Source organism: Melanotaenia boesemani, chromosome 23 (genome assembly GCF_017639745.1).
Source record: "Melanotaenia boesemani isolate fMelBoe1 chromosome 23, fMelBoe1.pri, whole genome shotgun sequence".
Classification (NCBI taxonomy): Eukaryota; Metazoa; Chordata; class Actinopteri; order Atheriniformes; family Melanotaeniidae; genus Melanotaenia; species Melanotaenia boesemani.
Genome location: NC_055704.1, coordinates 20,247,230 through 20,319,318, shown reverse-complemented (window position 1 = coordinate 20,319,318; position 72,089 = coordinate 20,247,230). Strand labels below are relative to the sequence as shown.

Sequence of the window (72,089 nt, the reverse complement as noted above, 5' to 3'; positions counted from 1 at the left end):
CTTCCTTTGATGTTTCTGCTCTGCGAAGTGACTCAGACTGTTTGCTGCTTTTCACTTGGCTGACAGAGCGTCGTGCATGTGTGACTGTGTGTCTACCCGTGTCTCAAAGCCTTGGTCCTCAACGGGGTCTCTGTGTGCATGTGTGCGCAGTGCGTGCAGCATGTGGCCCGCATGCTGCACTCTTGGCTGATTGGGATATGCGCATTCGTGTGTGTGTGTGCTAGCAAAATCCTTGGCTGCACGCCTCGAATGAGTCACCACTTGACAACGAGGCAGGGATGACGGGAGATAGAAGGGAACAGAGACGGAGAACAGGGAGAAGAGTCAGGATACACAGAAGAGGAACAGTTTGGGGAAGCCAAACAGATGGACATAGGTGGAGAGAGAAAGAAATGAGCGAGTTTAGGAAGACAAGCTGTGAAAGAAATACAAAGGATAACAGGACAGAAGATGACTAAAAAAATGGAGGGGATGACGGGAATACCTTGAGGGGGAAATACAGAACTTCAACATTACAGGTGAAAGTAAAAATAATGTTGTACTGCTTTTAATGTTAAAAAAACAGCAGCAAAATTGGACACAGATAAAAAATAAGTAAACGGCAGAAATGTTGGAGTAAAGAAGGTAGAAGATGTGATGAGTTGGGAAGACAGGAAATGAGGAGAGGATGAGGAAAATGTGTGAAGTGAAGGGTAAATAACAATATAAAGTAAATTGGAAAATAGCTTTGGGGCAGAGTGCTTGGCAGTTTCCAGGTCCGTCTATGCATAAGTTTGAATCTCTACATGGTTACTTCAGAGCTAATCCTGTCCAAACAGGTCCACACTGCAGATGTACTGGCAAAAAAAAAAAAAAAGTCTACATACACTTCGGTGCCCATGCATTATTATTCCCAAACCAGCCTAAATATACAGATTAAAGAGAAGAATATTTTTATTTCTTACAAATGTATTGCAGGTTTTTTGCGTAAAGACAACATAAGTCATTTACCTTTTCATTGTATTTTTTAACTTCACCTCATTTGTGCCCTAACACCATGGATGGTAATAACTAAAAGCTAGAAATATTCAGTCCACACCTATAAACATGCCACTTTAAATAGTTTACCACATCGATGACCTAGATACTAATTGTGTATGTGTACAGATAAATGCAACTTTAAGCTTAGAAATAACTTTTAACCGCTACAGTGTCTTAGCCACAGTGCATGTGTTTATTTGTGGGTGCATGCACTGATTCTTCCGCAAGCTGTGCTTTTGAGTGTCTAATTCTGGCTGTTAAAATGTGCACATTTTAACAGCTAAATAATGCTTATACTTTTTGCTAAGAGCAAAAGCTCATTCCTACAGGAGGAGCATTAAGAAACATGATCCATGCCTTAAATAAACAGATGCATGTTTACCATCAGTGGGTCACTCGCACAGATAAATGCACACTCACAGCTCGTTTATATAAAGTGAAGGCAAGCTGAAGGAAATGGGAAATGCAACAGAGTTCCTCGGAACAGCTCTCTTTCAAGATGCTCTTTCCTGGCCTCAAGATGTCTTTCCTGGCCTCCGAGTATGTGCTTGTAAACACATTCTCTACTTGTTCTGCTCACATTGTCTATTTTTTATTGTCTCCGTCAGCCTCTCAGTCTCTTCCTCTGCCCATTTTCCTCATCATACTCAAGTCCCTGGTGGTAAGTCTATTAAATCAGTACTTCTCTTTCCTGCCCTCCTTTCCGTCTCTGGCTCACCAACTTGTTAATTCTAAACCAGCCCTGTCTTTCATCAATTCACCCCAGCTAAAGTTTATGTCAGTGAGTTATCTTACTACTCTATCTGACCTTTTTGTCTCGCTAGACGACTAAGTCTATTAGTCTATTACTGAGCCTGCGTCACAACAAAGCTTCTGGCTGCTGACTGGCACCGTCGACACAACTGGACACACTTTTGTTTGATAAGCTCCTAGTTGGCTCAGCTACAAAGAGAAGGAAGAGAATGCACAAATGCACTTTAATTAAAAAGTTATGTCACTAATTGTCCCTTTTTTCTAAAAGAGAATCCTCTGTGAGGCAGGGGCTAAAAACAAAACACACCATGCAAAGACAAATCTAACAACTGGGATCAACTCTTACAGTGCACACATAAAAACATGAGTTCCACTTCTTCCAACATTTAAAAAGGCAATAAAAAGGTTTATGTGATTCAAAAGAGGCTAATGAGATTATATAGTACCTCATCAGTCTCAGGATCTACAGTATAAGAAAAAAATAAATAAATACAATTTGCACACGTTATTTAGTGTGATCTAAAGATATGAAGAAATGTTCAACATTTTATCTCACAAAGCTAAATAATTAAGCTCCAGGCAACAATTTTTAGGTAAAAAACTGTCAATGTGAGGAAATTATTCCTCTTTAATTTGGAAACTGTTCCAAACCATAAATGAAAGTTCAATTATTTGTTTTTTCTCCCTTTCATATCAGTTTGATGGGATGGGGGGAAAGTAGTTTTTTGTAGATGCATCGTGATGCAGATGTGGATGATTCAGAATCAATGAACAAAGGTTTTCTTTTTAAATTAAATTTTTAACTGTTAATTAAAAGCAACGCTGAGCAAGGCAACAGGCAGAAATCCAAACTGCATTAGCGCAGCGTAAACTGGGTGGACTACAACGCAAAGGGCATTGTAGGTAACCACAACCAAAACATTCCCACGTGTATGAGGGCTTTGGCGGAGAAATGGCTCGCGTTCAGAGGTGGAATGAGAACACCATAAAAGTTCTGACCGAAATATGAGAAACCACGTAACATGTTTTCAGTTGGAAAGTAGCAGCAAAGTCGTGCATCAATAATCGTTTTATAATCGCATTGCGGCCATCTGAATCATAATCAAATCCAATGGTGAGGTGCCTAAAGATCCCCACTCCTGTTGATTAGCACAGAAAATATAACGAGTCTTCATCAGTTATGTTTCTAACATTCACGGATCTTCTTAATGCCATCTTGGTTTGCTCTGATGAACGCCCATGTTGCATCTGTAATGCACAGCCACTGTGTGAGTAATCATTGACCAATACCCGCTGGTCTTTGGTTGAGAAAATATGCTTCTGAAATACACCAGAGTCCAAATGACCTGATGTAAAAGTCCACAATATAACATCCACTTGGACTGTTGCTAGCATATAGTTTCTCTTGTGCCAAATGGCCAAAATTCCCTCTTTTCCCATGTCAGTTTTGAGTATGTATTAGTTTTCCCCGCCATTTGGTCCTCGAGCTTCCCCAAACTAAGTGCACTCCGTCTGCTCACAAGTGTTTGTTGGACTGTTTCCACACAGTAGACATGTTGATAAGCTCCTGCCACAACTTGAAAGGTATTTTACAGCACAGCTACTATAAAACAACAAACACCAGGAGCTGAGGCGTGCTGAATACACCTGATAAAGATTAAATCAAACGGTGATTGGGACATCTCTGTGTTAATTCATTCACCTCATGGCAGATTTATCAATGGCTATAAATAATAGACAGTAAAAACAGAAAAGGCTAAAACTGACTCTGTGATTGTTTAAAAATAAGATAAAAAAAAAAAAAGTATAGAAAGCTGCTCTTTCTATGCTTTTGTATGTTCTTTAATTTCCAGGGCCTGATCTTTAGTTATGAATTTCCTCAAAACTGATTAAAGAGAAGCAATAATTTTATAGTGCTTTAAAACACTAATATATCCATTAAAAAAAAAAAGTCCACTATTCTACAAGCACAGGGAAAGTTTAGTGGTTTTATTTTAAAAAGATGCTTTTTTTCCCCTTTGGAATAAAATTCTGCCATCATTTTAAAACGGATAACACATCTATACACTGCAGTGTTTTCAAACATCACAGAACCATCCTGAGAGGTAACGGGACTGAACGTTGTTTAATTTAGAAATGCTCTTGACTGTAAAGCAGCTGCTGTTAAGTGATAAAAACAGAAGGCAGACAACAGATAAATATCTAATCTTCTAAATTCTTCTTCTTTATTATTCTAAAAAACTGATTAGATTTATTTATTTTACTTTACATCCATAATTCATTCACTCCTCATTCATACTTGGTGATGGTAAGCAACTGTACATGTGTAGCTACAGCGGCCAGACTGATGGAAATGTGGCAGCCAATCAGTGCCAATGGTTCCCTCCGACCACCACGAATACGCATACACATTCATACACCAACGATGCCACACTGGAGGAAAGTTGAGTGACACAAGAGTGTGTCTTACCCAAAGACATAATGACAGATTGACTTGAGATATTTGTGACTTCTCAGTTGCTAAACATTTAATAGCAGGAGAAACAATCCTTACTGCAAACAGCAGGAAAAAGACATTTCTGTGATGACACATTTTCCAACCATCTCTACTGAATTTCAACCATATTCTGCAGATTAGAAATAGATTTTATATTGGACAATACTGCAACAGATCATTAGGGATTATTTAAAAATCCCTGACAAAAGGAAGTGCTTAGGTGCTACACCACACTGACCCGTAGCAAAAAAATGTTTAATGCACTGGGTGTAAAATACTGTTTCAATTCAAATATCAGACTAACAATAAACTACAAATGCATTACAACAATGAGCTACATGTTTTTATTTTTCCAGTCAAGTCCTTAAAAACGTAACCTACTATCTTGTTTACATGTATGAATGCACGTAAGTGAGCATTTTCAAGTGAGTTTATTCTACTCCTGATATTTTAACATGATTTCTCCATTTCTCCAAGCACATTATGTATTAACTGCTGGCCTGTGTGTAACCTAAGAGAATGGCAAGCTGTAATCTTCTGTAATCCTTACCAGCACTGAAAAAGACTTGAAAATCAAGTCCTTACTTCAAAACATGACTACTTAGGTGCCTGGAGACACATTCTGAACATCACAGATGTACTGTGGACTCCTGGAGTATGAGAAACAAACAATACAAAACTAAATAAATAAATTACAAGCTGCTGTACTTTTCTCTCCTGCCTGCTCTCACACACAAAAGGTAGCAGTGCAGTCATTCATGGCTGGAACACAGAGCTACGACACATCAGAGCAGAACCACGGGGCAGAGGGATAAAGAGAGTGAAAGACTAAGTGAGAGGGACACACACAAAAAAAAGGACATGGAAAGTGAAAGAGAAAAAAAGGCAGAAAAAACGTGAATGATAAGCTATTAATCTCTGCATGAATACCTTTTCCTGTGTACACGTTATCAGTATGCATGCTCACATCTGTGTGTATGTGTAGACTATATATCTACTTCCCAAGGTCACTGCTGAGAGCTACGAGGGAGGGAAAAAAAATTAACAAGGCCAGTGGACAATGACGTTAGCCCTGCAAGGAACATTACTCTTACAAGGGACTGCGCAAGACACAGGTTTGCAGGGAGAGATTAGATCAAATGCAGACAATGGACAATTTAGATATTTCATTAATCTATACAGAAGAATCCAAAAGTCAAGGATGTGTTGAGGAGGCAATGGTGGCAAAAAACAGAAAGAAATGCCCTGAATGATTTTATGATTTGTGCAAAAAAAAAAAAAAGCCAGAAGGAGTTATAAAAAGCATAAACTGATCTACCCCCTGTATTTCTCATACACTCGCACACAGTCACACTGAAAAAGAGCAGGCAGTATCTTAATGCGAAGCCACTCAGAAGGTTGGAGGGAACAAAAGGCTTTTTATAAGTGAACTATAGACATGGGACAGCTCTAAATGAGGAGCTCTAGCTGTGTCACTGCTAAGGAGACAATCCAGAACAGCCACAACCAGAAAAAAAAAAAACACACACACAGTTCTTGTTGTGTAGAGGTTGTGTAGTATTGTTCAGGGGTGGTTGAGAGGTTTCAGACTACACCTGCTGCAGCACTTGTGCCTTTAAAAAGCGAAGACAAAAAACACCTTTTTATCTGGTTTCACTCTCCAACCTGACTTACAGAGAGCCTGTTATCTGCCTGACAGCTTTTATCTTTCACAGTCTGTTACCTCCACTCCCTGCTTCCTTGCTGTCACTTGAACTTTCTTCTATCAGTCTTATTTACCCAAATTTCTTCAAATTTTTGTCAAATTTCGTGTCATCTCTTGTTGCCACTCCTTATGCCTTTCGACTCCCTGTGCTTTTGCTTCATAAATTAACTGAAATGAGAGCAATGCTCAAACTGTGTTCAGTACTTTGCTTTTGTTGATGTCATCATTTAGTTTAAGAAATCAGACATCAGTATAAAAACCAAAAGCTGTTTAATGCTGGACAGATGGAGGCAGATGCTTTAACCAGATGGCTAAAACCACAACAATACAACTTTATCATGCAGACAGGAGTTTAACAGTGTTTTTTTTTTCTCTCAAATAATTCTAGTTAGCATCAGGCAAATCCCAGAACTGATATTTTTGTAGGAAAGCAATGCCAAAATTTAAGGCAACACACTGTAAATGTAATAGGTAGTGGACAAGGACAACATGTGAACTGGCATCAGCAAAGATGATTTACCCTCACTGGTGTAAGGAGTTATTATGTGTTCAACTCAGAAAACTGGGACCAGTTTGAAAACAAAAAGCACATCAAAAGCAGGCATCTACACAGAGTACACTGAATTTAAATAAACTTGAGCTAACTTAACTGGGATTTGTGGTATACTGTTCAAGGAGGTCAGGAATATCTTATTTAGGCTAATTTAGTAGCTCATAAAGATGGCGGAAGGCAGTGCAAAATGATGTTCGGCTATTCAGTTTTCTAAAGTATTAGAATTGTGTGTGTGCAGTCACACTGCTCTTATGATTTCTATTAGTTTTCCCAAACATCCATAAGGTAATTCCTGAGTACCTGATTGGTGTCATAGTCATCAGCCCAAAAATATGCAGCCCTCATCTACAAGAAGGACTCATGGAACATGCACAATGTGCTTGTTTAATTAGCTGTTTACTTAGTGAACTATTGCATTGCCATTACAGTTGTTCTTGGTTATTTTTACCCCAGTTAAAATAAAAGGAGTGAATAAGTCATTGAGGAAGCTGAGGAACAACCCAGCCCCCCCACTTGCAGTCATTTGATAGACTAGAGCAATAGAAAAAAAAAAAGGTAAAACATAAATAAATAAATAACTCTACCCCCCCTGTGGAGATGATTTTTGAAGACCAGACCTACAAAAGCTACCCTTAAGCACACAGCAGACACACCCCTGCATGCCTGCAGCCAAACTCCATTCACTAACAATCATGGCTTTTCTTGCTCTACACCAGAGCACACAAACCTGGCGCTTTTCAAACAGAACCACATGGGCGTTTTCATTGACCGGCCTGTGCTTGTACTACAGAAAATGCCAAGCTTTAATTTGCAAGTCTCCACTTCTTCCCAAGTATGCATGCATGCATTTGTGGGAAAGAAAAGAAATGTTGTGTAGACATTGTTTCATACATCATCCCTTCATCTTTTGATGCTGCAAATACCCTTCATCTATTGTCCTCAAATGACACCTGTTACCCTAAATAACCTCATAAAACTAATAATTTTCTGAAAACTGCTATTGCTCAGCTGAAAGTTTAAACCCTTGCAGGCCCTGTGTGACTGGTCTGATGCTCAGCTTGAAACAAAGGACAGAAACTAGCTTGGAATCGACTGGCTGTTGCTATTTTGGACTTCAGACCCTTTTTTTCCTCATGTCTGATAGCTCACCATCTGTTCTGAGCTCTCTGGCTGTACAACATAAGAACTGAATAAGCAGAACTGTGTTTTCTGTTCCACTTATGTCCCACCCACACAACACGTTGTATATGTGCTATCAAATCTTTGTGTGAGATTGGGTTCGACTGACCTGAGAATAGAAATTAGCCATAGTGGTGGTTTCTATGTCCTTCTTTCCTAATATTTCCATTTTGACAGGAGCTGATGAAAACTTGCTTGAGAAGTAATCCAAGAAGTCTGGCAGGTAGCTGGCTTCTCCATGAACAATTCCCATGACATAATGAGCTGCCTGCAAAAAGAAAAGACATCAGCAAAGTAATTTACAGAACATAAATTAGGTTTTTATTAAAGCTATATGCTGCAGCTAGTCATGTGATCAATCAAACATACTTTACCTGAGATTTGTCCTCACTGAAGGCCAGACGGACAAACTCCTCAGCAAATCTCTGTTTCTGGTCATTTGACAGAGAAGCGAGCTGGGATGTATAGGCATGAGCCACCAGGGCTCCTCCGTTAGGCTGGTTCTCTATGTGAATGTATGGGGCAAATTCCAGGCCTGCAAGACCAGGATAGGTGCACTGTAGGTGGGGTTTTGTGGGGAAAGAGATCTTAGTGGAGGATGATGGAGAGTCCGGGGAGTTGTGGAAAGAGGAGTTAAAGAGGGATTTTGAAACAAGAGGAGGAGAGGAGGGTGCATTGTGGGAAGTTTTGTTTTTAGGTAGAGGGGACTTAAATGGAGACAGGGAAGAGCTGTCTGTTAACTCGGAGGTGGATGAGTTTGTGGACAAAGAGGAAGGTGGACAGAGAAGCAGGCCAGCACAGATGGTTTGGCAGGAGCGGTGGTACATCTTCACTCGCTTGTGCCTGTCTCCTTCTTTGTGTTTCTTCTTCTTTTTCTTCTTGACTTTTTTGATTTGCAGCTCCTCTGAGTTGATCTTCGCTTTGTCTTTTTCTTCTAATCAGAGAGAAAGAGAAGGAATAGGAAGATCTTAAAACAATGAAACAACATGACAAAAATATTCCCAGAAGGCAATTAATCTACTCTTTTTATGGATAATGGGTCAACAAACCAAAACATTTGCATTTTTCAAGAGTAAGAATTTATCACAGTACATAAAATTATCATAAAACCCAGTTAAAAAAAATGGAAATAGGATGCCAATGAGGCATAAGAGAATACAAAATATTCACAACATTATTTACTTATAATCTCTAAAAGTCTAAACAATCAGATACCTATTTAAAAAAACTGTAAGGAATGAGCACTTACAGTTTTTAAACTGTTAAGTTTAAAGTGTCAGCTTTTTAAGTGTTGACAGATGAGTCATTCTTTTCCCAGATGATGTGCATCTCCTGAGGTGCACACACAAAATAAATTGACAAGCTCCAAAATTGAATCCCTAAAGAAATACAGATATGAGTAAGCCATGAAAAACAGCTTCCAATAGCATATCTGAGGACAGATAATGCTGTACATGACAGTCCATGTCTTAAATGCCAACAGCAAGACAAATGGAACATGGAAATTTATGCTAAGTGCTACTAGACGCATCTGCCTGTTTGTGTGTCTGAGCAGAACAATTAGCAAACGTGCTGTGGGCCATGTCGTCATCTACAAGTAAAAGCAGACACCAATACATTTACTGTTTATGTGTTTGTGTATACACATGGGAGCCACACTGATAGAGGTGGTGCTCTGTCAGCATAATTCAAACAGCAGCTATCACTTTGATCACACTCAGACACATTTTCAGTGTAGCTTGTAACCACCACGTATTTAAGTGCCAGATAATAAAAAATGGTAGAGAGACAGAATATTAAAGAGAGCAACAGAGAGAGAGAGAGGGAGGGGGGGATTTGCTGTACAATACCAAAGCTACTAATCCAAAAGCTCTTTAACCCACAAGTCGGCCCTCCCCCAGTTCTCTATAAACACAACCTTCACCAACCTGCAGCATTAGATTGATTAAAAGATGGTGCAGGATCAAATAGTTTGTTTTAGTTATAAGAGGAGAAATGGATTAGCATTATTATAATAATAAAAAAATAAAGACAATTGTGATAAAAATGATCGTGGGAGTGATGCCTCCACTCTTTAGGTGAAGACCCACTGAGGTATTCAAACAGAAAACACATACCTTTTAAAATGAACAGTTAATAAATTACTTCCATTTTTACACTACCAATCAAACGTTTGGGATCATATTCCATTAAATCCAGTGGGAAAGTAATCCCACATAAATACCACATATGTATAATTATAATAATGTTTTCATGTGAATCTGTAAACTTTATACTACTTTATCTTGGATGGTCCTCTCCAAAAACAAGTTTAAATTTGACCGTATCTGTCTCTTAGTGTCCATTTTGGACAGCTGATATGGATAATGTGCCAGTATCACTGTGCACTCGTAGAGAAAAAATCCCTCTGTTAATTTATATTTTGACAATGAAAGAATATAAGAAATCATACTGCTGAAACTACATTTGATGATTGCTAACAGCATGAAATATGCAGAGCCATCCTCCACTTCACGCCAGGTGGTTGTTGCAAAGGACTTATGTAGCACGTATGCATCTGTCACTGATCCCCAGCAGGGTGAAGGATTATGGGTATTCCACCAACATAAACAGGACTGAGTGGACCCCCCACCCCCCCCCCCCCACACACACACACCCCCACCCCAGCAAGAACTTGCAAACGTAAGAACACAAACAAAAGCCTTTTCTTTTTTTTTTTTTCACACAGAGTATGAGTCGGCTTCAGAAGATGTACACAGAGAACAAACACAGAACCATAAAGGAGACCTAGGCTTTCTGCACATCATTTATTTCCATTGTGGACTGTATGACTTGTGGTTATTGTCTTTTAACGTCCTGGCAGTCGTTGCTCTTCCATCCCAACACGAGTTATATCTGGCACAAGTAATTCTGTTTAGAAAGCATAAAAACCAAAATACATAATCATATTATGTAAAATGAGACTGTTAGTGTGGTTATACAGTAATGGCACAAAATGGACAGAGAATGGAAATAAAACTTTTAATCAAAATTATATGTATGACAAAAAATAACTCAAATTTAATGTTGTTTTAGCCCTAGTTAAAAGCAGAATACAACAGTATTAAAGAACAAACATGACTACAGCTCATTAAATGTACAGAGAAGGGGGAATATTTCTATAAAAATATGTGAATCTCAGCTGGTATTTTATCATAGAATTACCCCAGTGAAAAGTGTTTTTCAATCACAAACCACTAAACTATTTATTTTCCACATGCAACTCAAATATGCTTAGATTTTGAATTAAACAAATATCCAATATGCTGTTATTGGATTTACTCAAAGAGAGTTGTTGGAATAAGCCAGTAAAATCTGCATTGCTCAGGCTCTGTGGATCTTATTACTGTGGAAAGTCGTATTTTAACACTGTCAACAAACGGTCTTTTGCAGTAATACACAACAAACACACACATGACTCAATTTGAATCTAATTAGTTTGATTAAATGAGATTCAGCAACAGCCACGTTGGAATTAATCAGTTATGATCTAACCTGTGGAAGCATACCTGACAGTAATCCTCTACCTGTTCACTCAGTGCTTGAGCAAACGACACCTGCCTGAGCGGTCATGATCAGTTTAAGGTCAAATAATTTCCCAGTCAAATCAACACACAGGCCCACAGACAATCTCAATGGTAGTAAACCAGCCTTACTGCTGGAATGGCCGTTTGCTGCTTATTGATTTCCAATACGTCTCCGCTGTGTGCTTCCCTCTCTCTCCTTCTGTAGTCATTTTCATCTGTAAACGCAACACTCTTCCACTGATTAAATTTCCAACTTTCCCTCCACGTCTCTCACTGTCACTCTCAACATTTACAAATTTAATAGTCTCTGATTAAATGCCTCACTCACCATTACAGAAAACCTTCCATCTGGTGGGGAGAGCCCCCGCCTTGTTTCCATCTCAGCTGACTCAAAAATCTCTCTGTGGATTTCAGTGTCTCTATTATCGTACACACACATGATTAAATACCAGACTCTATCGCGGGATGACTGCAGGATTAACACACACTCACTCTTCCTCGCAGTCTCTCGTAAGAACAGTGTTCTCCTAACTCTTCAAATCTTATGAGAGGATGAATCAACATTACAAGGGAGTATGTCCTTTCCACAGAGAGCAGGAAGAGTGACATATCACAGATAATCTCGCTGTAATTTTCATCTGCAGCCACTGGTCATGGTATGTGGCTAAAGTACCACTAAGTCCTTGAAATGTCACGGCGTGGTCATGACATTCCAGCATGGACGACTGCCAGCCTGACAAGAGCTCAGGCACAGATCAAATCAATGGGAAGAGAATTGGCATCCATGTAGGCATATAACTAAGTGGTGTGTGCACCACTACAAAAGCCTTTAAAAACAAAGGTGGCTCACTCACATGGAGCTGGGCATTACAGTCACGGTGCTCTGCTAATCATTCACTACTGTAAAATCTTTGACGATGACAGCTGCAAATATATTTGTCATCACAAAAGAGCATGACTATATAATCACACTTTCAACAATTTGTCATCACAGTCAAGTGAAAATGTTTAATAGTAAAGGATATCACAAGGTAAACTAACCAGGCTCTAAGGCACAGGGCTGCACGACAACAGAAGCATCAACAGAAATAATCATGACGAGATTAATATAAAAAAAATATGCAATTTAGTCATTTTCAGTTTGTTTTTACATTAATTATATGTATGAATTATTTTTTCACTGTATAAAATGCAGGAATTCTAGGATTAAAAAATAAAAATACAATCATTTGTTTTCATCTGTGAGGCCCATTTGTTTTGTTTTACATGGTAAATAATGTGTTTATTTGCTTTTTTCCACTTAGTCACCACCTAAAATCCATGTGAATTTGATTTTAATTAGACTTAATTGGATTTTATTTAATTGGACTTGTAATAAACTTGGCTTACATTCTACTTAAAGTGCCCTGAGATTAATCTGTTTTCAAAAGGCATTTTGTAAATAAAGTGAAAGTTTCCAAAACCTTTCATACAAATTTGGTAATATTCACACTTCATATGCTTAAGTTAGACATTTAGCAGGCTAAAAAAAACACACATGATAGGCAGAGATAAAAGAGAAAGTAATGAGAGGATGGCTGAAAAAGAAGACTATTAAAACTGAGCATGAAAAGAGACCAGGATTGAGGAAGCCATGACAACATATTTGGGTAGACTACAAAGGCTTGTCTCTCAACTGCTGTTACAACTGGCATCGCGAGTCAATATCCAGACTGCACACAAGCACACAAAAAGTCAGAGAGCCAGACTAAATAAACCATAAGCACAACTTCTCTGTGTTATGAGAAATGCAAAGGTCAACCTAGCGTTAAGGATCAAGCTGTCAAAGAAAAATAAAAACAGAAACATACACTACCGTTCAAAAGTTTGGGGTCACTTCCCTTTTGAATCCCATTGCAAAGTGACCCCAAACTTTTGAACGGTAGTGTATCTACCATTTACCCCTCATCAGGTAGTTACAGTGCTATATTTGGCTCTTTACAGCCCAGTATTAGCAGTTTATGCTACAAATTTACACTATAATGATAAACTGTGGAGCAGCCTGTGTAAGTGGGTTGTGTTTAATTACCTTAACAGCACACCTGAAGTGGGTCTCTACTGACAACACATTCTAGGAGCTTATTTCAGGCAAAAACATCATGTATGTCTTCATGTGCAATTTTTCTTGTATTTGCTGATGTGTACTAAAGAAAATGATTAAGATATAAAAATTAAGATAATAGCTAAAGCATCCAATCTTTCAATTAAATAAGAAAATGGCAGTTAGTTTAAGAAATAAATAGATAAATAAATAATACATGTGTCCACTTCATGCTGAACCTCTATAATATGCCTCATTCACTGGACATGAGTTAAATAGACATAATTTTTTCATCCCCAACAAGTCACCTGGCATGCTTGAGTATTTCAACCAACCTTTAATCGGCTGCTTGACTTCTCCGTTCTCCCTCTTGATATCATTTGTCACTTTGTGCTTCTTCTTCTCCTTTTCTTTCTCTCTTTCTTTAACCTTTTTCTTCTCTCTCTCCTTCGCCTTGTCGTTGATGAAGTGCTCTGCAGAAGTTATAAGCAAGAAAGTTGCAGTTTTACCCCTCTAATAAAAAAAAAAATCAAACAAGTAAATGTATGAGCACACTTTAGTTTAATCTTGCTGGATCATTTGCTAAATATTTGGCTTTTCATTTTCATCTTGCTGCAGGGGGGAAAAGTCTCTGCAAAGCTTCAAAATCCGTTTTAAGAAGGCAACAGTCACCCCACACTTTCACTAACCAACTTAAGCTACACCAGAAAAGATTTTTCCACCGCATTTCCCCCCTTCCGTGCTCTGCCTTGGCCATCTTAATGCTCCCTCCTTCTTCGACATCCAAAATCCTCCTTTGCTTTTCAACTTGTACCACTTCCTCTTTCATTTCCATCAGACACTCCTTCGAGTGTTTGAGAATTACAGGCTCAGAAATTGGACTGTGCTCTTATGCAACACTCGCTGCAAATCACCATGAATCAGTTAAAACTATAAATAAATCATACTATCACACATCTCTCCGGTTGTAGGGATAAGGTTGTAAAAGACGTGGCGTGCACACTGACAAACACGCCAAGCCTCCAACTGAACAACAGAACCCTCACTTTTCATAAAATAACACCCCTTTTAATCAAATCTTTTATTACTCGCCTCCTTTGAGTCTTCATTTTTTTTCTCCCTTCCCATAAAAAAAAAATTCTTTATTTCTTCTATAGGACTTTTTTTTTTTTGCTGATTCTTTCTTTTTTTCCCCTCTTTTCTAAAAAGAACTTTTTTCTTTGAACTTTGTCAGATCTGTCTGCAATAGGAAGCAGTGTTTTCAGACTGTTCACTCTCCTGTGGATGCAGGGAGTGGAGAAAGCGAACACAGCATGGTTGAACTTGCTGTTTGCAGGATCAAAGGAGAAATGCCTTTGAAAGTAGAAAAGCCTTAAAGGAGCAGCAGGAGAATTAGAGGTGCTCCAATACACTTGCAATGATAATATTTAAATAAATAACTTGGAATTTCGAACTTTAGCAGATAGTTTCCCTTTGCAACTTAACATGCAGCTAGCCATGACTCTCGCATCCTGTGGTTAATATAAAGGAATGCCTTGAATGTCAAAATATTTCAAGAACTATGCTAAATAAATGCTGTAAAATGACCAGTGTAAGCTGCCTAGCGGAAAAACAGCATGTTTCAAAACATCACATTAGCTCCACAGCAAGCAGCCTACAAAGGCAGGCTCAGATGTTCTGCCAGATTTATAATAACATATTAGAGCATGCCAGAACGGTAACATTCATAAACCTTAAATTTATGTCCAACGGCATTAAAACAGGTGGCCGACCTAGCCTTAAATGCACTGGAAAATATGCATAATTTTAAGAGCTTGAAACTGGTCTTTTCCTTAAAATGGAGAGAAGTTCCAGAAGAATATCTAGGGGAAAAGATAAAAAATGGAGGTATAAATTATCGTAAATAAATGGAAATCCTATTTTTTTTTTCTTGTTGCAACCTGCCAAGAGAAACACAGCAGGAGGTTTTCACCGTTTTGGAGGATGACAGAAGGGAAACCAGAATCAGGCTGTTTTTAAACTTCCACTACACTCATTGGCATCTAACTTTTCCAAGCTGAGGAAGAAGAATTTAAAACTCAGAAAATCAATCGAGTATTTTTGTTTGTAAATGTGTACATTTCCTGATCATAAGCAGCCTCCTCTGATCACTTTCTGGGCTCGAAATTGCCTTTATATGGTCAGCTTTAACTTTTTAATTTGGCAGCCAGGTTTAGAAGTGTGTCGGCAATATGACCCTGGCAGGCTTTAGACGGTATTCCTTGCTTCTTGCCAGAAAGCATACTGGGATATGCACTAACACGCTGTGATCCTCTGCAGAATAACCTTGACAGAGAATAATGTGTGAAAAAAAACACAGTAAACTGTTGTAATAAAATAATTTTAATCCTGACATCATCCTATGTAGCCATTAAATAAATCATGCAAATTCAGCTTCTTGTATATGAATATGCTGGACACTAACAGCATAGTATTTCAGCAGTAAACACTGGTTTGCAGAAGAAAGCTGGGCTGAAAGAGACTGAGTAAAATCCATCCTGGGCCCTGTGCATGTTTAAAGTTACATAGGGGGGAAATGGTTAAATGTGAAACATGATGTAACAGGAAGTTTAAGACGTGCCAGCAGCATTTCAGCACATGCATCGTGTTTAAAACTGAAGCTAGAAGTGAAGAAAAAACAAATCCATGTGTGAAGCTTAACTGTTCAACACTGCGTTAACCAACAGGCAGCAGATATTTTCAGTTCCATTTGATTGCACACTGTTGGACTCATTCTGGGCCCACCAGTACACCCATCTCTCAAGGAAATCCTCCTACCCCAGATGGTCAGTCCACCCCTGCGGGCGTGGAAAAACCATGCTTCGCTAACCAAAACGTTTCACACTGCCTTTGTGATGCTACTGAATTGATATTGCATGTGCAGATAGTGAGGTATCTTGCCTTTTTCTATATAGAAAGCAAATTAAGGCAGCAGTAATTCTACTGGACGCTGGAGGCAGTAAAGCCTCATTTTCACTGTAATTAGCCACAGAACCCGACATAACCCGAGGTTCTGTAAACTTGGTGGCATAATTTACACAAATAAACTAATTACTTGGCTCATGAAAGCTCTGTCATGGTTAACACTGGATGTAAACACAGGAAGAATGAAAGCTGCAACAAAACCACAACTGTAGTGACCTTTTTATAAAAACGTTGGCTGCAACGACTTTAATGTTTGATGACGCACAAATGCAAGTGTTTGAGTTGTCAGACTAAAGCTTGGAAACAAAAATAATAATAATTTAGATGTTTGTAAGTATTGCTGCTATTTAACTTAATTTAAATTAAACTGAAATGTGTTCAGTCCTGTTGGACTCATGTCTCTTATTTCAGTATCGAATGTAACCAGCAGCCACAGCTCCCTCCCTGGCACTTACCTCTAGCCTCACTGCAGCAAGCAACACTGCCATTAATAATATTACTGTGATGATCTGATACTCTCTGGATTCTTGTAGGAAAATTCTTTCCCTCCGAGAAGGTCAGAGAGCACAGTTTGGCTTCAGAGAAGTGCTCTAAGAGCTGACAGTCAGACACTTCCTAGCCATTTATACTAGGTGCCCATTGAATATCACTAATGCAATTACAATTTTGGTGCTTTACTCAACAAATGCCACGACAGGTCCAAAGGTTAGCGTGTTGCACTAATAAGGAAAGCAATAATAGTTGCAAAATGAGCATAACTACAAATTTATTTTTTACAAATGCAGAAAATCTAGATTTTCATTTATTACTTTTAAGAGCAAACTAAACCGGTTCGTAACAATCGACATCAGCTCCCATCTGTTCTGAAATCCCTATAAACCTGTCCCCTCTACACCAAAACAAAATTAAAGTGAATTTCAACACAGTCTGTTTACAAGCCTGTTTAAGATTATGTTTCTAGGCAACAGGCCAACAACATCCCACCCTGGAAGCCCACTTGACTGGTGTGGATGTTCAGAGCATGCCATGACCTCTTAAACTACCTAACTGGAAAAGGGTGACATCATCATGCACTCACAGATACTCTGTCATGTGCCCACTCATTCTTTCAGCTATTTTTTTTTCTTTCTTTTTTTACTGACAAGTAAAATAACGTACACATGCTAGATAAAAGAAAAGTAAGCATCCAAGGATTTTGGATGACTGGTTTGGTATGAAAATGACTAAATAATATAGAAAATCCACCAGTAAGGGAGTTATGAAATAGAAATAAATGGTTTCTCTGTTGGCATTATAACATATCTAATCCTTATTTTTCCTTTATATAAAATTTTTATTAAATTACTCTCAATAGAGTGAAAGCTCAATAATTAAAATACAAGGCATGATGGTGGAGAAGTTAATTAATACTGTAGTGGATGCATGAAAGCAATACCTGCATGAATAACTATGTCAACTAGCAATGATGATGTATGTTGGTTTCTCTTTTAGCCCGGGGTAACAGGGGGGCGTGGTGCTCCACCAAAACAACGCTAACATATAATGGCGGGCGCCTGTCATATTGTTATGACAGCAGCGTGAAGCGCTAATACCTTCAGAGCTGAAATTAAATTATTCTAATCGATGTCACAAAAAGAATGAAAAACTACATCATTTGTCGTGAAAATATGAACGATTACAGCTTGTTTTTGCTTACTGTAAAATATTTTAGCTCGCCTATATTGCATTACAGTTTAGTGTATTTGAATAAACAGGCTATATCTATTCAATACGTCGTAATTACGTAAGCATTCCGCCGCAGCACGAGAGCAGCTGGTTACAATACAACCACCAGGTCGCGAGACTACTGCCCTGGAACACTGCTCTTGTGCAGCTCGAGGGTTCATAAGCGGGTGAACAGGCGACGAAAGCAGGCAGCCATAGTCCACACACTCATCGACTATACACGGCTTTACAGTCACTAAACACGATGTAAACACGTTTACCAGGCGAGCTAATATCGATTACAAGAATATCCGTGTGTTTTACTTGATATTATAGTTGCGTTAAGGAAAATTTTAAACAGTAGCTAGTCGGGACAGCACAGAAAAATTAGAAAGCAGATACTCCGGGCCACATGTTCATTTTCCAAGTGGGCGAATCCACCATGAGCCAAGTAACTATAAAAGGGCAGAACTCAACCCTACTTACTAAACACTAGAAAAAGTTTGTGAATTAAACTAGCGTAGCAAGGACAGAGAAACATAATGAGAACCTACCTTTGGGTGGCAACATGACCTCTCCATTTTCTCTCTTAACTGCAGAAATGTTGCTAAACCTACTGACATCGTTGTTATTAACGTTACCCCCGGGAGCGGAGGTCGACGACAGTTTATGTTTCTTTTTCTCTTCCCCGCCTCCTTTTTCCTTTTCCCTCTCCTTTTCTTTCTGTTTATTTTTGCACTTGGGTTTCGAGGAAGAGGGTTCCTTGTGGAGGAGGAAATCGCTCTGTTTGAAGACTTTGTGTGTGCTTATCGGTGGCTGTGATCCACCGGTAGCAGGCACAGGAAGGTTGCTGCTGCTCGTCTTAACTGGACTAAAGCTCCACACACCCGTGCTGCTGCCATAACTCTGCTGCTTCGTGGGCTGTTGGAGTTTCTCTTTCCCGCTCCCGTTGCTGCTCACACCTCCGTCCCTGTTGAGTTTCTTGGGTTTAACGCTTCTGTCCTCGACACGGACCTTCTTGGACTGCGGCGGGTTGAAATCTCGGGAAGGCTGGAAGCGGTTGTCAGGGGTTCCTTTCGCCTCGGTTGGCTTGCTTTTAACGGATGCTATGGCAGGAACAGTGGCAGCAGCAGCTCCAGAGGGGTGAACAGAGCCTTGCGAGTCAGCCATCTTGAGGCTTCTCTCTCTATTTACTCTCTTCCCCAACGGCCACTGCTGCTGCTGTATTTTTTTTTCCGCGACGTGCAAACAGGCAGTGTAGGGGCGGGGTCGTACTTTGATTGACAAGTACGTAGTTGGGGGCGTGGTCAAGTCATGACTGACAGGTGGAATAGAATTAGAGGCGGGATTCGGGAAAAAACATGTTCTTGTTTGTTTTTTATTTTACTGTAAATTATTTAGTTCTGAAAATTATATATAGTGTAAAACGTGCTAATTATTTAAATAATAGGTGATAATAGTAAATAAAAGCCAAATATATATTGAGAGAATAAGCAAAACCTTTATTAGTCCCTCACTGGGGATTATTATATATACTATTAAACATACACACAATCACACACACACACATATATATGTATATATACACACACACATGCTTGAACACCATTTACTCACACCTCTGTCTGGATTTACATTTTTATTGAGAATGTGCAGCTGAAGACTTTACTTTATTTTCAGGTTTTAAAATGATTTGTATTTTACCAGGATGTATGGTCAACAGAAGCACAAAACCTACTGAGAGAGATGGCAGACTGGCCACAAGTGATTCACTTTAGGGATGAGATATACCAACATTACCATGAGTCTATGGTACTTTTTATGGTACTTCTTGGCCCTTAAAGGGAAATCACGATTTTACAGAGTGCATTAATATCTTTATTGCAAGGGCAGTATAAAATAAAAATAAACTCAAGAACATCAGTACTTAGAAATGTTTTTAAAACAATAAATATACCTATTAAAAATTAAACAAAAATAAGATAAATAAATCTTTTTACAATGTTAAATAATTAAACTACAGATTAATATGGGACTACTCAAATTTATTAAATGAAAAAACATACGTAATAGTAATATGATAAATATAATAAAACATAATGTTCAATAACCTGCATTAAACCAGGAAAATATTTATATATATATATATAAAAAACAACTCATTATTACGAACAGTAGCAGAAACTTCATCAATAAGACATCTGATAGGCTACAATAATCATGTGACACAGAAGGAATACACTGCTGCTGGGCTTCTCACACAATTTTATTACCTAAGTCACTATCCTGAAGGTCTTAGATGTGTGCCTGCTGCAACACACCTAATTCAAAATAACTGCTTCTCTGACAAGCTTTGCACAAGTCTGCTAATGAGCCGTTAATTTGAATCAGGTGTGTTGAAGCAGGACAACAGACTGTTGGGGATCCCTGGCCTAAAACTCTCAGAAGCGAAAACAAATGGCATGTTTTGTATCAGCAGAGTGGTATCTCAATACTCAAAAAAGTATCGTATCTGATATTTTGACTGGCTGATGTCGAAGTATCAACTCCAGAGTCTCGATCTGCCCATCCCTAGCTGACGTTATATGTAGGGAAACATATGTGTGTCTAATGGTGGGCTGTTGTGTGACTGAAGCAATAAAACTGTCATCTTTATTCTTTACAACAGGATGAGCTCATCACTCTTATTCATTATTACAGTGCCACGTGTCTTCTAGCTTTGTATACTCTTTGATATACTGGGACGAAAACATTTTTTTCAGACTGGTGAAGTGGTTCGCATGAACTCTGTCAGTCTGTGACAGAAAACTGTGGAAAAAAGACTAAAGATAATTATAAGCAGCCAGAGATGCAGGCTGTAAACTTACAAGTGTCCATAAACACTGATTAGATTATTGTACAATGCAAGCCAGAAGTGGAAACAGATGTGTGCACTGAGCAAGTCCAGTATCTTTCATATCTGATCCAACAAGCTTTCAAATAGAGCTGACACTGTTTTAACGTTCTTCTGATGGCATGGCAGCTTGCTGCTGCTGCTCACACTCCATGCTAACTGGCTATATTTATAAGCCATTACATAACATGTTAAGTGCTCATTGGGAAAACTGAGGTGACCCAGTTTAGATAGCAACCTAGCTTTCTATTACAATACTCAAAAGATAGAAAGGGACAGACTGTGCTACTAAAAGAACGCTGCATGTATTATTAAGCGTGGGTAAAATAATGTGATGAAGTAACAGATGGAGCAGTGAGAGGTTCTGGTGCTTTGTTCTTTGGCTCCTGCTTACGGTACTCACAGTTTAATCTAGATGTGTTGAGCTATGCAGTAACTAAACAGCGTAAGCTTTTCAGGCTATTTTAGTGTCATGCATGTAGAAAAAAGTCAGGCATATGATGCATTAAGCTTTAAATGCATACCCCGAAAGCAACCTTTATGTTCAAATTTTGTATAGTGTTTGCAGTTTACTGGAGGCATTAATCATTTTATCCAACTTTATGATTAACTTAGCACTTAACCACATAAGTCTCCTAAATCTTAAGAGGAGCTTTTAAGTTTTAAAAAGTTATATGACCACCAAAGTTGTATTCATGCTCGTGTAATTAATATGAATTGAGCAATGACTACATGTGAGCAGCAGTAATTAATTAACAGTAAGAGCGTCCTCCTGCTGGGCTTCTCCATGTGTGTGTGTAATTCTCAAGGTCTGTGTGTAAGACAGTGGACTAGTGTGTGTTTATGCCACCTGCTGTGATTGTCCTATTCATGTGTGTCATTTTAGCACAGTGTTCACACAGAGAAGACTTCCAGCTGTGACATCCCATCGACACCCCACACATTTATGGAACTTGCGCTGAATAGAAGTTCAAAAGTTCATCTATGAGCGCTTTGCAATCACTTCTTTCTTGTTCTTATAAATACACACACACTCCCATGCATCCAATCCACATCTTTCTTTTGTAACTTCACAAATAAATAGAAAGGAAACAGCCTCATCTTTACTTAATGTTCATCTTTACTGATTGATTTCTGCAACATACAAACATTTTGTGTGTTTGTGTGTGACGTTAGGATGGGGCCGAGGGCACAGCTGAGTTAGAGTCCTACAGAAGGTGACGAGCAAGCAGCAGCAGATCACATCGCTCATGATGCTAATGATGATTGGGGGACAGTGGAAAGGTGAGGGGAGGAGGGCAGGGCTCTCTTAAAGGCACAAGTAGGCGCTTTTCTGAGATCGAGGCTTGCATGAGTGAGTGTATGTGTGTGTGTGAAGGGGGGGGGGAGACAAAAAATGAGAAATGATTAAGTTAAAACTGCCAACAAGTTAGTAATCTGTTAGTACAAACGTGCGCTGAAAATGGGACCTTTTTGAAAAAATTAAAAAGGCTGAGAAAAGGTGGGGAATGGAGGAAGATGGACGATGTAAATCAGCAGAGGAGGTAAAAAAAATGCTTCTCCTTGTACAGACTATTTGCTTTATCTCAGCTGCATGTTTTCCATTGAAAGAGCAAAGAGAGAAAAAAAGTAAAAAAAAAAAAAGAGAAATCTCAAACGATGGAGAGGTGAAGAGAGCATGTGAGATTAGTCAAGGTCTGAGTGGGGAAGGAAAGACAGTGAATCTGTGATGCAACAAACAACATGTACAAAAAATAACTTTAAAAATACAATTTACCAAAAACAAAAAAAAAGACCATTATTATTATCCTCAATATTATTATTACAATCTTATTCAGAGCCCACTGTAGTCATCAGAGGTGGGCCAGCTGGCAGTCAATACTTTTCTCCTGCCAGCCAATTAAACAATATCTTATCAATCTGTTAAGCATATAGTTTAAACAAAAATAAAAAAAACAACCCTGAAATATTGCCAGAAGCAAAAACAAAAAGGGTAGCAGAATAATTTACACTTTGGAGAAAAACATAGTGTAGAGAGGAGGAATCATGATCATCATGCACTGACTTTCTTACATCTTCTGTTAACAGAAATATTTAAGGTAATAAAAAGAAATTTGCAATATTATTTACCAAAACTGCCCTGTACACTTCTTTGTCTTAAAAAATGCATATACTGTGTAGCTATAAGTAATGAAGGAGATGTTAAAAATAAAGAGAAAACAGTAGTCCTGGGTCCCTTGCTGCTGTTGTCTTATTGGATTGTTGCCTCACACACACAGAAGCAGGTAAACAACAAGCTGTTCAATGAGAAACCAAATTATTCTGATTTATAGAAGAGGAGCTTGAGGTTCTATTTCTATCGGTCAAGTTGCAGGTTTCAAGCGTTTCAGGTGTAACATTCATACTCCGAAACACTAGAGGTTTTTCAGGAGAAGCTATGATAGAAAAAAGTTCAACTGACGGCCTTGATGATAGGAGGGGAATGACAGACAGACAAGGTAAATAAACAGCAAAGATTAGCAAGAAATTAAGAGAAGAGAAGCAAGAAACATGAAAGGGTAGACAAATGAAGGACTGTCAATGGTTATCTTCTGTAAGAGGTGGACTAAGGCAGGCTCATGGTCCCAGCAGTGAGAGCCAGAGTCATACAGCTGACCAGTTTGGCCATTAGTAATCTGCTAAATAGGTAGTAAAAATATCAGAATTCCCCCTAATATGTATGTAAAACACAAATAATGTCTGTTCTGATTTTAATACTGCCTTGTTTGACATTTTCTGACCTTTTAAAAACTCTTCTTTGAAAGGGAACATCACACTTTGGTTAAACAGCCTTCTGCATTTCCTTGAACATCTTAACTTTTTTTTCATTTTTTACCATCCCTGCTTTCAGCAACAGATTTCAACACTATGCCAAGATTGTTAATGTCACAGAATCAGTAGATATATAAAGCAAACACTCATTTTCTTTCTGACTCCAAGAAAATACTGCTTCCATTCATGTCTGCACAGTGAAAAGTCAAAGCTACTAGCACCTAATTAGCTAAGCTTCAATCTGTGCAAACTAACTAGCTTCTGGCTACGCAACATACAGCAAACAAGTAAATATTTTCTGAACACTGCAATGACCAAACTATGTCAGCTTATTACTCTGAGAAATAGCACAGAAACAAAATACTAGAGCTAGCCAACATATGAGTAATAATCCCACAGGGGGGCCACAGCGGAGGTGAGAACAGGTGAATGTTGGTACCAGTCAGCTCTAGTGCTTCTGTTTCAGTGCTGATCTTTTGTAAATAGCAACAACATACAGAAAGGGGGGCAAAGAGAGACAGAAATATAAAGAAACACAGAGAGCACCCTGGCAACCTCCACATATCCAACTAAAAAGGTTGCATCATGGATAACAGATTATCTGAAGTCGCTTTGAAGATTGTTGTTCATTCAGTGGGAGGCAGCAAACAACCTCTGGGAGTTTTGTCAATCCTCAGGAATCCGCCTCCCACTGCATTGTTTTCTGATTACTTCCTTCTTCTCATTTGGCTTGAAACAAAGTGTAAAAGTCATTTTTCGATCCCTCTTCATTTAGTGTGAAAAAGGAAAAACAGGGCCCATTCTTAGTCTACCATCAAACAACAAATTAAAAAAAAATCCTTTAAGCATTGTCAGGGAAAGCCTGATCCCAGGTCAGCATCTACGAAAGTCAAACTGTCTAACATCAGCAAAACGGACAAGTCTCTCGCCCCGTCACTGTTCCTTAGCTTTGCACGGTGGCTGAGGAGGAAGAGGAGGATGTCAGCACAGAGTTACACAGAAGCAGCTTCTATGTAAAAATGTGCATCTGAGCGGCGTAGAGCAACTTGTTTTTTGTTTCTTTTTTTTGGACCAGCCAGGTAAAATCTGTAGTCCACCTCCTGATAAGGGAGGAGGTTGATGGATGGGCAGAAGGAACGATCCATCATGTCCACCCTGAGGGGGGTTGTCGAGGGCCTTTGGGCTGACTGCAGCGGTTACCGAACCCTGAAAGGAGAGAAGCTTTTAGCTGGATTTGTTTTACATTAAACAGCACATGATTTAATTTAAATTTGATATAAATTAAACACATTTTGAGACAGTGAAGGCAAAAAAGCAAACATTGAGGTGCAAAATGGAAATAATATGAACAATAATAACAATAATAAATAAATAATAAAAATAGAATAATATGAAAAAACATATAAACATGCAGCCTAAACCCTGCAAAAACAGTCACACAGAACAAAAAAGTGGATGACTTCAATAGAAATAAAAATAATAACCGAAACAAACAACAAACAGTCAGATATCAAGGTGCCTAGAAGTAGAAAGATGGTAGACTTACCCACCCGAGTCTGCTTGGTTGTTTGTTGCTGTGCAGCCAGCAGATGAAGAATCAGCTGGAGATGTTTTTACACAGTCTGACACATCTAAACACAGATAAACACACAGATTAACGGAAAACAAGCGAATAGTCTGAATGGTTACGATGCAAAACATTTTAAACTGCATTTGTTTTCCTGAGATTTTTCTAATTGTGTTTTCTCCTCACATCAATAATACCGCTATGTATTAACATGTTCCATATTTTACCAACAAATTAGTATTTTCCATACTGGCCTTTCACTCGTGTACACAGATCTTGACATTTAAAGTCTGGTTTTCAACAGCAATTTCAACAAAGCCTCTATTCTTTTTAAATCCTCCGCGGAGTCATAAGAATTATATTCATGGCAAGTAAGAAATACGACTCAAACATTTATTCCCTTTTTGATTAAGCTGTCATACCCACAACAAAACTACCGAAGCAATAAATTGGCAGTAAAAATCATTATTAAATCCTCACTGCACAGCATTCCTTATTCTGCACCTCTGTGGAAGTGTTTTATCTTTTTCCTTTCCTCCCTCTTTTTGTCTCAGTTCTTTCAGCTGCCCCTCTAACACCATCAGTTTTTACCGTGTGCCTCCTACTTCACAAACCATTGAGGGTCTATTTCCTGCCCCGCTGACTAACAACAGATAAACTGAGATGCGCACTTCTATATACACCAAGACAAGAGTGATGACAACAGCTGATTAAAGGGGAACTAAAGTGTGTGATTATACCTTTCTGTGAACTGCTCCATTCAGCTGAGGATGACGTTCTCACTTCCAAAGGGTCTGAGAGAGCAAGAACAGAATGAACACAAAGAGCAGTAAAAAAATAAAATAAAATAAACAAATGCTGAGATGCACACACAATAATCACCAATTCACACCCATGTTTACTTCCCAATCACACTCCATTATTCAGGCCTGAAACCACAAACAAAAGAAAAACGACTTTTTTTTGTTAAATCTAAGAAGCCATTTCTAAACTACCCCAAAAGCCAAAAAACTATAACCGAATTAACCTAACCTCACAGGTGATCTTCACAGAAACTCTTATACAACATGGCTAAAACATCAATACTGACCTCTAGTGTTGTACAACTGACAAAGCCTCTAACAAAAGCAGCTCACTCCTACTTAATAATCTCATCTCATCTCGTTTGGTTAACATTGTTCTCAAGTATCCGAAAGCGACATGTAAAAAAAAAAAAACAATGAAACTGGCGTTAGGCTTCAGGGTGGTCGAGTTAATAAAGAGTCCATCCTGTGAATTTCAGGCTTCAGGCGTCTCACCGTCCACCTATTAGAAATAAGGATGATAGACCGAAGGATTCAAAGTGTAAATAAACCACAGCTGATTAGTTTCAATATACCGTAAAGTTAGCAAATATCGCTCATAAATCAAAACCAATCAACACTTACCACCTACTGTACATAAACATAACATTATCAGACCACTTTCTTTTAAAAATCTCTTCCTTCAAGTTCAACATGGACCCATGAAGGGACCCACTGAATCCACAGCACTGGAGGCACACCTGACGCATGTTGACCAATGCAAACGCACCTGTGGCCAGTATGAAGGACTCAGGGGTTCTCTCAGGGAGGGGGGGAGGGGAGCCATCGCTGTCCCAGCAGTCTGGGTTAAGAGGTCAGAGGTCAAATAAGAAGCAATGTTAACGACTAGCCAAGAAAATAGGAAAGAGGTGAAAGTGTGTTTCATGACTTAAAACCAACTTTTATTTAAGATGCCTTTAAGTCAGAATGTATCCAATGTCCTTAGTTTCTTTCTATAAACTTTCTAAATTTTGGGAAAATCTACTGACTACAGCATCATTTATTTATTATTATACCATCTCTGAAAATCTTAGACTAATTATGTCATTAACAAATTGTTTATGTAGCATAAAAGTGTTGAGAATCGTTTTACTGAGGTGACAATAACAGTGGTTAGCCTCTTTTAGTAAAGAGGTCACATGGTGGAAGGAAATCTGGTTATACTCACTCCTCTAACTAAATAAATACAAATATGTAAATAATTTTCCTGTCTTTTATCTTACTGATTAATAACTGTGCTCTCTGGTACAGCAGGCTGTGTTGCAGCTAAAGTTAGTGATGTATTTTTGCTCAGGGTTGAGCACATATTTAACACCTCTATGAGTAAAGCTGTTACTATGGACAATGACTTGCAGATCAGTTTTTATTTTTAGCAGCAAACTATTAAACTTCATGATTATGCTAGAAAAATCACAGAGAATGTGCAAAACTCAAGATCTGTCCACACCAAGAACAATAACAGCTACTGTATAACAAATCCTTATAAATAAAGAGGATAAAGAGGTTACCTAGATGCCCAAAATCAGCTTCTCTTGTCGAGATAATGCCAAATTCTGATTTTTAAAATAGCATAAGTTATAATTTTGTAGTTTAATTATTACATAAAAAAATAAACACATTAATTTCATAGATTAATCTCTCTGCATTAGCATGTTAATTTTGACAACCCTAATAATAATAATCCAAAATTTATTTGATAAATGTAGAGTAAATATATTTATTATATATATTTTTTACAATGATCTGGCAACCCCCTAAAATGATTTTGGGACCCCCAGTTTGGGAAAGGCTGCTGTAAACAATGGCAAAATCAGGTCGCAACACACATTTTTATAGATTCTCCTTCTGAGAGTAAATTTTATTGTTTTAATGTCCAGCGCAAACTGTCCATCTTTAATTACCACAGAGTTAGAGATGGGAGTCAGGATGCATTTTGATTGGCTCCCAGTTTTTATTGTTAATAAAATCACTTTAAAAGTGATCCTAACATTATGATTTTCCACAGTTGTTTCATTATAGCTGTGGTGTGGACTCTCACCTGCCTGACATGGAGATTTAAAGTTATTAATATAATTACTGCACTTGGTGTGAACGTTATTTTACAAATATTAGGTCTTATTATGAATCAACACTGAATCTGTTGTCAAACTAAAATTCCTGTTAAATATGAGGTCAATGTCTGAGGCAAAATGTTGTACTAATGACTTTAATGTTTTAAAGATCCTCTTAAATTCATAAGCTAAGATGGATCCATTTGTAAAAACTAGTTTATTTTATTTAATGTCTTGTTTTACCTGTAATCTACCTGATATTTCTATTTAGTTCTTCCTGCCATCTGGATGATTATATCCTATTTAAACTCTCCATTGTAACAATACATTTAGTTAGGTCTTACAGATTGTCATTTGAAGTGATTTGCTTTTCTTGCTGGATTGGAGAAAGCCCAAGTAAAGTTTATTAAACACTTTAGGTTAATGGAGCATTAGTCTCAATGTTGGCCACAGTTTGAGGGCCAACACAGACTTTTTAGGGAAAACAGTGGGTGGTAAATGTCACGCTACATGATGGCAAAAAGCCAATGAAAAGCAATAAAATATCCTACTTCTGTTTTGTATTTAAAAAAATATTCAATTGCTGTTCAAATTTTCATATTACATGTGGTAATTGTTGTCTTTAAATGTATATATATTCATTTCTTGTTAGTTTTATACTTTAATTTATGTTTACGTGATTCTATTTACAACATTACCACCTGCTACCGTAATTCTGGTCATAATTATCGAGTGTCATCTGTTGGCCTCAACGGCACTGACTTCTGAAACATGTGCAATTAAATCAAATTTCAGTGGTTCATTGGTAATGCACCCAGCAAAACAAGCAGCCAACACCAGCCAACCATAAAGTGGCAATTTGTTCAGTGCAACTCATCAACAGGCAGCCGCCGGATTCTTGCAACCAATCAAACAGCAGCAGTTAGCTTTTCATAAATGAAGCTGCCGTAGCCGAAAGAAATGAGCGTGCCAAAAAGCAAAGCAGACCAAAATGCTAAGCCTTTAACAGTCAAACATTGATTAAAAGATTGCAGCTGTTTGTGATCTTTGGTTTAAATGAGACACAGCAAATATGATTATCACTTTTTAGCAGATTACTTAACATTATTGCAGCATAACACAGACTAATTCACACCAATTTAAAGTAAGGATATTACCAAAAGACACAGAAAAGATCATGCACCCTTGTAGTTTTCAAAGCAAAGTCCAGTTAAAACTACTCCTTCACATCAGTTACACCCAAGTATTTTCAGAATCTGGTCTCAGAATCAAAACTTAATTTTCACACCCCAAAGGACTTAAACCGCATCTTGTGATTCATGGCAAGGAGCCAAACCGAGGCACAAACAGCGAGACGCTGCTTTGTTCAACCCAATGTGCACCAAAGAGGCACAAGTGCACTTATCAGTATCATGCAGTGCTGATCCCTCACCATCCAACATGCACGTGCAGTTCACACACTCCTGAACAGAAACAAAAACAGGATTCTTTCATTCACAAATTCACACGCACACAAAAGCTGAAAGAAGAGGAGTTTGACAGATGTTTTCCTGCTAACATCTGCAGCATTCCTTGCAAAACCAATTAGTCAGTCATGCTTCATGAGACACTCAGGGAATTATCTCACTGCTTTTCTATTGTGCTGTTTATTTTCTCTCTTTTCTTTTCCCTTTTCCTCCAAGAATCTTGTTTTTTCTACCTCTGAGTCTGCTAAATTATTGTATGGTGACAGACTCAATTTGTCTTTAGCATGTGGTCTGTCTAAAGCTTTACTGGGGAAAAAAAAAACTCATCATGTGGTTGCTCTGAGCGTCTGTGTGTAATGAAGACAGATTGTCTGATTTAGCATGTAAAGGACTAATAAGCTAAGCTAAACTTTAGTGATTACTTGAGTTGTTCACAGTTGATTCTATCAAAAAAGTAACAAGTTAATAAAAGGAATTAAATCAATTTCAAGCAGATGATTGACATACTTGCTGTGATTGAAGAGGGTGACGGAGTGATCTGGCCTGCAATAGACATGGGCAACACCTTTCTGACCAGCTGCTGGGATTCATGATGAGAGGATGCAGTTACCATGGCTGTCGCCGTGGATACATTTATACAATAACCCTCCTTTCCTCCAGGCATCTCTCCATTTCCCTCCTCATCCGAGTTATCAGAATGCAGGGGGTTGGTGAAACTTAGGGCAGTCCTAACAGGAGTGGAAGATGAGGAGGAGGAAGAGGAGGAAGAGGACAGGTGGGAAGAGGAAGATGAAGATGGAGCAACTCTGTCTGAGGAGGAAGAGGAGGAAGAAGTCTTGGGGAATAGTTTTTCGGGGCTGCTGCGGTGCTGCGTCCACGCTGCGTGGCCAGCCTTCATGTCCATTCTGTCGTCTTCCTGAGTCTCTCCCTTCTCTCCGCTCTTCACAGGAAGGTGGTTTGGTCTGGCGAGGACCCCCCCATCGGCATGACTGTCCCCACATCCGCCTGATCCTCCCTCTGTGCCTGAGTCCTCCGACAGAGAGGAGCTAGACGTCAACAGGGACTGACCGGATCGAGCTTTGAAGGCGTGGCCTCTGTGCAATATGCAACCGCTGTTACTCAAACTGGTGGCTTGTCCGCCTGCTACTCCCACAGAGGAGGACGTGTCAAAGCTACGAGGTCCTTCCTGCAGCGGCACCTTTTTAATCTCAATGCTGAGCTTCCTCTCGATCCGAGGAGCACCAGAACAATCTACAGCTGAGGAGTTGGGCGAGGGGGTCTGAGTCTGGCTTTGGCCTGATTCTGACTTTGTCGACGTTGAGGACAATTTGTTGTTGTAGTTGTCATTCAGATCTAAGTTTGAGACCTGAGTCTGCTGATTGCGGCTTGGCAGATCTTGCTCTTTCAGCTCAGAGGGACTCGTCTCTTTGATTGCACTGGGTTCTGACTGGTTCTGATGCTGGTCCACATCTTTGTTCTGAAATTAATTAACCAAAAAATTAGATGGATCATCTCCTGTAACATTCACAAATAAATCTTTGACATTTTGATTTTTGAGGTATTCACCAAAACAAAAATAATCCCAGTTTACGACTGAACACAAAAACTGTAGGTACATCAATTCTAGTGAAAATCAAACCTATTTTTAATTCAAATTTGTTGTATGAGACAAGCAGTTGAGTAAGACTTATCTACCAATGATCATTTGATAAAGCTCAGCTAAAATGTTATAATTAAGTTAGACTGGTCAAGCAATGAAGAGACAGATAAATAGCAAGCAGTTATTCAGGTGTTCCTTGAGCCATTTTAGACCTTTTTAAGGTAAGAAATGCAAAACGTTTTCCAGCTACAACTTCCCATATCGAATGGATTTGCTTAAATATATATATATATATATATATATATATATATATATATATACATATTTGACATCACTTGGAAATGATAACCAACATTAGGTACAGCCATGATTAACTTCTGTGAAAACAAAGTGCGACCAAGCAGGAGAACCAAGAATCAACCACTAACTGCCCTAAAATGGTAAAAATACTTGGTTATTATAGAGATTAGCAGCACTGCACACATGGCTCCTTTATGATTGCCTTATTTTGTCCTTTTGTTTTGCTGCCTCTGGTGTTTCCTTATTGCAGATTCCTTATTGAGATTTATTTGTGATAGCATTTCCCCATTTCCTGCTTTTTATTGAGTCTCAGAACAAAGTTGTTTTATTGCTTTGTGCATGTGTGGCTGAGCGGATGAAGTTGAGGGATGCAGTTTTTAAATGTATTTGTTTATTTTTTTATTGTATTAATCTACCTCTCTGTAAATATTCTGTATGTTCAGCTCACCTGCTTCACGTTGTGCTGAGCTGTAGACAGGACATGTATGACCGGTTTGGGATGGTAGCGGTCATTCTCCTGTCGTACGTTGGTGACAGTAGGGAAGGCTGAGGGAGGAGATGGGGTGAGAATGGGGGGAACAGGATGAGCCTCAGGGGGCTGGAGAATCTCCTCTTTAACATCGCCTTCTACCTGGGAACTAGACAGTAAAACAGACAGAAAAGCAGGCTCAGAGAAAAGGAAAAAAATAAAACCAAGCTGAGTTTTTTCATTCAGAGACAAATTTATCTTCCCACCGTACACATTTAATTTGCTGTAAAGTTTAATATAAACAGAAATCCTGTTTAGATAGAAACATGTCTATACTGAACAGATAAATTAGCTCTAAAACTGTGATTAAGTTAAAATAAAATAAAGGAGGATAAAAAGACAAGAATTTTATCATCTGGGTCAGTCTCACATGAGAAATGAAGACTTCTATGTTTAAATTATTCTCTTTGAAAGGGGGGATGATAAAACAGATATGATGAAATGAACCTTTTTAAACTGTATTTCACATATGAATAAAACTAAAAGCAAGTTCCTGAAAAGTATCTTCACCACTAGATGGCAGAATTTAAAAAAGTCCAGCCAGAAACTCACACAGTGGCACCGCGGAGACAAATTACATGTTCCCAGATTTTAGGTTTCTGCTGTCAGACAGCTCGGGTCCATATTTTGTGGTTTTAAGGTTGACATAACTGTGAATAGCCTCTGAATCAGTTAAACAGGGTTTAAGGCATTACAGTACTTTAAGTTGTTTTTGTTTTCTTGATTCAGCAACTTATTGACACAAAGAAGCATAAAAGATTAAATGATGTTACTGTAGTACAAAAATGATCCAAAGTGTGTTTTCCTGACAGCATTTTAGAGGTGCACTCTGCTCCCATCCACCATACATACATGCTGTGTGCATGCAAAGACAGAGATGCCACAAACAGTGAAAGGATGTGGTGGTGTGCTAATTCAAAAGCACATGACTGAAGAAAGCGAACACGGGAGTGAATGCACATAATGCTGTATGGATCAAAAGCAGCCCAAGTCTGACTCGGAGAGCCTGCAAGCTATGAGCACAGGGGATTTCCTTCCCCTGCCGAACTGTAAAAGTCTTCATCGTTAAGCCTCATTTCTGTTCCGTTCATCCTCCTTTGACAGACTGTGTGAGTTATTGTTTGTTATTCTGGAAAACAATTTCAATTAAATGTGGCAAAATAAAAAAATAAGTAGTTTCCTTCAAGTAATAAATATAGGAACACACTTCTCAGTAAAGGTGGGAGGCACAGATCATTGTTTTTCTGCATAAAACACTGTTGTGTATATTAGGCTTGGATCCAGCTGCAAAGTTTTTCTAACCTCCAGCATCCAGCTGCCTCCCAGAAGTCACGTAGTGGCTATTTCAGAGCTCCAGGCTAAACATTATCCCTTTGTTTTCTTTAATGAAGACATTAATTACCCTCAAGCATTTCCCATTTTAAATAATCATTCTTCCCTGAGCAAGCAAAAGATATATTTAGTAACAGCTAATATGAATGTGCTTCCACAGAGATTTCAGTATTGAGGTGCCACAGCGACTCATCAGGCCCAGTTAGATGAGGAAAATACAATTTTAATGATTCCTAAAGGAAGGCTGAGCAAACACTAATAAGTCACAGCACAAGAAAAAAATGGTTTCAACAAGGGGAAAAAAGAAGAGGAGGCTGTGGGCGACAACCACAGTAACACTTACATGTAGAAAGAAATGTGGTTTACATCAACTGAATAAAATACTACGCAGATATAAATATGAAACTAAAAATATTCTGGCCACTTTTAGAAAGTTTTTACTTTGATCTTGATTTTTTTTTTGTAATCTGACCTACTCATATGCACTCTGGCTGCAGCATTTCTATTTCTGAGAGAAGATGCTGCATTTTTAACCGTCATAGTAGGACCTGCCTGCTTTCTGAAAAGCTGAGATCCTCCAGAAGGGAAGGTGTAAGAGGCACTTTCTGGTTTCAGGCTGAGCTGAGGGGAGAAACACACCGACAGCTCTGAAAATGATTCAACTGCTTGTGGAAACCACACAGATTCAGCTCACTGCTTGAGTGATCATGTGATTCAGTCTTTAGGACTTCAGGAGATGACACTGGCAGCCTCCCGTATGGACGACAGATGACAAAACGATGCAAAAAAATTCTCAGAATCAAGATACTATAAACATATTTCCATTAAGTATTAAGGTTTGATGTTGAAGCATGTGTCTGTGGGTGTGATATAACCATGACTCAGTATCCAGCCTCTATGGACTTCCTGTCATATCTCCCTCCATCTCTCCCTCAAACACACAACCAGAACTTCCTCCATACACACACTTGGTCCACTAAAGTGACCCAATGGGAGTGTGGCCGGCAGAATGTGGTTTATGTTGCTAAAAATAGCTCCTACCATCAACAGAAATACTTTCAGGCTTAAACTAGGCCTTCACATTATTTCTTTTTTAAACAGAGGGAAGACACATACTAAGACACAAAGGGAGACTTCAGAGGAAGAAAAAGGTGTTCACGCTCCCTGCTGTTCCACTTTCCAAAGAAAGTTTGCTATCTTGGCAGCATCTTTAAGTTCACATTTGTATGTTTTACTAAAAACAGGAAAGAAGCTATTCAGTAAACAGATCAATTGCAGCTACATCCTAAATCCTAAATTAGGATCCCTGGAAAATGTTTCCCATCAAACCAGCTGGGACAAAAGGCATTTCAAGGAAACCAAGAGGGACATGGTGGCCATTTTAAATGCAAGAACCTCAAACAGACATTCAGAAAATGCTCCATATGAAACATCAGCAGAGAAAGCTTGATTTTTACATGATCTATTTGTAAATATAGGCATTTATGTTTTAAAATACATGTTGTATCACATGAGAAAATGCAATAGCTGATCCTTATAACCTTTTTTTCTGAATGTTTAAATGATGTTTTCATTAAATTACAATGCTGCCAGCAATCGATTAAGTGAGACAGCGTCTCCTGGCAACAAGAAATCCCAGTGACATTAAAGCATCAGTATTGATGCAACTCTGAGGCATCTGACAACTTTGTAAAAATGTTGTTGGTGTACGTATTTCTGCTTTGGTAGGGGGAGGTTTTTCTTTCTGTGGATAGACTGTATGTGGAGCAGAACTCTGGTGCCCGAGAGAAGAGGGAGGAAAAGGAGCAGAGAGAGGAAAGAAGATACGATGTAATAGGAATAAACAAGTATAAAGAAAATTTAAAGACAGAGGACACTTATTTACCCCACACACAGTCTGTTTAAAAAGATATGTGCATGTGCATGAAAGACTATTTGTCCTCAAAGAGAAAAAGATGAAAACGGTTCTACTTGAGGAGGCCTTGGGCTATGGTGTGTTCAACACTGTGCAGTGTTGCAGAGTATTGCAAAATGATCTATAAATACAGCTCCTACTAAGGCAGCTGTTAAGAACCAAACAGAAGTTAGCTTGAAGTAGACTCTGGCTGTTAAAGTGCCAGAAGCTCTGGTGAAAAGAACTCCTGCTGCTTTTGTTTGATTAGCTTTGTATGTTTTCATGGAGTGCTCTATGCAAACTGTTGTGGGCTTTTTTCTTTATTTATTTTTTTGGTGTTTCTCCAACAAAACACAACACCCGCTGTGTTCAGTGACAGGCCACCTCACACCCACTCTTCACCCCTGTGTGAACCTGTTAACCCATCTTTGTGGAGGATGAGCCTCTTTTTATTCTTCAGCTGGGTTCCTTTTGCAATGGAGACAAGAACTGGCTTGAACAATATCAACAGATAAGCTGCAAATTAAAAAACTAGGACTGTCCAAACATGTTGTGTCTTACCTGCGTACGCGGGGAGGTTTTGGAGGTGGAGCGTCCCATTTCTCATCATCTGACTGGTGGCTTGCTTTGTCAGGACTGCTTTCATCCTGAAACAACAGACAAAAATCATTTCCCCCCTCACATATTTTTCTAAAACTGACCAAAAATGCAGCAGCGAAAACTTTTCTTCCACTTTATTTATCTGTCAGCTACAGCAACAAAATACTTCAGCGTTGTCCTCAACTAGATCCATTTCAGATTCATGGTTTAAGCTCTGGTTATCTAAATCTTTTTCATCTCCCATAGATGTTTCTGGAGCAGAGGTTTCCCAAGGTTGCTACAAAATTTCTTTACAAGAGCCAAATTGTTTCTGAAAGATGCCCCCGTCCTTCCAAGTACTGTTCCCTCTCCTCTTCTCTTCCACTTTGACTCGTTAATTTGACTTTCTCATCTCTGATAATGAGAAGATAACAAGACAACTTCAGTCACCATAAACTCATCAGAGAGGCAAATCGGGCCGGAGCTACAGTCCAGCCTGCACAGACACTAAGTTTAGAACATCCAGGGTATATGATATGAAAAAAAATAAGTTAAAGCTGGTTTCTGAGGTTGTGCATGCAAGTCTTTTTGGTAGGAATGTGTCAATGAACTGTGGGGGGGTACAAGCGAACACAAAAACAAGCGTGGGGTGTATGTATGTGTAGGCTTATTGTTCACGCTGCCATTGAGAACACCTATGTGGGTGTTATAATGAGTCGCAATGGCTGACTGGACATAAGTCAATGTGTGTGTGTGTGAACTTAGTACAGTTCACTGATAATGATTAGCCGAGTGCGCTGTTCTTTTTGGGCTTGCAACTTTGTAAGATAACAAGGTCATAATCAGCAGCAACAAATGCATAACGAAGAATTCTTTAATGACACAAACTTTCATGCAACTTCGTCAGTTTCTGTCCTCATTTCCACCAACAGTGTGGAAAGTACGTCAACTGAAGACAAAAAAAGTCAATAAAAAGTCTTGTGTGTCTCCCTTTCCCATTAGGATGTGTCTATTCTCAGAGTCAAAGTGCATTATGGGAGTGGGATGAGGTCATCCGAGCTTCCGAAGCAGGAAGTCAGCTGGAATGCTGCCAGTGAACTCTCTCATCTTTACTGTATCCCATGTCTGATCTTCCACACTCTCTCATTTAACCATTTCCTCTCTGTAACTCTTTTACATTTACACATATATATATATTTATATAGCAGGGTTAGTTAAGTAAAATTGTTATATAATATTTCATAGCACTGTTTTATTGTTTGTAGAAGAGCAAAAAGTCCAGATGAAACACAGCTCAGGAGACAGATCTGACAGAACAAAACAAGAGGAATAAACAGCCCATGTGTTTCTAAAAGTAAAACCAATGAAAAAGACTGATGCTTTTCACCCCATCCATATAGTTCTTATTAATTAATATTTTTACAATTCATCCTTAAAGGATATTTGAAGTCTTAATGTTTTGAAGTTAATGGATGAGCTGTTTACTGCGGTTTGTCCTTTCATTCCTCCTATGAGTAAACTTTTTGACTGAGTTGGACTTCTAATACGTGGCAAGGAGGATAAGCGATAGTATTGTATTTAGTTTGTGTGTTTGAGTGTTTGGGGGGGAATGGAGGACAGTGTAAGCAAATTTAAAAGATGCCAGTGGTAAAGGCTTTCTCCTTACATCCCCAAATAGGTCCAACTGAGCAATCCTCTAAGACCAGGCTGGCGGAAATGTCTTTCCTTTAGGTGTAATCACTGCAGCATCCCTTCTGAGTCGACTCCTCTTTTTCTTCTACCCTCTATCCCCTTGTGACTAACTACTTGTGTTTCTTCTCCTCCTTCCTGTGTGTTACTCAGCGACATCCTTCTTTCTTTAACAGCAGACAGAATGCATAATGCGAGTGTGTCATACCATGCCATCATGTATCTGCGTGTTGGCGGGACTCTCCAGCTGCAGCAGTTGCTTCTCAAAGAGCTGCGCGATTGCTTTATGAACTAACTCATACTGCTCCTACAGAGGAAAAAAAAAAAAGAAGAAGATGTTGATGTAATTAGGCAGGACATGTAGGGGGAAAAGTGTTGCACAAGGTCAGACAGGATGATTCAAAGAGAAAGGTGGGGAGGTGACTAAGGTGGGGAAGAAGAAAGGACAAGTTTCAGCAAATCGATACCAAAGCAAACGCATTCACTGCGTCAGACAACCTGCGTAAGAATGATAAAGGAGTTTATTGATGGACACTGGTTTGCTTTGTTATTGATTCAGTTATTTTGGAGAGCTTGAAAGTATTATTGCATTTTCAGAAGAGAGGCCCAAGACTAAGCTATAAAAGGGAGCCTTGAATTCCCATGGCTCACGGACTGTCAGCATGTTCAACTTCACTTTTAACAAATGGGTGCACATGTAGCATGGAGTTTAAAAAACTTTGATACTTATTTGATTGATGCAAAAACATTTTACATGGCTGCACAGTTACAATCATCAGCAATGAGACTCTGCATTGACAGGATCACAACAATGTAGACTAGTAAAACTTTTAGTATAGAGATAATGTATCCCCAAATTTGCTATTGGATCTTTTCAAAATCGTCTGTTTAATTTTTCATTTATTCTCTCTTAAGTCTGGTTTACATGTAAATATTCTTGATACAGTGAGTTTGTTGGGATGTGAAAAAAACATTCAATATTATTTCTGTAGAGATCAGTTATCCTGTTAATCCATCTTGTTCAGCCTGCATAAGGAATGTGGATAAACGTGTCTTGGGCCACCTCTGAACCAGGGCTCCAGACTAACTGGTTGTACTGGTGCCTTTCCCATTGATCTTCTTCAGGACAGCTTTTAGGTGCAGGTCAAACACATGGGGTGAGTTTGATGGAGGCTGCTCTGGTTTCATTTGGCTCAGGCACCCTGAAGAAACTCTTAAATTGGTGGGATAACAGATCACTCCCACATATGAGCAAATTCCACAATATTCCAGGTTCATTGTGGAATTCTGTGATTCGGTTTGTGTTTTTCACATCACAGACGTCATAGGGCCCTACTGATGCCTGGATAGTTACCACGGAGACATGACAGCTGTCAGGGTAGGAATAGGGAACATGTGGATTTGACAGAACAGTAACAAATTTCTTATAAGCCAGTTTTTCTTCATCTTAAAAGTTATATTCGACTTGCCTGTCGTTCTTCACCGTAGTGGATGCCTAACGTGCTTTGGTTGCAATTTCAGACCAACACATAAAATGGTGTACAGATGCTGATAAGAGCCAATCAGAGACAAAGACCCACCCCTTTTCTGCTTTTAACTGTCTTGTTTTATCACCATGTCATTCTTCCCTGAGCTTAGCTAAGGGGGGGATGAACACAGAATACATATACAAACATTCAGGGAGATAAAAGTCCTTGAGTTATAAAATGGTTGCACTCGTCAATCTGTCCGGAGTGTGTTACACCTGTATTTAATGCACCGCTTGCACAAGCAAAAGGAAAAAGAAGGTCAAAAATCAAAAGTACGTTAACCTTAACAACTTATTTTTAGCTCTTTATTCTATGGTAGCGATTAGCTTTTACTTCCGTTCATGTACTTGGAATAATTTTCAAAGCAATATATGCCATACACCTTATACTGTTGTCTTTTTTTTTTTTTTTTATTAACATAAGCACGTTTACTGAAATGAAGTCCAACTATTTTCCTGACAGTAAAAGAAAAACAGACCAGTCTTTGTTTGCTGGTGAAGAAGAAAAGCTTTTAAAAATGAGATCCTCATTTCAGAGATACCTCAAAGGTACCTAATTGTACCGTTAGGGGTACAGAGGATTGTCACTGGGGAGGTATGCTCAAAGGTACTAATGTTGTACCCTAAACAGTTCAGTTTGTACCTTATAAAGACCAGACGAGCCCTGGAGGTACAGTCCTTTGTACCCCTAAATGTTTAATTAGGTACTTTATTTTCTTAGAGTGTAGATGAAAGGCATTTTCAAGTTTAAATCGAACTTCTGTCATTATTTTTGATAAATTATTAGGTAGGTTTATATGATTCTTATTAATTCATAAACTGGTCTTGCTATAGATCTACAGAATATTTTATATCCTCACTGATATCAGTAAACATGTTTTCAGAAAACTTCTTTTTCTTGTTAAACCAATCAGACTTACAAGTTGTCAGCACTTCCTGAAGTGAAATCATCATACAGTAGAAATGTATTCATGCACAGGATTCATTAATTGTTCTTAAGAATTAACTACATGTCCTAAAGCATCAATACTTATTAAAAAATCAAGAAATGTGAAATTTTTCTTCTAGAAAAAAATATTTACAGGACAGTAACTTAACAATAATGAATATTTCTTTAAGGGCTTTAAGGATAAAAATAAAAGCTACTAGAACAAACCTTTGTTTGAACAGCAGAGTGTCGCTGCGTCCTCATTTCTTGGATCAACCGGAAAACGTTAAATTCCTCAGGAATTTTCTTAAAAAAAAAAGAAAGGAAAGCACAGTATAAAAGTCAACAATCATCAGGCTACTTCATGGTAAATAAACAGCTGAAAGGTATGTGTTTGTGTGTTACGTACTCCAGCTTTGAGGAGATTCCACGTGTAGTCGATAGCACAGATGGCACCCGTCCTCCCACAGCCTGCACTGTACAGACACAGTTATACAGATTTGATTAAGGTCAGCATATGTGACACACACACACACACTTGAGCTTTCACTACGTCTTTACAAGCACAAATATCAATTCTGGATTTCTGATCTTGCGAGAGATTGGGACCCAAAAATAGGACTCAAGAAACACAATGTAACAACACCACATCCAGACAGGAAGGAGACAGGAGCTACAGAGACGCTGATCGAGCCTGATGGATAAAATCATAAAACTTGAGCTCACGCTGCCACAGAGCTCTCTGTGACTTTCTCTACATCAACCCACACAAAGCATCTTCACAGTCGCAGAGACACGGCTTTGAGTCCTGCTGTGTAACAGAGGAACCCGGAAATGTCCCCGGGCTGCTCATTACAGCTTATTACACACACATGGAGACGAGTGTGTGTGCACGGCGAGTGTGCACAAGCATGTCTGCAGTAGAGTTTATAGCGTTCAAAACTGGTGTGTTTCTTTGTTTTGGTGATAATTTAAGTGTTTATGACTTTATGAACATTGTAAAAATGGGAATCTTTTGAATTTCTCTAATTAAAACATTCATGAGAATCATTCATTTTATTTAAAGTTTAAGTATTGAAGTATATAAACATATTTTTTTATTCATGGTGGTGTTTCAGAGTATGTATAGTATCATTTATTTTTACCTGCAATGTACACATATAGGGACGTCATCATTCCCTTGGTATTCTCTCATTAGCCCGATCATGTCCAGTATTGAGTCAAATGATGAGGGGACGTCATGATCCGGCCAGTTCATGTAATGGAACTGAGTTATCCTCCGAGTTTCCTGTAAACAAAGCTAAAGATTACAACTGAACCACATGACCAAGTGCTAAAACTGACAGAGAAAAACTACAAAGCTCATCAGTTACAATCAAATGTTTACTTTTTATTTATTTAAGTATGTTGTGGTGCTGTTTGAGCAGAACTGATCTAGCAGGCTGAGAATTTATAGCTGTTCCTGAAAAATTATCTAATTATACGGCAATAATTGGACTAAACGAGCAGATTTGCATTGTTTGAGGGGGTAGAAGTGAGTTAGAACTTACATTGTCATGCTGGACTACCAAAGTCCTGATAAAGTAGTCTGTTCTGCGCTGCTCTGATTCCTAGAAAACAAAGACAAAGGGTATATTTACACAATACTTGACTGAAACAGTCATCGGAGAGGAATTTCAGAAATCCGAGAGTCTGAAAACTAGCCCCTCTACTTGTTAGACATTACTACTCACAGCTGTGATGTTACACATTTAATGACTTACACAAGAGATTTTGAAATGACCAAAAGTCAGAGGTTCCTCACTGAGTGGTGGGAAATATCGCTCACACTTTTTCTACACAGGGAGAAAGAGAAGTGAGTTTTGGCTCAGAACAAAGCACCAGACAGATGCCACAACTTCCTGTTCACACACACTTTCTGGTTTTTAAGTAAACAGTGGATTAGTGATGACTAAAGACTACCAAAATACACATTTGGGCAAAACACATTTATATGGGTATACACAAGCTGTGCAAACTATTGTTCATAGTTTTTATTTATTTAATTGTGAATCAATGGAAACTGAGTCAAGGCTTTCGGAGCTCCTGATGGATTCGCCTCTCTTTTCATAAACACATCGAAGAGAGGCAAGAAAAATACCACAAATGCTTTCATCAAGGACAAACTATCCTCAACAGAAATCCTTGAAAACAATCATTGGAGACAGTCTAATGGGTGGAATAGAAAGTGTATTTGAAGCCTTGGTTGAGATAATAAATGCAAATGCTTGAGCATGCATACACATGGCATGGACTGACACAAGCAAGGTTCTTACCCTTCCCATCTCAAATTCTCGACAAGCCATTACAATAACCTGCAAAGACACAAAACAGGACGAATTACTATCAAAAGATGAACCCTGAATTTCTTTAGGTGTATAAAATCATTCTCTTTCATTCTAAAGTATCTGAAATCTAAAGTTTCTCAGTGAACTGATTAAACCTGATCACAGCTTCCTATATTTACCCATTTGGTTCCAGCATAAACTCTCCCAATTAGCTTTAAATGTCTTAAAGCCCCTATCATCACCTCTGCACCCATGCAGATTTTTTTTTTACTTGTAAATTACCTAAAAAGTCATTTAAATATAATACAAATAACCTGTTTGATTACTTTGTTCTGATTTTTACAATATCTTGTGCAGCAGACAAATAAATTGCAAATTCCATCTGCGATAAATAAAGTATTTTTTATTTAATTTTCATACATGTGAAAATGTATTTATAATGGCTTTGAAGAAAGCAAGTTTTAAATAACACCAGCTGGCTAGTTCTGCAAAAATCTGACTGAGCCATACTCACAGCTACGTTGTACTCCCAGTTCATCCTCCAGAAATCAATGACAGTGTTTGGCAGTGGACCCTGAGTTGCAATGTAGGCCTTTGGGCCACCCATACCCTGAAAAGAAAAAAAACAATGAGCTAAAATCAGACCAGTACTCACACATCATTCCATCCGGTAAGAATTTTCAGCAAAAATACAACCCAGCACATATTTCACACATAAAGCAGATAACAAAGCGAGGTCACAATTTTTACCTTGATGAAGTTTGCATTGATGTAATCTGTGTCCTGATTGGCTGTTTTCAATGTTAGCTTCACTCTACTGTGGTCAACTGGTGAGGGGAAAAAAGGGAAATAAGCCTAAATATTTTATATTGAAATACACAAAGAACACAAAAAACGAGGTGATAATGACAGGTTTAAAGAAGAGTTAAAGGGCAAAGCGGGACACGGGGATAAAAACTCCAAAGATGTTATGTTTTATCCTCATTCCTGAGTACAGTATGTGTGGGTCTGTGCGCATCTGTTACGGATGAACCAGTTCTTCCTTTGCCTTATTATCAGCTCATTCACTAAAAGCTTTAATGAATGGATGCGTGGATGAAAAGAGGAGTAAAAGAGGATAAAAGTATATTAAAAAAATTAGGACAGATGATGGGTCATTTAAGCTCTCCCTGAGGTCGATAAGTACAGGGAGAAGTCAGTGTGTATTTGAGACACCATTACATGACCTGTTATACAACTTCCTCTAAAATATAAATAATTCTACAAACATATAAGAAATTTTAAAGTATATTTTTCTAAAAAAATCCTTTCTATATCCTGTTTAGTTGTATACCTTCTTCCCTTTATTCTCTCCTCTACATTTACTTTGCTTATTAGTTAAAACATTTGACAGTGCTGATATCACCTTAGATTAAATGTGGATTTGTCTGATCAGACAGTGACATTTAAAGCTAAGCAGATAAAATTTTAAAGCTGCAAGATGATGTGGGTACCAAGGCTGTGCAGAGATTAATATTGTGAGGCAATAATTTGGATCAAAACTGCACACAAAACATTAACATGTAGCTATGAATGGCAGCATGTGAGGTGAATGCTGCAGACATATGGTGCAAAAAAAAAAAAAAAAAACTACTTGATGGCATCTGGTCTTAATCTGTACATGTGCACTTTATGAAGGATTTGTTTGTTGCTGGAGCATCGGTTTGAAAACATGCACAGTAAATGACAGAAAACGCATTTATTATAAACAAAGTAGGAGCTGGAGGCAGATATAAAGAGGTAAAGCTGAAAACACTCGTTTCTAATATAGATCTATCCAAAATACTCTGATGTTGTACCCACAGTGCAGTTATAGCTAGGGATGTCACAAATATTTAATTTCACAATTATTCATGGTATTAAATTTTCCTTAATATCATCAAAGATCATATCTGAACCAAAAGAGCAGATCAGCTCAACGTGCACACGAAACAAAACATTTTTTTATATATCAAATAGGACATCTTGCAGCCTTCCTCTAAATAAAAGGCTTGAAAACATCAGAATCTTCATAAATAAGGAGGATAAAGTGGGTTTTGGTGGATTCGATACCATACGATACGATAAGGCACAGACATGTCCAAAATGAGCCTCCATCGTGGAGATAATGTCAAATCTGGATTTTCAATATGAAACAAGTAATAACTTGATTGCTTATGTGTTAATGCAAAGGAAAAAGAAACTGTGTAATTCCACAGCTGAATCTCTCTGCATTAACGCATCAAATTTAACAGCCCTATTAAAAACACAAATACCTATAAGGTGTGCTCATGTGATTTTACACATTTATAGTGTTGGGAAATTAGCGTATAATAATAGTAATAACTGTAAAATCATGATTATTTCTTTTATAACAATTAACCAAGAAAATCTGTAAATGTGACATCGCTAACTGTAACATAAATTCGCCAATAATCAGCCACAGTTCACTAAAGCCTAAGCACAGTGCTACAGTCTTTTGTTAGCATGGAGTTGTGTCTTCCTGCTTCCTTCTATCCACAAGTTCCAGTCAAGACAAGTCACTTTGGAGTTTTGGCTGCTTGCCTTTTTTAACAGGTGGAACAAGGAACTGAGATCTGATTTCCAGAATATACACATCCAGAACATTTTTCAAATTTTACCATTTATTCAGCATGCACTTTAAACACCCCACATATTAAAAATAGAGCATATCTTTTATTTGATCATTGTCATTATAAAATTGTAACACAATGAGCCTAATTAGAAAGCATTTATAGTGATGCAACATTATTAATTATGCTTTAATTTAAATTGTCTTTAGCTATTGTTAGACAAGAACATTTAATCTTGGACTGTGGCAAATGATTGTGTGATAGGGTTACAAGCTGTAGCTAGGTTGAATAAAAATGCTCCATTACTATATGGATATATTTAAGCAAGGAAAAAAAAAACCTTTCCAGCCACCAGAGCTTAAAATGAGGTTCATATAACTTCGAATGAACAACATGACATATTACATCATGCCATTATTTATTTTAAAACAGAATATAGGTGTGTATTAACGAAAAGGAGGAAAGATATCAGTATTTATCCTATTCCATTCATATACTAAAAGCAGCATGTCATTTATTTTTTTCTCATAAACACAGCAACACCCACTAAAGCAAACAAATTAATTAATTTTCCATTGCCAGCAGTAGCAGGTCTATCATCAGTGCCTGAGGGCTAAAACCTTTAATTCCAGTAGTTATTATTGTCGACAGTCCTGTAACTAAGAATAAAGTCTGACATTGCTCTGCATCCTGCAGATTGTGGTGGACTTAGATTTTTGATTGATCAGATACTATCTGAGATAATAATGCAATTATTTGATTACTTTTAATGGAGCAGTGGATGTCAGCCCCACGTGGTAGAACTGAAAATGAGCTGCTAGATGTATCTCAGAAGGTTAAAGGGAAAAAAATGAATTAAATCAGTCAATCTTTTAGTGCTTCTCCTCTTAGTGTGTATAGAAAAAGGGACCTGTGTACCCTTTCTTTTAGAGTTGGGCCGATACGTCAGTAGCATTGGAAATACTCGCTAATCCTTCCTAAAGTAAAGGGATCAGGTTTCAGGACCATCTTTTTTTTTCCTGCTCAACCCAAGTTACGGGAAGTTACGCAAACTTGCATGTCAAATTTTTGAGTTGGTAGGCGGAGAAGCAGCAACACGTGAGTCACTGTGAGCGACATGCCTAATAAGCAGGAGTTTCTAGAAGCAGCACGAATGCTGCCAAATTTAACACCAGCGACAGATTTAACAACGCATTTGGGTTGCCATCACGTGGAAAAGCACGAGGAGTTTCCTGCCTTGAAGGAAAAGCGCAACAAACCACAGCAATGACAAACACTGGCAAATCTTTTAAAAAAAACGTGAGGAATTCGCAAAAAAAAGCCAGAAAGTCACAGCAATAACAACGTTTTAGAATTTATGGTTCTGGATGACCAGGCCCTGTCCGACATGGAAAATGTTTACTTTAAGTCCAATTTCAAGATTTTTTTTATGGAAATTCATTGATTTGAGTTTAATTACTTAAGAATTAAAAAGCTTTATTTTACAGAAGCATAACAGACATACATTTATAACAATTTTTAAAAGTCCTATTATATTTAGGCTTGGTAAGCTAAGTAAGTTAATTTTGTACAGAAGGTTCATTCATCTGAGCAATGTGTTTGTGTGTTTGTGGATGAACCTGTACTTACATGGTAGTATATCTTTATATCTGTTCTTCTTGACATTCTCTTCCCTCTCTCCTACATTGGTGGGATAGATCTTCTCTGTACGGTATTTAGTTGATAATCGCCGTAACCGCTGTAGGAAACAGGACAAAAGAAAAAATACTGGTTAATAGTTATATAGAGATTACATACGATTTAATAGCAAGTGCAAATTAAGTCAATGAACAGGAACAGCATGATCAAAAACATCAATCATTGGTGTACTTTGAGAGGTTACCGTAAACTCAAAAACTATAAAAGAACAGGGTAAACTAGTAATACAAGTCAGACTGAAATGATAGGATCAGCACGAGTCACATTGTAAACCAACGAGACCATTAGAGTTTCAAAGGTGTGAATGGACGACAGATTTTTTTATTACATTTAAATACACTGAGATTAATGTGACATAGTGTGATAAAAATATACTGACATGAATTCTAGATTCCTTTCTGCAACAACTATTTATACCACAGCATGGCAGTTTCACACACACACACACTCCTTTTTCTACTTTGTGTGACACTGCATGAAGCTGCATTAGCCAAACCTAATAGTGACTGACACTGATGAAGACACAACCAGTAAATGGGAATTTACAATTACATTGTCTCATCTGACAGCAGACCAGAACTTCTACAGCCGTCGCTGAGCACTGTAGCCAGGAAGAGAGGACTCTCAGATACAGCAAGAATCAATTTTCTTCTTTAAACATGCCACATACATTTAACAAAACTTAACATTTATATTTTTGATTAATCCAGCAGTTAGTTTTTTTCTTTTTTTGCAATTTTTCTACAAATAACTTCAGAATTTATGCACAAAAAAGCAGGTGACCTGCACCCAGCAATGTTAATGACAGCATGATCCTTAACACAGAAGCTACACTAAGATGCAAGACTGATGCACTAACTGGTTTTCCCCCAAAGTGGTTCCACAGGATTCCACTGGTTCAGAGCCAGAACAAAACTAGTTAAAATGGTGTAACCAGTATGATTAAATCCAGTGTTGCTTTCATTTTCAGACTTCACAAAGCTTTATTTAACCAGCAGTACATGTGACACATACAGATGCATTCACAAGGCTGTTTGCAGCTACATTTGTTGACATTGCTGGATGAGTTAAAGCAGTGGTTCCCGAACTTTTTGAGCCACGAACCCCAAGATGACATAACAATGTTGTATGCTAACTTTGTTTCTGGACACTTAATTCTAAATGTGAGGCTGGGAAACTATAAGAAACTTCATAAATAAGGAGGATAAATTGGCTTTTTTTTTTTGTGGATTGGGTTCAACGTCGTAACATGTAAATTTGTTTTTTTATAGACATGAAAACGGACTTACTCTATATCCAAGTTTTTTAAAGCCAAAATAAAATAATAACACTTTTACATTACATGTTCAATCTCATGCAGTTTTGAAGAAGGCACTAGATGCTAATAAGTCAATGCTACAATATGTGTTTAGACAACATTACAACCTCACTTGCAAAGATATTAACAGAAAAAAAACTATAAGTAAAGTCATCTGGGTTTTGAAGTTTTTAAGTGGTTTTATAAGAATTTCCATCTGCATACAGTCGGCTTGTAGTCAGTGATGCTGAATTGATGCCAAGGCTACGTTATTCTGACAACGTATTGTTGCTCCTGTTGTCCTGTAGATACCATAGAAAAATATGAGCATAATATGAAAAATATGTTGGATTTGTGTTGGATTTATTTATGGTTTGACATAAATAAAATATAGTGGAGTGGAGTAGTGGAGCTAAGTTTGTTTGGTTACTTGAATTAATAGATACGGAATAGATTTTAAAGTATTAAGTAGCCACGGAGTGAGAAAAAAAACCCAGAATGGGGGAAAAAAAAGTTGCATTGAAAATCCTGATTATCATTTAATAACTGAAGCAACCTAAATCGTAATCAAATCGAATGGTGAAGTCCCTAAGATGGCACACCCCTAGTTTAGACTATTATGTGAACAACAACACAAAAAACAAATATTTTGAATTGAGCATTAGGACCTAAAGTGTGAACAGAAGAGATTTCTTGTCTAAAAGGAGTTTGTTTCATCTACATAACGTCTAGGGTTTGACTGCCATCATTTAATTTGTATGAGTGAACCGCAGCTGTTATTGTCAATGCAGTTTCCTTGGTCAATAATTGGCTATTTGATTTGATTATTGTTATATTTATCACCATGATAAATCATCCCTACGTTCCAGATGATGTCTCTAAGACCAGATCCAAACTTGTGTTGCATTTCTCAAACACATGCTGATTATCTGCTGCACAATCTCACAAGTTTAATGGGAAATGTGCAAATTTTTCCCCAGTTTGCTGTAATTGAGGTGAAATGTGCTACAAATGGAAGCTACTTGATGTCATTACAGCCTGACTTTTCAAACATGTGTGCATGTTTGTCTCCTGGGCTGCAGCCCAGTACAGAAGCAGACCTCTGCTGCAAATGTAATTCACATGAGGCCAGAAGAGCTCTAATGCTATTACCACACACACACACACATACACACTTGCACAGCTGTGTTTCCGCCCACAGTCCCTGTGTATACCACTCTTACTAACTCTTTTCTCTCTCTTGCTTCCTCTCCCTCAGTTACTGAAAGTCTCTTGTTGTGGTTTACGAAGATTATCTTTTTAGGGCACCTCTGTGCTACTTGTGTTAACTGTGTGTGTAGGAGCGTAATGTGAGGCCCACACTGTGCAGCAATATCTGATACCTCAAATATTATCGAAAGACAACTTTCATATAAAAAAAAATAAAGCTGGATTTATTTAAGGTTTTCTTTAGCTTAAGATCACTTGAAGAATCCATTTATCGTATCTCGAACATGCCTGCTTGTCTGCATCTACAGTGGCTCGGACGTACGCTGAATGGGGAAACTAGAACATGAGAAAAAGGTCTTTGGTAACTCAGGATATCAGGATGTGCAGTGCATGTCCGTGTTACATTAACAAGAGGGAAATTCGTAGTCAGGGCCAAAGAGAAGAGGTGGGGCCATTTTTCACGAGGCTCCAGAAGCCTGAACGCCCACGCTGACTTTCTCAGACTTTGAGAGTAAGAGTGGGGAGGAGTGACAGAGACAGAAACAGTGTAAAGATGCCTTTTACCCTCACTGTCTCAGAAAGAAAAAATACTGACAATCAAAAAGGGCCCCTGAGAGTGATAACATGTGAATGCTATCAAAATTTAGCAGCAGGAACTTTTTATGACTCCAAAAGTTTAGCAGCTGAAGGTTTGTAAAAGTTTTACTGTGATGGCTCAGGACCACAGTGGAGTTGTAAATAGAAAAGTCAAAAAGTGAAATTCTGTAGCGACTTCAGAAAGCGCTTGCTAGACTCTGTCCACAGAGATGGTGGAGATTGAGCATCACATGAGCAGAGAAGCGCACTATGAAGCAGGTTTGACATAAATGTTTCTATCTGGATTAGCTGACGCGACAAAACCTTAAACCCCATTCAGAGATTGTGTCACAGCAGTGGTTGCTAACTTTGAAAGGTAGTGGTCGTGGAAAGGTAGAATTAAACGTGTCATTTAACACCTCTTTAAAAAGAAAACAGGGTCAGTCCTGGGAAGTAGATATCTTAAACTTTAACCAACTCAGAGGTTGAAGAATGAAGCAGTTCTTCCTTAAATATGCGCTTCTATTCTTTCACAGAGTATCTGATTAAATATTCTTGCATTGTGATGAATTTGTGCTTTTGCTGGGTGTAAAACTAACAGCAGACTATTTTTTACCTGCTGATCCTCATCTAAGGAGAGACAGCAGCTCAAATCGTAGCAGCCATAACTTACTGCAGCTGCTACGACCTGCCGCGAGTCTCCGCAGCTTTCCAGAGCTGCTGACAGGCCAGAGTAACAGTGCTAACGGCTCAGGACCACCTGGTTCATGTGTACCTGAGGAGATTCAGGAGGGGAAAAGTCTTTCACCTCAAAGACACTCTGTGGTGTAGCTGGTTTGTGAATCTCGCTTTCCATCTTGCCAGTGAGCTGAGCTGCTGTCTGTCAATCATTTCTGCCTGTGTATCCCGACCTGCCCACTCTCCGCTCGCTGATCAACACACACCTCTCACCCCAACCCTTGCAGTTTCGTGCATTTTTCCAATTGAGCATTGGGTGCTACGCAAAAAGTAGGGGGTGTAGTTATACTTTAAGTGAAAATCTTCTTTGTGGATCTTATTAAAAAGTTTGCGGGAAATGGAAAAACCCAGATTTCTTGTCTTTTATCTAAGTCATTATTATGAAATGATTTTTCCAGTGTCATTTAATAGGCTAAAAAAAACTTACACAAGTGCCCCTTTTCTGTCTCCTTGCCATTGTCCAACAGACGAGGCCTGTTTCTAATTACACTTACTTCCTCTGTTACACAAAACACACACACGTGTGTGTGTGTGCTTACAAGAATAATGGCTGTGCTTGAAGGATGCAAAAAGAAAGAAATATAACAGGGGGGCAACCTTTGGATGCTATTACTGCATCTACTTTCATTTCATATATAACAAAAAAATGAAGGAGAAGAAAACATTTTAGTGAAGGAGAAATAATTATTTGGAGAAAAGAAAAAGTACACGGGGATTAGTAAGAGAGGATGGGGAGAGGAAAGAGTGGTGAAGGACAAGAGAGTCAAAGCTTTAAAGAGGCTCTTGTTAACTAAGCTAATGGGCCCTTTTATTCAGGGTCTCTATCCTCCATTCACACGTTCTATTTACACACTCTGCCGCTTCACAATAGCATCTGGAGGTGGGTGCAGAGAAAGGGGGCAAAGAGAATTAATATCCTTGTTGCTATCAGGACTCAAGTGTACTCTTTCACTCAGTTCTTGTTTGTTATCCAACAGTCGGCTTGGCAGTGTATCAGTTTCTGCAAAATATAACAAACAAGAGAGCGAGTCTGGATGGTAATCTGGCAGAAGAAGAGAGGATATGTGGAATGTGATTACAGCAGAGCATCCTTTGATCGTATTTTCTCCTTATGGCTTGAAGTCTTTTGGGGGTTAAAAATAAAAAAAAATCAATTAGTTTATTGACTTTTCTTTCTTTCCTTTTGACTTATTGATTACTCAGTCTATGAAATGGTGTAAAACAGTGAAAAATGCTCCCCAGATTAATATTTTTTTTCTGTCTGATCAGCAGGGTGAGGTGGAAAAATGCGGCAGAAATCATTACTCCAAAACATAAAAGGGTATAAATACATTTTATGGTAGCTAAGCCTTCCACTACCACAGACTTTAGAGAAAATTGCTAAGTCTGTTGCAAGCAATTATCATAAAAAGCATATTTAAAACCACAATAAAAATGCTCATTTTTTCAGAAAAGAATAACTTTAATATATTTCTTATGCTTTTACAGGCAGAATGCGTTCAAATATCCTACACAAACCTACACAAAAATGTAGTTGCATCTGCAAAATGTATTAATGCTGCTTAGTCAAATTCCAGCAGCTGATGGATTTCTGTGCATCAGCTTTGTTTTATGTCCATGTCCCTCCTGGCTTTGTTCATTATGTGCACCCACCTTTCTTTACCCTCCTACTTCCATTATTCACTTCAGAGAAGTTAACAGCCTGACTGAGTTGGCCTGTTTCCTGTGAACGTTCGGCATCCACTGCCACACACACAATCACACACATAGAGGTGGAGCCCCCAAAAGGCCTGTACCAACTTCAGAGTCCCTTCCGGGTATGGCTGAGTCATGTGTGTTCATAGACACATTTCTTTACAATGACTTGACTTGGCCCTGAATGGCTTCATCCCAGGGCAGTCACTGGGCAAAAAAAGAAGGTTAAGATAGAGGGGAAAGATTAAACAAAACAAAAAAAAAGCTAGTAAAGAAAACCTTGTAGAGGCTAAAAGAGTTGTTAGTGGGTCTAACCTACTTTCCGTCTCCTGGCTGAGTAAGCCAGCATCTCTGTACTTCCCTGGCACATTAAATAATTCACACACATACACAGAGAGAAACACATTCTGTTTCTTGAACTCAGCAGCGAGCATCGATTGGTAGAAAACATGCTTTTCCCGCAGAGCCGGTAGGGGAAATGTATTTGAGTGTGTGTGGCCAGGAAGTGAGGTTGTTGAGAGCTGGTGTCAGACAGGCTTTTCTGATGGTCACCTTCCGTGCAGACACACACAAGCTAAAATAGGTCATCCCTTACAATGCTCTCAGGAAAAAATCCATCTCTTGTGTTGCTAGCAAGCAGAGAAAAGATGCACTGCAACAGTGCAGAGATTTAAAAAGGGGCTGTACAGCTCTCGGCAAGTCTGCTGCTCTGCTTGCCTTCTAACAACTCAATAAGCATGACTGATGCTCTCTCTGCTTTTTTCTGTATAAAGACATATTTAGTTATACCAAAAGATAGCTGTGATAAATATTTAATACTCTAAGAATTAATCCAGCACAGGAATTAAAGAATTAGCTTGACGTTTTGAGAAATACATTTGCTGGAAATTAGAAGAAAAGATCAAGATGAAGCTCAAGCAGCATGTTAGCTTCACTCTGGACAAAAACTACAAAGAAACTCATTCAAAATTAATTTACTGGCTTTCAGCATATAATGTTGAACTCTTAGCATAGTTTGTAATGTGATTATTTTCTTTACAGGTTGGGAACCTGAAAAGTCACTTCTCAACTGGAACAAAAAAAAATAGTGGCTCTTCTTCACAAACCGTGGCTTCAGCAAAGGCTGAGTTAGATAGTAAAGAAGGAATACTGCAACAGTAAAATAGACTTGGGCAAAAGTGAAGCAGGACTACATGTTGCAGGTCTATCTTTCAGGCTTCCAGACAGAGTGATGGGTCATTGACCAGCAAACCAGGTAACAGGGACGCAGAATTCAACCAGCACAGCAGCTACAACCGAAGACGTTACTGAGTACCACCTTCCACCCGTGGATCTTGTGCATGAAGATGGTTGACTACATAAAGCAAGGTTGCAGATAATCAATGCCATTCACTGTTTTGCCCCCACAATTTCTCTTGTGGAGTAAAGTCCACCCACTTTGGTTTTGTTTAAACTGGTATTAACATGGTCCGGAATGCAAGAAAGCACCAAGGTTCTGAGGCTTGAGAACGGAGCCAGGACCAGAACAGTGTCGGTGTTCGGTGAGAAAGAGCCAGACAGAAAATCTACCTGCACTTGATGATAGTTTCTCTTTCATCGACCGCTTTTACAACAAATCTGTTCTCCTACTTCCGACCATTTTCCGAAAATTGTAGCATTCACAAAAATCTTCATATTTGTGCCAACACGTTTAAACAGAATCAGCATTTGTGTTTTCTGCTTTTGTTCATTAAAATACAATAATTAAAACAATGTTTTTGTCAGATTTTTAAATCATTTTTGGTAATGTACAAAGCACTTTGTTATTTAGGATTAAAGTAAGATATTGCAGATCATGTCCAAATGTTATGAATTCCCTCAAGGGAAAACTGAACTATTTTTCATCCATTTATTTAATTCAAGAACAAGTCGCAGTCAAGACGAATTTAATTCTTAACACTATCGGTGCAAAAAACACTGCACACACGCCAGATCTGTTGCTCCAACCACAAGAATATCACTCCATAAATGTCCAAGTCACCTGTGACTTCCAGATCCACCTGCTGAATGTAGTCTTTAGTAATTAAAATTTATTATTATATTATATTAATTTGTTTTATTGAGAAATCAAGGTTATAACACCTGTCAGATTCACCTGGAGGATTCATTTTAAAATGATGCCACAGCAGGTGGAAATTTGCTTTACAGACTCTATAAGGTAAGTAAGTATGAAACTATTGTACAGTATGTAATGAAAATTCATTCTACAGTCAATCTTCCCCCTTTAGCCACAACACCACGAGGATGTGCATCTTGACGCGCTCATGGGACCAGACTGCAGGCTGCTGTCCAAGCTCAGGAGTAATTAATGACGTGTTTGTATATAAAGCTGTTTTTATATTATTTAAAGCTCACCATATGATTATTTATAATCAGGTCAATATTTTAAAGATGAAGAAAATCAGGCTTCATTGCACATTTTTATTATTATTTTTTGTTTTCATTTATCCTTGTGTCGTTATGTTGTTTGTTTTATTATTTCTTGTCTGTCTGGCCTCTGTCTGTTTGCACAGGACCCAGAAATCTTGACCTTTTATGGGCATTTTTTTGGGCCACACTTTAAACTTGAGCCCAGTTGCAATTGCAGAGAGCTTGTTCACTGGTTCACCTAAGCTGACAGCCCAGGTGAAGGATAGGGACTCGAACCCAGGTCCTTCAGACGCAAGTCCACCTCTGAAAACACTAGGCTACCACTGCCGATTTTCCTTTAGTAGTAAAGTTTCTTTGTGCCAGGTGACAGGTTAGCAGCTTGATTTATGAGAAAGTAACTGAATAGAAAAAAAACAAAACAATACCAAACCCAATCCTATATACTACTGGTCATTAGCTAAAGATTTTTCCAACAATAATGTCAAACAGCTTGCATCAGTTACTAAACACACTTCAACATAGTGTAGCCAATTCCATTAACTGATCACGGGCTAATATAGGTCAGTGGAGCACTCATAGCTTGAATGGGCATGTACATGCACAAATACACTAGGGTATTAAAAGCCATTCAATGGCACAAAGCAGAATGTGATTTTCTTTTATTAGCCACCAGACTTCCTCTTCTTTCTGTCTGTCATCCTTTCATTTTCAATTTTAACCGTCTGCCACAATCACTGCCTGCACTCTACACCAACACCACAAGAAGCACATCAAGTTATAAACAGAAATTTCTATTAGAAAGCCTTTGAAAACCTTACACTTGCACTTTGTGTAAACAGGAGTTTGTGTGTGTGTGTCTATGACCAGCACATGCATTTTGATATCAGCAACACATTGGTCGCAGGAAGCACCTGTGCTTAACTGAGCGCACCAACTTACAGTGCCCATCACTTCTGGGTGCCCACTTCCTTTGGGACCAACCGAGAACGCTCTACAGTGCACTGCAAAACTCAAGACAGTCAAACACAGAAAAGCTGCTCGTGCTGCTTCCTCTGACTAATGAGTCAGTGTTTGTTCCTTCTTACTGTCAAAAGACAAAACAAAATCAGTACAAAAAAAAGCAAAGGGAAGGAAAAATTACTGAGATGATGAAGGAAGTGGGAATTTCAATAGAACAAAGGGCGATTTAAAAAATAAATAAATGAAGCATTTTATATATATATCCATCACATCTATATATACATACATACATACATATACATAAATATATAGTGTATCATACACTGTATCACATCATGTACAGGGCTCTACAGTGCGACTGTCTGCGTACTCTATGTGAAGAATGACACTGGGATAAAAACCATTTAAAAGAATAAAAGATGAGTTCTATCCTCTGATTGGCTCTGATCAGCAGCTGGACCCAAACTAAAAACTTAGGTCCATCAGTACAACCAATGCAAAAAGTTAGTCTGGAGCAATGATGTATTGTACTGTATCGTTTATTTATTTTTTGTTACATCTCTTTTGTTTGTTTGAATTTGACTGTCTTCAACCCCCCTCCAGCTCCGCAGCTGACCACCATGTGACTTACAGAACAACATTGCAGTTGCCCTGCCTCTGTCTTTACTTCGCTCTCTTTCTTTAAAATAAGTCTGAAACACAACTTCTATGTATTCTGCATAATTTCAAAGATATGTGGTTATGATAAGCGGGTAAAATGTGAAGAACTGAAAGCGGCTGCTTAAACCCACTAACCAATAATTGTAACTTATTTTGACTTTCATACGAAAGCAAAAAAGGGTTAACTGGTATTGCAGCAGGAAGCAGATGTGGATAAACTTAATTTAATCCCAGTTATCTGACACATGTGGTCTTTTGTGTGTTTAGTGTGTGTGTACTTGTATTTAATGCTTCCCTGTTTAGATATATGCCACCCAATCAAGAGCCAAAATGGTGACTTTGCACTCACAAGCCCAATTCTGTAAATTTACCTGCTCCCATGTGATTTAACAAAACTTAAATCAAGGCATTTTTTTGACTTGTTTACACTTTGTCCACCTCAGGAAGCGTTCAGCAGAATAAATGCTATTAAGTGTGAGTGCAGGTAAATTAGTGTGAGCTGTCATATGACTCCTCTATGCATCAGTTTCCTTTCACATAACTTGAACATTACCCGCATACAGCATCACTGTAAAATTTCCTGTGCTTTGGCGTGGGTGGTCCTCTTATCTTGATCAATTAAGTTCTTCTGCCATGTTGGTGGGGTCAGGTCGCTTTCATCCTGTAAAGCCTCTCTCACACACACAATAAATGCTTAACGGAAATATTGTGTTACCTCTCTTCTGAGAAACAGCCAGCTCAGAGGCAAAAAGGCAGCTTTCTGGGTTAAGTCGTGGGAAGGCGTTGGTGAGAATGAAGGAGGCTTGTGACACCAGAAGAAATTGGGAAGTCTTGTTTCTAACAGTATTTGCCACACACACTCAGTCCCCTGCAGTCTACCCCGCTTTACCAACGCACAAAAACAAGCTCATAAAACTACTGACAAACAGCCAGATTCTCATTTTTCAATGAGAGATGGAAGCAAAGTCTTTCACTCAGACACCTCCATCTGAAGCTTCAATGCTACTACAACAATTTTCTTTGCTTTATCTTGAATTATTATTTTGGTCAACTTGAAGAAGTTTAAAAAATAGCCTGGCTTCTGCTCCCACAGGCCCTCCAGCTCATTTTCAACATGCCTCTCTGATGAGTCTAAAAATGAAAGAACAACATGCCAAGCATTCTCCAGATGGCACATTATTTAAGTAAAAAAGAAACTAAATAATGTGCTATCTTTTATACAAAGTTTTCATGCACAAATAACCTGTAGATGGCATTCTGACAGCAGTGGATGACTCTGTCAAGTTCATCTGCAGGTCACTGAGAGAAATTTACATAAAACATACCATTACCACCAGGGATGTTCCGATACCGTATTTTTCTGTCCGACACCGATTCCATTACCTGGGGTTAAGGTAACTGCCGATACCGAGTACCAATCCCATACCTGTGTTATTTTATGAAGGGGCTTCTTAAAAGTAGGTGGTGGTTTACTGGCTTTCTTTTGCTAATTTCTTGTGTTTTTAAAAGCATATGCCAATATTTTTTTGTTCAGTTAGTTGCTTTTTTTTCCTTTAAAACAACAAAATCCATGTGCTTTTTAACGTGAATCCAACCCAGTGCTTCATAAGGTTGCTGGAAGGTTGGAAACTTCAGCCCTGCATATTAGGCATGTCTGTGTTTTGCTAGTGGGATTTTCTAATGAGTAGTAATGCCAAATTGCTAACATAATGCTAATGCTAAACGTTAGCTCAACAGTGACTTAGATGCAGCTGCTACTCCGCCTAATTTGAAACAATCTTCACGCAAGATTGTGTAACTTCCTGTGTCTGTGTGGTGGGGTTGGGCGGGATAAAGAAGAATTATGATTCAGTTTCCGTGTTATCAGATGGTGTTTAGACAAAAATACTATCTGATCCTGATCCCCTTTCTTTTGTCAGGATTGGCAAATTTTTCTGATGCTAATATCGATATTGGCCCAACTTTAATCCCTACTATACTGTTACCCACAAATAGGGACCTTGCATCCCTGACCAACAGTTGGTAAAAGTCTAACTACAAATACTTGCATATAAAGACACACATATTGTCATCTTGGGCATTTTGGCACATTCACATCTTTTTAAACAGGGCACTGTTTGCACTTTTTCTACTTTCTTTGATGTGCTGCTGGTAGTCATCTGCATGCAAAGGTGTGGAAAAACACACAAATATATGCACGGAGAAGCTGAACCCTTACACTCCGTCTAGACCCCAATACTGAACCCAAAAGCAGACACGTGTGTTTGCATTGGTAAAATAATAATAAACCTGCTGTAATGACATGTTAGTTTAATTTAAGCATCTAATTTAGTTTCCATTTTATAATTTACTTCCTGTCTTTGCATCACACCCTTTTTACTTTTTCACACTTCAAACTGTCTGTAGCGAAACTTACTGAAGATTTTAGTACATCTACAGTGACAGTCTGTTCTTATTTAAGCCACGGATGTATTACATGAGGAAAATCAGCTTAAAGGAAACATTAAAAATGTGTGTTGCAGTAATACGTCTTTAGATGCACATATCCAGTGTATGAATCATGATTATTTACCTCTGAATATTCTTCAATGACAGTTTGTTTGATCAAGTTTTCTGTAAAATTATCAAACCTGCAAACCCATGCACACAGCAATATGAGACATTTTGAACTTTAATGTTTCTATCAGGCTGTGTGGTGGGTCAATCACTTACATTTCCCATTACACAGAGGTCACTGGCTCAGTTTCTGCATGCCTGTATGTCTGCTATAAACAGCTGTGTTATCAATCAGCCTGGCCTGGAGCTTAACTTTACACTATAGCCACTTCACACACTGTACTGAAGGTGTAAATGTGTAAATGTTTGCAGTAAAAATTATATGGAAAGAAGAAAGAGGAAAAAAAGAAAGAAAAAATGAGCATAGACACCCTCTGTGCCCACAGAAAGCAGCAAGAAGCGTGCAGTCTGCCCATAGAATGATGCTTGTTTCATAAAACCAGGTTTGTGGGTCAGCAACACAACTGAACCCATCTGAATGTAACCATTAGTATTAAAGGTGACTGAAGCTGAGTGAACTGGTGCTGAGCTTTTAAAATCAAGTTTCACATCAATAGCTGTAACTGGGCGCTCAACAGATGACTCGCTTGCTGAAGTCATGTGATATTCAGAACTATCCTGTATTTAGGCCAACAGCAGTTTACATCTGGATATCTTCCCCCGCCTCCCAACTAATAATATTCTTTCATATTCTACACATCACATTTATTAATGCAGCATTTTCCCGAAAGCGCTCTGTAAACCTTAATAATCTTGATGAGATTCAGTCAAAATGACTTTAAAGTTGAATTTCATTCCTCTTTTTGCTCCTTTCACTAATTTATTTTAAGTAATCTGTTGTTCTAAACCTATTTTCTTTGTACCTGATAATTCATATGACTTTATTATACACCGTTTCAATTTTTCCTGAGTCGAGCAAATTTTACCAGCTGTTTGGCTTATTGCAAATCTTCTCTGGATGTGTCTGTGCTCTTGCTTGCCATTTGTTTATAAAAAAAAAGAAAAGAAAAGAAAGAAGAGTCTCTCTTACATACGTGCACTAATACATGGTTTGGAAAATCATGGGTTGACTGAGCCAGTTGATAACCACCCTTGTGAAACTTATAAGATTGCTACTGTTTGGTTTTGTAGAACCAGGAACTGGACAGATAGACCAATTTTGCAAAACCTGTATCTTGAGACAGCTTCCAAGACTTAACAATCCTTTTTTCCCACTTCCATTTTTGTATTTGAAAACCATATTATTAGAAAAAAACATAAACTTGTGAGCATACTCTTAAATCTTTTGATATGGTGTCCGACATATGAATTGGCTAATGTATAGTGTTGTATAGTACAACTTAAAGCATGCACTTGCCACAAAAGAAGGAAGATGGTCAGTGCAGTAATCGACATAGTTGCTCCACAGCAGCCAGTAACCAACATCTAATCAAGCTATAAAGTTTTGCAGCACCAGGATTAAAAACAAAAATATGACTGACTGTCATGTTGTATATTTGTGTCCTTGTACTTTCAAAGAAGGCCACTCAGAAAATATGGCAAATGTAGTTTATCTCTATAGAAATGCCATAGAAACAAACAATGTAAGCGAGGATAGTTCAAAGTAAAAATGGATTTTACAGATTAGTCTGATTGGGTCAAACAATAAAGGTAACAACTGAACACTACAAGACACACTAGGTGTCAAGTGGGAGGAAAAAAAGAAACTAAAGCGATCCTGCTCTATCAAACTGCTAAAAAGACTACTGAACAAAGCATATAATCTCTGACTCCTGGCCCTACCACAGACTGTAATTATGCCTATAAAACATATTCTATATATAAACAACAATAGGCAGTTGAAGTAGGAGTTGTGTAAGGGTGCTCTGGTGATTCAATGCACAGAGGAGGACACACCATGAACTTGTGATATTGTAAGTTTAACTCAAGCAACTGAGAGCTCCACACAAGGCTTGACATTGGAAAAAACTGACTGGCAGCACCTAGCTAAAACTCTTCCTTACATGCAGGCTGCAGCTTGGTATGCTGACACACAACCCACCTGCAGACAGTCAGGACAGATTTTCTTGAGATCTGGCTGAGGCGTTAGCTTTAATAACTCTAACAAGTTGACGCTGCTAAAAAAAAAATCTATCTTGAAGCTCCATTTACTTTAACCCCATTAAAAAACTTCATTTGTGTAATATTAACTCGATTACTGTAACTAACCAGATAAAGGAAAGGGTTCATACTAAAGCATTTACATGGCACAAAGACACACTTATATGAGTTTGACACTATTTGCTTTCTGGGGAGATGCAAGATAGTCTAAAAGCTAAGAGGTCTTATACACCAAACTGAGAATTAGCTGTCTGAAGCACCTTTCTGTGTGTGTACCCCATCACTATTGTTAGACTGTCTACGTTTTGTTTTTGTCAGATATAACTTGTCATATCACCGTGTGGTATCAAAGTGCTCACTCTGATTGGCGCTTCATTTTAGTGAATGAATGTAGGAGAAGGCAAGCAGTGAAGCTAACGGCTAACTTAACATAATCAAACATCAACTTCTAATTTTTGTCATCTTCATTTTTCCTAAATAAGTAACACTTTCACAGCGACATGGTCATCAAGTTAGGTGAAAAACTGAAGACTAACAAACAATCTTGACTCAAGTGAGAACCCTCTTCTTCAATGTACGAACTGGGCGACAGCTGGAAATCGTCTTTAAGGTGTGTTCAAGTGTGATTTATTAACACCCAGCAGGGGGCCTCTCATCAACGCTGGTTCTTCATGTTGGTTTGAAACAGTTTTAAATGTGTTTCACTGTAAAAAACAATTAACTATCAAGCCGATGAAGCTCATCTAACCAAAAAAGACATTAAATATAGATAAACAATTGAAGCATTAATAGCAGCAAAGTGCAGAGAGATTTTATTACAGAGTAATTATAAAAAATACACTCACCTAAACAGCTAACTGTAAGATCACACAACTTTGCCTATGATTCTTCCTTTTGTGCTCTATTAGAGGACTGTGGTTGCAATAGAAAGTTTAAGAAGGCATGGCTGTGTAATAACATGAATGTGAGGTACAAAAGTGCTAAAAAGAGAAGCTACATTTATGGTAACTCAATGTTTACAAGATGATTTTAAAGTCAAAGAAACCAGCAGCCAGTAAAATAAAGACAGAATGAAGATTTTAAGATGTCAGTTAAACATGTGGTTTAAATATGTAAGAAAAATGTTTCGTATCTGAACACTGAACTAGTTTGGTGCACAACTTCTTAACTTAACGCTCATAAAGAAGACTCAAAACCAAACATGAGCACATAACTAGACAGAGACGTGGAGTTGTACTTATTTTTCACTTTGTACTTAAAGCATCAATCCAAAGTTTGCCAAAGAGCTGACAAAGTTCTACTTTTAAAGCCAGGACAAAACGTTATGAAATAACCCAAGAAAGAATGTTGCAAGCTCCAGCAAGCAGCTTGCATGAACTGGAGTGTGCCCGAGTATTTGCAAGTGTAGGCAAAAGGAGGAAAAGTTAACTTAGGCTGATTGGCCTCCCTCCAATAAAATAACAGTCAAATACATTCAAATAAATGTTAAAATGTGCTTGAAAAATGATTCTGATAGAAAGGAAAACCTGACCAGACCCGCCTACCTTTTGATTAACTTGTAGCTGAGACCTGTTTTGAGATTCCTCAATAGTGTTTCACTTAAATGTGTCCTTTTCCACCACAAAACCTCCAGACATGTCCCACTCATAACCACCCCCCAAAAAGGTCACTCAGCACAACAAATCTTATTACAGAGGTTCCATTCCCACTGAGGCTATTTCAGCTATTTCACAAGCCTGGAAGTAGGAGAGGTCCTATTTAAAGTCAAGAATTGCAACATCCAAAAATTACAACTGCCAGTCTGTCATCAAAAAGCACAGCAAAATATGCTAATGAAAGAACCAACAACTCTTTAACTGAATAGATTCTTAAGACAGAGTAATTATTAAAATATTTAATATTCTGTATGCATTTAAGACTGCCTCTAAGATTTAATTATAATCACAAATAAGACACGTGTTGCTGCTGACAAGTATGGAAAGCATCTAGAGAAGGAATGGTTTTATCTAGTAGGTTTAGTAGTAGCCACAATATCATAAATATTTAATTGAGGTTATTAGTTGTACACAACTAAAGGGATAAAGTGAAACCATAAGGGGTAATATATGCATTTAAGTTTAGCTTTGTGGATACTGACTGCATAAGAAGTAGAGGAAAAGATCATGAAGAATTGCCATGTATCCCAACAATCAGACATGGTTAACAGACAGTAGTCAAAAGCCACAATAACAGTGCTCCTCAGTCTGAGCCCAGCGGCTCCAGCAACGCCACCTAAAAATTAGCCCTGGGCTTTTAAGTGACTGGAATGAGTCCTGTTTAGCCGCTTGCCTTTTTAATTGAAAGAAACACAAGTCGGTGGTGTTTCTGTGGTTTGGGAGACAATGCTAGGCCGCCATAAAGCCTGGAAATGGGAGGAAAAGGAAGAGGGCAGTGTGGCCGCCCCTGCCTCACCTCCTGGGGGATACAGGGAACCAGGAGACGGGAAGAGGGGGGTAGGATATGGAGGGTCAGTATGGAGGAAAATGTGGAGAATCTGAAAGGGAGACAGACATAAGATATAGAAGGTACTGTTAATTTCGACCCACCATGAAGTCGCAGCCGAAGTTGTCCTCTCCCCTCTCCTCGTCCCCTTCGCTCATGGCCTTCACCCCCTGGATAAACTTTCTCAGGATGCCGGCTTGATCCATCCTTCAGTCCTCTTGCAGCGTGCCTTACCTCAAAAATTTTCCAAACTAGCAAGGGGGGGACAATTTTTTAAATAATAAAACAAAAGCGGACACAAGGGAAAGGATATGGGGGAATAAATAAAAATAAATAGGCTTCACGGGTCCTCCCAGAGAGTCATCGTCGGTCCACAACAACACATTTTTTTTTTATTATCGCCCCATGTTGTTTCTCCCTTTCCTTCTTTCTTCTGGACTGTTTTCACAACGACAGCGATTAGTCCCAAAGAAAAGCAGCTACGGCCTGCTTTCCTGTCCTCCAAATAAGTTTACAACCGTGGATAAATATAAACTGTAAATACTTGGTTGTACAAAAGAAGGAAAAATAAAGAAAAAGGACCAAAAAAAAAAAAACCCCAGTCCGGCCAGTCTATCTACCCCTCCCAGTCTACCTCGATTGCCACATTCACACACTGCTGCTCGTTATTCGCTACTGGGGAACATCCGGACTGTGCAAGCCAACGAGAGGTAGGTCCGCCTTTTCCAGGATATGCCTATCTCTGATTGGCTAGTAAAGAACCAACTTTAGAATGCTATTGGCTGAAATGGACGAGACTCCAGTATAGAGACAAATCTGATTGGATAGAATATGTGCCAGTTGTTCCCACGCTCACCGTCAGTTGTATATATTGACATTGTAACTTAATAATAATAATAATAATAATAAACCGTGAAAAAGTAATATTGTAGTTTAAATATAATACTAGGTCAGACTAGATTAATCATTTATTGCAACAAAGTAAATAACTTTAACCCCTAACCCCTTATATCTGTATCCTTGCATGATATTATTATACAATAGATAGGTAGATAGATAGATAGATAGATAGATAGAGAGAGAGAGAGAGAGAGAGAGAGAGAGAGAGAGAGAGTAGAAACAGAGAATGCTGAGTCCCAAGTGAGGAAGCAGCAAACATCCCTCAGATTAATGGGTCCCCACACATAATCTGGATTAAGATATTGCTTGAAATAAAGAAAGAAATCATGTAATTTCCCCTTACATTCTCCCATTTGAGTAGGACAAAAGGAAAAAGAATTTGCTGGGTGGCTGTTCATCTCAGGCTCGGGTTCCCTACAGAATCCTGGGAGTTTGAGGGTCTAAACAGTGCCTTAGCTGTGCCTAGAACTGCACTCTTCTGGATCTGATGTTTCTCCAGGTATCTGTTGGATGCATTTCTCCAGTGTGGGGGACACGCCCTCCAGTTCTACATTGACCACAGGTATTACTGTTGCCTTCACCTTCCAGGCTTTCTCTGGAGATACACACACACACACAAACATACACATATATATATATATATATATGAGCAACAGCAAATTTCTATATATTGTATTTTGGGCAGCTTATCTGAATATTTAGTTTTATTCAAATTTGATATAGCTGACTAAAAATGAGAACAGAGGAAACATTTCGTTGCTGGCGGGCACAAAACTCCTATGTCCAAAATTTGTTTTTGTTTCTTTTCCTTCATAAATCTGTACTATCGGTCACCCTTTATGTCTGTCTGTAGTTTTACAAATATTTAACCAAAGATATAAGATGTAAAACACAATACCAATTTTGATGACATTAAATCCAATTATTACAAAAACCATACAGTTTTATTTAGTTCTTGAAAAATAAAAGTTTTGGACATAGGAGGTTTGCACCCGACAGCAGCGATATTAGTATTCTTTTTGTGGTTGTTAAGGGATGCAACCTCAAAAAACACTTAAGCCTGATTAACTGTCTTCCAATAAACACATTGCAGAAAAGGGAATGGAGTCACTTTGTTTGCCATTAGTTCTACCAGCAACAGCAAACAAACCCATCTATTCAGTGAGATTAAGAGCAAGAAAGAGAAGGGACGCTGTCTCCAAGCCAAAAAGCTTTCTACTTAAACAAGCTGGTTGTTGTTGCTCTTGTCTTTAAACTTATTTGCTTGTTATCCCAGTGCATATTCAATGTTTTCTTTGCTTTGTTTTCCCTCTCTCCATCTTCTGCATGCCCAGAGACAGAATCTGTAGACAAGCTGTTGAGAGAGTTTTGTTTCTCATCTCTTTTCTGAGGCAGCCTCTGGTTTGCTCTTAATGGGGTCTAGTTCTTTGCTTATGGGAGTCCAATAATATTTTTCTGTAAATATGGTGGCTATTTGGTGCAGCATTTAACAAAAGACACACACACACACACACATATAAAATACAAAAAAAAGACAAAAAATAAAAAAAAAATCTGAAAAACTGATTTATTAAGTGTACGCTACCGTGTTATGTTCAACAATATGCTTTAATAATCTGCATGGAGGGGGGTGGGGTGAGGGGGTTCTATAATTTGAGCCAATGGTGAATTCAATCCTCTAATAATCTTATGTTAAGCTGTAATGGCAGAGAAGCCTACCATGAGACTTTGATCAAGGCAACTGGCTTGACTGTGGGAAAATAAGTCAGGGAATCTATCTGAACATTTGCACAGCATACATACATATTACCATGTCCTAATACAGCTATATAAAAAGAAAATTAATCAGAGAAAATTTACGATGTAAAATGAAAACAAAAACACAACAACTACATAGACATTACAACAACTGTTAAATATCTATGTTTATGATACCAATTACAACATGGAAACTCATTTTAATAGATCTGGAAAGCTAAATAATAAACTTTATGAGAGTTATGCTGTGAAACACTTTTTGTATGAAATGGTAAATACTGTGTTTGGTGTGTCTGTACGGAAAAGTGTTTCTTTCACCTCCACCAAGGTGGAAGTTATGTTTTTTTTTATAGCATTAGCTTGTCTGTCTATCTGTCTTTTAGCAACATAGCTAAAGAAGTTAAGGCCGGATTTTAATGAAATTTTTTAGATAATCTTGGAAGTGTAATAACGAACAAGTGATTAGATTTTTGGTGTGATCCGGATCACCTCCTGGATCCAGGAAGTTTTTAAAGGATTTTTTACTATGGGAAGATCATTTTGCCATTAAAGATTCTAACTAAAAAATAATGCCCACAATCACTGGCAAAAAAATAAATTAAAAATAATCATTTCAATAGCTTGGAGGAAGTCTGCACTCTCTGAGTGTTTCTAAAAAAGTTTTAAATGATTATTATTGTTATCCTTTTTATTGAGGAAGAGCAACACATTACAAATTCTTTACAAGGCAAACAATGAAATTCTTACAGACTTTCCAACTGTTTTCCTTCTTCATCCAAGTGGGAAGTATGAAATATTAAAGAGTCAACATTGCTTTCCCAAGATTTCCTGTTTTTATTTTTTTATTATTTTTATTATTTTTATTATTTTTTTTTGTATAATATTTTCATACCTTGAAAAGCTGAACTGGGAAACCTGTATCTTAATGGTGTATAAATCTCATATTAAAGGGAGAAGACAAAATAAAATAAAACTAAAAACTAAAAAGCAAAAAATGAAAAATAAACTGGATTCAGATGAGATCAGATCTTACAGGTTTTACATACTCAATTTATTTCGGCCATTCTTTTAATTTTGAGGGCAAAAGACAGAAATGAACATTTCTAATTTCTAATAGTTATCTGTGGTGAAAACAGCTCACACACACACACATGCAAACAAACACTCACCCAAGAGCGCTGCCGTCTTCTGTACTGTGCATGTAAATAATCTTATGGAGGAAAGTATTTTAAGAAAGGCCTTGTGGCTGTCTTTCTGTCACTTCCTCTTCTCAGGCCTGGCTCTGGTTACTCTGTACTGTATCTGACCCTGACCTCTGACCTCCATGTGGGGAGAGTAGGGGTTTGGGTTCAAGATTTCACAACAGGGATCAATTACATATCATATTATTTTTCCCTTAATAACCATTTTCCTCTGCCTGTCCATCTCTGCTCCATCCCTTCCACTTTTCATTGCTCTTTGCTCTTCCTCCTCAAACTTACCCTCTGTGTTTCTCTCCCTCTTTTTTTCCTTCTTCTTCCTTTTCTCTTACTGGAATGTGTTCAGAAGCAGCTGAGTGCAGGAATGTTGCTTGTTGCTGTAACAAGCCCATGCATAACCTGTAGGTAGGGAGGTTCCCTGCACACACACACACACACACACACACACACACACACACAATCTATCTTTTCATGTTGTTAGACTCTCCTCCCCACTGCTAAACCATAAACTCCCTCCTTCCACTCCCTCATGTTCTATCTTTCACTCTTGTAGTAGAGGAAGAGCATGAAGATGCTTGTTTAATACATTTAGGAGCGGGGTAGAATGAGACAATCTGGCTTGCACACACACACACACACACACACACACACATTACATAGAACGTGAGCCTGCCTGTTGCAGCAATGTAATGGGGTGAGGAACTCTGCCCTCAGGGGTAGAGGAATGACTCAGTGACATGTTACACAATCACACTGCAGCCCACTGTATTAGGTGCATCAAAAATCACATACAGCCAGTTACTATGAAAGGAAAAAGCCTGCCTCAATAATACACTGTCATTAGTCTCATGATCTGTGATGGGACACAGTCACAGCCACAGGCAATGGGGGTTCAAAAGGCGGTATTATATTGGTTAATTTTTTTTTACTAAATATTAAACACTAATCAAAGTGTTTCCCACTATCACAAAAAGACCAAATATGCAAATATTTTCTATGCTCAGTTTACAAACACAATTCTGTGTCTGTTTCATGTGAAATCAGTACAGATCCCTGCAGATCCAGCTGAGAAAAGGTTAGCATCCCGTGTCAACGTTTGTAACTAACCACAGGTGTGCTGGTCAGCCACATACAGGGCACTTGTTTTCAACAGTCTTTGGGAGATTTGTAATGATGCACACTTTTATGAATCCCCTTTAAAAGTGTAAGTTTGGGAACGTACACATGATTTTAAATATTGCAATTCTAGCAAATCCTCCAAAAATCCTGTGTCGTGTTCTGAGGCGATAAGGGGGCCATTCTCTGATAGCACACTGGTGCACAGAGATAGTAAGATTGATCACACTGAATGTAGTGTTGTGTAGTGACCTGCAGGAACCAAAAGGGAGCTGCTCAGGTGTGTTTTTGGAAAATTACCACTAGGCTTTCAATTATGATAAGAAATGTTATCTTCATTGATTTCTTGGCTGTTAGACTGTATTGCATTTTTAAATGCCACAGGTAGTCGCTTGTATTCTTTTTCAGATTGTTGCTTTTACACAGTGCAGGTGAGTGGATGATCCTTTGTTTTTCATGGTTTTTACTTTGAGGTGTACTATCAACTGAGTAAGTTTATATACAGACAGGTGCATGCCTTTGTAATTGTGTTATCATTTAAATAAGACAAGCAGACTTCAGTCAGGCTATAGAAGCAACTGAAGTAAGACTGACATAATAAGTAAGTCACTGTCACTACCTAGAGCAAGGCTACTCAGTACGGTCCTATGAGGTCCACAGTCCTGCAGGTTTTCAATGTATAATAGAAGCATTAGTCCATGGTTTGTCCCTCATGATCCACAGCTATCTTGAAGCTTTTTCTGAAGCTTCCCCAATGGACAGGCACCTTGCCTGCCACCCATTTTTGCAGGGCTCCTCCACCATCTCTGCATATTTTCCCGTCTTCTTTTCACTGACCATCTCCGTATGCACAATCCCAAGTTGAGGGTCTTACTAGAGCCCCTCAGCTTGGGACTGTGGCATTCACTGACTCACAAATATGATTTTATGCTGGGATGTCTTTAGCTGTTTGCTTGGTCAGTGGAGCTGCAGTTGGTCTCAGCTATTACTTTTAGTACTTTGTCATGTCATCAGCAAAATCAACTCTCCCCTAGAGTCTTAGGACACTTGCTCGGGGCGTGCTTTCACACCAGGGAAGTGATGCTTCAACCGTAACCCAACAAAAGAAGTTGCATGGGCTCAGAAGAACATTGTAAATAGACTAAATAAGGATATAGATGGGGAAGGGTTAAGCCTTTACTGCTGTCAAAATGCCTTTGACTTTGTTGTAACACTCAAAATAACTTGCTGGCATAAAGCATGGGGGTAGATTAAACTTATTTACAAGGTTGGGTCTGTTGCAGTTTAATATGATTGCATCACATTTCATTCTTCTAGTCTTAAGGGAGTAGCCTGCTATAAGGAAGCAGGAGGTTAAAAAGTGCTCCTAAACAGAGGTCTATGATCTTCTATCATATATTGTTCCTGTTCAGTTGAGACAAAAACAAATATGGAGGTAACTCCTCCAGCAGCTGCATTACGTATAACAAAAAAGGTTCCTGTGTTTTGAAAAAAATCTCTTGAGACTGAAGAATTTTTTGACTTATAATGGAAATGTAATTGTAAATCCTAAATGTATATATATACATATATATAAGATATACTGTATAAAAATCTATGATACTACATCACATGCTATGGTTGTATGCCATCTTTAATCCACCTTTATCAATCACAGTAATCCATAATTGAAAACTATATACATTTAAATGGATAATTTTTCTATAGCCCACTAGCTTCTGTGCAAGAAAACATTAAGTTATGGATGTATATCCGTCTATGCTCTCCTAAAATCACTATTGGAGGCAAAGATTGATGCCATTGGAAGAAAACTGGAAATTAAAATGAGCCCCCCAAAAACCCCCACAAAGGTTCCAGCTGGTTTGGTTGTTTAGAGTAATAAAAGATGAAGGAATTAATATGCAACTCAGCTTGATTTGTTTGTGAAATATGTGCACAAAGTGGAGATGGTGTTGTGGTAGGTGATGTGGCACTGCTCAGAATTCCAGTGTGTAATCCGTGCATGTTCATGGATGCAGCAACACCCTCGGTGCAGCCCTTCCTTTATCGGATTCCAGCCAGCACGTCTCTCTCTAATGACACAAACGCTTGAACAGACAGTAATGTTTCCATTACTTCAGAGGACACATTACTACAAATTACTACTCATACCTGATGGCAAGTATTTATACTACTATTACTTACTCATTCACAGAGACTTGTTTTTTTTGTCCCAAAAAGAGAGATATGTCTCCAAAGTGTGACTGCACAACCAAGTTTATGTCCTCACAACATGAGCACACACAAGTACACACATACTCTGGCTGGCAGCCAGGCACTGGTGGTTGGATGCTCCGTCAGATTTAGACATGTAATTACTGTTCTAACGTTTGAGAGCTGCGTATTTGTTTGTGTGAGTTAGTGTTTCTGTGTGAACTTGTTGATCTAAATATAATGCATGTGTATAACACAGAATAAGTTTCTGGCATGAAAGGAGCACATAGTGTCCCTGCTTACATATTGATAGATTACTGTCAAAGTCCAAAGACATGATTCTTTGTATGGCCAATTGTCTGAAGATGTATACTAATTGGATGATCGGTGTGCAAATACAACAAGATGTTACTATCTTGAGAGAAACATTTTATCATTGACCAAAGTGACCTCCAGAATAGTCAGAAAACTTTAATTGTACACTGGCACCACCTAGTGGGCAATATGGGAATAACTCACTTGCAGGTTTCCACATTCAGTTGTGTTTTGTTTTGACTCTTTTGGACTCTTCTGGTACAGAGATGTTGTATTTTCTCCAGCAGACCGATAGATCTGGTCAGCTAGAAATAAATACAGACGAATTTTAAGCAGATTGTTTTGATTATTAGTAACAGATATGTGTAGTTTTTTTTATACCTACAGTGCTCCAATTTATTATGTATATGCTGTTTTTGTGAATTTCTCCAAAATAATCAATGTAAATGACAGTGAATCTGAATTTTTAATCATAAAATATTATTAAGGTTTTATAATAACCTGGATTTTATTTAACAAATCTACCTTTGAAGAAATAGAAGCTCTTAATTGATATCACACAAATTATTTAATTCATTGAACTTGGAAGTCCACAGAGAGTTTCTGCTTGGATCTCATTTGAGGATGAGAGCCAGAGTCAGTAATATTTTTTGGTGTATTATCTTTACTGCTGAAGGCAGTATTTATCCTTCTCCAGCAGAAGGAAGGAAATGGTCAGTTTGAATCTGCAGAGGTCTTTTCGACACCTACAGGCATCCTAAAGGGTCCTACCATCTCCACTATTCCAACCCAAAACATCTCTCCACCACCACTTTGTTGACATCGCAGCCTTGCTGGGACATGGTGGCCATCCACCAACCACTGAGAACTCCATACATCTGTAAAATCCAGTGTAGCACAACCTTCATCAGTAAACTGTGAAAATGAGTCCTTATGTTTTTCTGAGTTCACTGCTAATGTTTCTCTTTGTGAGCATTGGTTAAGGTTGGCTGAAATACAGCTTTATGCACAACTGCAAGACTGAAGTATCCTGCATGAAGAGGATTTTTGGGATTCTAGCAGCTCCAAATACCTGCTTGCTGCTCATCAGTGCCTCTTTAACAGCTGTTAATAAAATGGATTTGCCTGAAGGAGATTTTCCTTGATATGACTTTATCCGAATGACCCATTTGATCTCTGAATCACAGACATTTTTCAAACAGAAAAATGATTAAGTTTTCATGAAATGTCCTAAGTTTTTCCTCCTTTTGCAAGGCATTG

General features: G+C 38.3%; 2 protein-coding genes across 4 annotated transcripts in view; both read right to left on the bottom strand.

Moving 5' to 3' along the window:
- Positions 1 to 19,340, bottom strand: part of LOC121634374 (lysine-specific demethylase RSBN1L-like) — a 35,850-nt gene extending 16,510 nt beyond the window's left edge. The window contains exons 1-4 of the mRNA XM_041976941.1: positions 18,576 to 19,340; positions 13,689 to 13,826; positions 8,082 to 8,641; positions 7,817 to 7,975 (exon numbers count right to left, since the gene is read on the bottom strand). Of these exons, the coding sequence (XP_041832875.1) occupies positions 7,817 to 7,975; positions 8,082 to 8,641; positions 13,689 to 13,826; positions 18,576 to 19,191 (1,473 nt within the window). The 5' untranslated portion in view covers positions 19,192 to 19,340. The remainder of the gene's footprint in view (positions 1 to 7,816; positions 7,976 to 8,081; positions 8,642 to 13,688; positions 13,827 to 18,575) is intronic.
- A 2,676-nt stretch (positions 19,341 to 22,016) lies between these two features.
- On the bottom strand, positions 22,017 to 64,003 carry ptpn12 (protein tyrosine phosphatase non-receptor type 12). Of its 3 annotated transcripts, none has more exons than XM_041976944.1 (18): positions 63,453 to 64,003; positions 46,599 to 46,707; positions 43,108 to 43,184; positions 42,872 to 42,967; positions 42,346 to 42,384; positions 41,794 to 41,865; positions 41,581 to 41,640; positions 41,176 to 41,318; positions 40,440 to 40,506; positions 40,259 to 40,336; positions 37,783 to 37,881; positions 35,868 to 35,953; positions 32,000 to 32,189; positions 30,159 to 31,128; positions 26,865 to 26,936; positions 26,033 to 26,086; positions 25,272 to 25,356; positions 22,017 to 24,931 (listed from the first exon to the last, which is right to left on the bottom strand). In XM_041976944.1, exons 1-18 carry the CDS (start codon positions 63,552 to 63,554, stop codon positions 24,922 to 24,924), a joined length of 2,409 nt encoding a protein of 802 aa, XP_041832878.1. In that variant the 5' UTR covers positions 63,555 to 64,003; the 3' UTR covers positions 22,017 to 24,921. The 3 variants fall into 3 exon arrangements, with proteins under 3 accessions (XP_041832878.1, XP_041832876.1, XP_041832879.1); XM_041976942.1 differs by having other exon boundaries at positions 25,276 to 25,356; XM_041976945.1 differs by lacking the exon at positions 26,865 to 26,936 and having other exon boundaries at positions 25,276 to 25,356.
- Positions 64,004 to 72,089: the final 8,086 nt, after the last annotated feature.

What these genes read in the sequence shown, in the direction of transcription:
- ptpn12 (XM_041976942.1), bottom strand. Translation starts at nt 63,554, where the DNA reads ATGGATCAAGCCGGCATCCTGAGAAAGTTTATCCAGGGGGTGAAGGCC. An exon ending in ATATAAAGATATACTACCAT is followed by an intron (nt 43,185 to 46,598) that starts GTAAGTACAGGT and finishes TCCCCTCACCAG; the next exon opens with TTGACCACAGTAGAGTGAAG. An exon ending in ACTCTGCTGTTCAAACAAAG is followed by an intron (nt 37,882 to 40,258) that starts GTTTGTTCTAGT and finishes TTTCCTCTGTAG; the next exon opens with GAGCAGTATGAGTTAGTTCA.